The 72,089-nt window shown below is 36.0% G+C and overlaps 2 protein-coding genes, 1 non-coding gene and 1 pseudogene across 4 annotated transcripts; 3 read left to right on the top strand and 1 right to left on the bottom strand.

The window, feature by feature from the left end:
• Nucleotides 1-11,947: 11,947 nt before the first annotated feature.
• LOC136215885 (small nucleolar RNA R71) lies at nucleotides 11,948-12,054 on the bottom strand. Its single transcript, XR_010682888.1, has one exon. It is a non-coding gene; the product is annotated as a small nucleolar RNA R71 (small nucleolar RNA).
• A 24,710-nt stretch (nucleotides 12,055-36,764) lies between these two features.
• On the top strand, nucleotides 36,765-38,496 carry LOC136218349 (berberine bridge enzyme-like 21; annotated as a pseudogene).
• Nucleotides 38,497-45,739: 7,243 nt separating this feature from the next.
• Nucleotides 45,740-47,370, top strand: LOC136209467 (berberine bridge enzyme-like 21). Its single transcript, XM_066000967.1, has one exon. It carries the CDS (start codon nucleotides 45,740-45,742, stop codon nucleotides 47,363-47,365), a length of 1,626 nt encoding a protein of 541 aa, XP_065857039.1. The 3' UTR covers nucleotides 47,366-47,370.
• Nucleotides 47,371-62,727: 15,357 nt separating this feature from the next.
• Nucleotides 62,728-65,458, top strand: LOC136209336 (berberine bridge enzyme-like 21). 2 transcript variants are annotated; one of them, XM_066000868.1, is made up of 3 exons: nucleotides 62,728-63,455; nucleotides 63,744-64,364; nucleotides 64,507-65,458. In XM_066000868.1, the coding sequence occupies exons 1-3, from the start codon at nucleotides 62,813-62,815 to the stop codon at nucleotides 64,593-64,595; spliced, it is 1,353 nt and encodes a 450-aa protein (XP_065856940.1). In that variant the 5' UTR covers nucleotides 62,728-62,812; the 3' UTR covers nucleotides 64,596-65,458. The 2 variants fall into 2 exon arrangements, with proteins under 2 accessions (XP_065856940.1, XP_065856881.1); XM_066000809.1 differs by having other exon boundaries at nucleotides 62,728-64,364; nucleotides 64,507-65,457.
• Nucleotides 65,459-72,089: the final 6,631 nt, after the last annotated feature.

The following is a 72,089-nucleotide window of genomic DNA, read 5'->3' as shown; positions in this document are numbered from 1 at the left end:
TTAATGTGACGTCCTTTCTCAGTTTCTTAGAATCTGATTGGACCTCAGTGACAAACTTTTGCATAATTTCTACATTACTATGCAAAATTGAAGTGTCCTGGAGAATATATCGAAGGTCACTCAATTTCACCTCCTCAACCTCGTCACATCGCATGCTGAGTGCTCTAACCTTTTTATTACACTTTTTGACAAGTGTATAAAGGTCACTCAGGGCATTAACCATTTCATTTCTGAGCAAGGGTAGTGATATTACCTCAGTTGAGTGTTCCTCATCGTCAGATGCAATGGATGGGTCAGCATGCTCAGAAACACAAGGCTCAGCAAGCTCATCTGCCATGAAGCAGATCTTTGCTGACTCAGTGGCATCAGCTTCAGATGATGATGAATCATCACTATCACTCCAGGTTGCCACCATTGCCTTTTTGTCGTTCTTCCTTCCTTTTCTCAGCGTGGGACAGCTTGACTTGATATCGCCAGTTTGATGACATTCAAAGCATGTAATGGGCTTTGAGCTGTCCTTCTTGTACTTGCTGTCGCTGGAGTCAGCTTTGTACTTATCAAACTTCTTGTAAGGCTTTTTAGAATATTTGTCATTCTTTTTGAACAACCTTTTCATCTTTCTAATGAACATAGCCATTTCTTCATCGTCTGTTGAGCTCCCATCAGTGGAGTCAGCTTTCATGACAAGAGACTTTTGCTTCTTGTCTTCAGACTTTTCCTTCACCTCGAAATTCTTCATTGAGATCTCATGGGTCAGCAGTGAGCCAATGAGTTCATCATACTTGTAGGTGGTTAAGTCTTGAGCTTCCTCAACAGCAGTTTTCTTTGCTTGCCAGCTTTTAGGAAGACTCCTAAGAATCTTCTTGACTTGCTGAAGACTCTTAAGAATCTTCTTGACTTGCTCTTCCTCAGTGAAGATCTTTCCAAGTCTCTTGAGCTCGTTGATTATGTTTGTGAACCTTGCGTTCATGTCTGAGATTCCTTCATCATCGTTCATTTCAAACAGCTCGTACAACCTCATGTGCTGGTTGACTTTGGATTCCTTCCCCTTGTTGGTTCCTTCATAGGTAACCTCGAGCTTCTTCCAGATCTCCTGCGATGACTCACAACCTGAAATCTTGTTGTATTATGCAGCATCTAACGCACAGTGAAGCATGTTTATAGTCGAAGCATGATTTTGTAGCTTCTTGAGATCATCCTCTCTCCATCTAGTCTCAGCTTTGACAACCGTTTGGCCATCAATAGTTTCAACAGGAACAAATGGGCCTTGGACTATAGATAGCCATGCGCTCATGTTTGTTGGCTGAATGAAATTTTTCATTCTATTCTTCCAAAAGGTATAGTTAGAACCGAAGAATAGAGGAGGCCGAGTTATGGACATGCCCTCAGGTAAAATCTGAGTTGTCAGATTTCCTGGGAGAAACCAAGTGTTGTTCTCAGCCATAGTGTGGATCAGCTCAAGGTAGTTAAACCTTGCACAGTGAGCTTTGAGCTCTGATACCACTTGTTGGTCCCTTATAACGTGACAAGTTAGTTCCAAGGGGGGGGGATAGGAACTATTTAAAATTTTGTCCGTTAAGACTGACTTCTTTTTTTATGAAAAGGTTTACACAGCGTCACTAAGTAGATTCAAGAGACAAGCTTAGTCAACTTGTGACTAAGTCTGCTTCTTTACTTGAGTCAGGAAATAGCACTTAGAGTCTATTCCTGAACTCAGCTTCTTAGTAAACTTAACTCAGCGTGAGTTCTTTACTTAGTCAGTTTTCATAGCAAGCAATATATATTAAAGGAGTTTAAGAGTTAGAAAGATATTACTTAGCAGACTTATCCTGGTTCGGTCTCTCCGCCTACGTCCAGTCCCCGGAACTCGTTCCGAGCTTTTTGAATTCTCTACTGAGCTCTTTAAAGGTAGAGCACGAAACCTTTTACAAATAGAAGCTGAGTATAACAAGAGTACCTTCCTCTATACCTCTACTCACTCCTATATCTACGCTGAGTACTATAACCGAGTACTCAGCCTCTCCTTTCTATTCTTCTAGAAATGATAAAGTGTTTGTCCTAAACAACGATTGCTAAGACACTTTAGATGATTGGAAATCACTCTAGACTTTTACACAATAATATGGAAATTGGTGTAAGGTATTTGCTTTGCTTTTCTCACAGAATCTTCGAGTATGAATTTGGTCAGCGTTTCGACTACTTGAAGTTCTGCATCGATTGAAGCAAATGGATGGCCTTTATATAGTGACACTTGAGGCACCTGGTCATTTCGAATTTCGAAATAACCGTTGGAGGGAAACGGCTTCCTATCATTATCACTCTGGGCGTGCTCAGCGTCGTTGGCCAATAGGATTCACGCATCTGCTTCGTCAGTCTTCGGCAGAATGTTTCGACATTTAAGGAAAAGTCCACGAGACAGCTTTCTGCGCCTTCTGAATTTTTCCCAAAGTAGAAATACTTTGTCTAGAAGTTGAACATTGTCTACCGCTGTCCAGACTGCTTTGTCGTCCAACTCAGCAGCTTCTACTTGAAGCTTTTACCATGAAGGCTTCTCGATCCTTCTCTTGCTGAGTCGTCGTTTTAGTTGATACGGCCTCGTTTTGAACTCTTAGGCCGAATGGTCTTGATGTGTTGACTTGGGCTTGACTTCCACTTTGTGGGCCTTTGGGCTTTTTAATCTCAATGTCTTATACACAATTAAACTCAACATTGAACAAACACATTAGTGTAATAAATCAAAGTATTTAAATTTAATGTGTTAGAATATTTTTATCATTACTTAAATAATTTTGTCAAATCAAAATCATGTGGAAAGGTGTTTCAACAGTCTTTACCGCTTTAATATGAGAATTTTGTTCAATCATTTATTGTTGGTAAAGATTCTATGACTCTGGAAGAAGTTAGGTCATCTCTTCATAGCAGAGAGTTGTGCCATAAGGCGAGCAATACAGGTGCAGATAATCAGGCCTCTGGACTATTCACCAGCGGCAGTAAGGGAAAGGGAAACGGTGGAAAGAAGAAGTCTAAGAAGCCGTTCTCAAAGGGTCCCAAGCCACACGACACCTGTAATTACTGTAAGGAGAAAGGACATTGGAAAACTGATTGTCCAAAGAAGAAGAAGAAATCAGAAAATCAACCAGGTTCTGCTGCTGTAGCAGATGGCGGCAGCAGCTTTGAAAATGATATTGCTCTAGTTGCTGATGGACATACTCATCACTCTGATGTGTGGGTTCTTGATTCAGGAGCATCTGATCATATTTGTCCAAGGAGAGAGTGGTTTTCAACTTATAAGCAGGTAGATGGAGGTAGCATTTCAATGGCTAATAGTCATGTCTGCAAAGCAGTTAGAATAGGCTCGATCAAGTTGAGGACACATGATGGTAAGTTCTGCATGTTGAACGAAGTCAGGCATGTTCCGTTGATGACGAAGAATCTGATATCTCTGAGTCTGTTAGACAGCAGGGGTCTCAGCTGGTCAGGAAAAGATGGAGTTCTACATGTCTATAAAGGTTCTGATGTGATTCTGAAAGGTGTGAAGCATGGTACTTTGTATTTCCTGCAAGGTTCCACTGTTACAGGTTCAGCTAATTAATGCTACATCGTCAGAGATTGACCAGGAAGATATGAAAAAGATATGGCATATGAGACTTGGTCATATGGGAGAAAGAGGGATGCAGATTCTATCAAAGGATGATCTTCTTGATGGTCATAAGGTCAAAAGTTTGGAGCTTTGTGAACACTGTGTCTTTGGCAAACTACATCGCAGCAAGTTTCCCAAAGCTATTCACATAACAAAAGACACACTTGATTACATCCACTCTGATTGTTGGGGTCCATCTCGAGTTGAGTCTTTGGGAGGTCACAGATATTTTATGTCTCTGATTGATGATTATTCAAGGATGACTTGGGTCATCATGATGAAGCATAAAAGTGAAGCTTTCAAGAATTTCAAGCAATGGAAAGCATTGGTTGAAAACCAAACAGGAAAGAAGATAAAGAGGTTGTGAACTGATAATGGTCTGGAATTCTGTTCGTCTGAGTTTGACCAGTTCTGTAAGGATGAAGGGATTGCTCGGCATCACACAGTCAGGAATACGCCGCAACAGAATGGTGTAGCTGAACGAATGAACCAGACATTACTAGAGAGGGTGAGGTGCATTCTCTCTAACACTGGGTTAGAAAGAAGATTCTGGGCTGAAGCGGTGAACACATCATGTTATCTGATTAACCGCGGACCACACATCGGCATACAACTCAAGACGCCTATAGAAATGTGGTCAGGAAAGGTTGCTGATTACTCAAATTTGAAAGCTTTTGGGTCCACAGTTTACTATCATGTTAATGAGGGTAAGCTAGAGCCAAGAGCCAAGAAGGGAGTGTTCGTAGGCTATGGAGATGGAGTTAAAGGCTTTAGGATATGGTCTCCATCAGAGAAAAGGGTCATTTTGAGCAGAAATGTAGTCTTTGATGAAAAATCTGTGCTTAGACCCATTGTAAAGCCTACAACTGCAACATAAACTGAGAGCATTGATAAACAGGTGGAGTTTCAGGTCATACAGAGTGAGAGTGACTTAAAGGAACAAGAGTTAGAAGCAGAAATAGAGCTACCAGAGTCTACACCATCAGTTTCTCAACCATCTGAAGCTACACATCATAGCTTAGCTCAAGATCGACCAAGGAGGGTTGGAGTTAGGCCACCTAAGAGGTATGAGGACATGGTGGGCTATGCACTACAGGTTGCTGAAGAGGTGGACACCCGTGAACCATCAACTTACCAAGAAGATGTTTCAGGCACTGATTCTGATAAATGGCTTACTGCTATGGGAGATGAGATGGAATCCTTTCATAAGAATCAAACATGGGATTTAGTCATACCACCTCCAAGGAGAAAGATTATTACTTGCAAGTGGGTTCTCAAGATAAAAGAAGGGATATCACCTGCAGAGGGAGTCAAGTATAAGGCTAGAGTTGTTGCTAGAGGTTTCTATCAAAGAGAGGGAGTGGATTATAATGAGATATTCTCACCAGTAGTCAGACACACCTGTATTAGAGTGTTGTTAGCTATAGTTACACATCAGGATTTGGAGCTTGAGCAACTTGATGTAAAGACATCATTTCTTCATGGAGATTTGGAGGAAGAGATCTACATGACCCAACCAGATGGTTTCCAGATTCCTGGAAAGGAGAATTATGTTTGCAAATTGAAGAATTCCTTGTATGGACTTAAGCAGTCTCCCAGGCAGTGGTATAAGAGGTTTGACAGCTACATGATGCAGCTGGGCTACACCAGGAGCCCATATGATTGTTGTGTCTATTACAATAAACTAGAAGATGAGTCATTTATCTATTCGGTGTTATATGTAGATGACATGTTGATAACTGCGAGGAAGAAGCACGACATTCATAAGTTGAAGGGTCTTCTCAGCGTAGAGTTCGAGATGAGGGATTTGGGTGTAGCTCGAAAAATTCTGGGAATAGAGATTTACAGGGACAGAAGCAAAAGGAAACTTTTTCTGTCATAGAAGGGCTATATTCAGAAGATCTTGTCAAGATTTAGCATGTCTACCGTAAAGCCCATAGATACTCCTAGTGCTGCAAGTGCACATCTGTCTATTGCTTTTGCACCTAAGTCTGCTGAAGAGAAGGAGTACATGTCTCGAGTTCCATATGCTAGTGCAGTAGGAATCTTGATGTATGCAATGGTCTGCACTAGACCTGATCTTGCACAGTCTATTAGTGTTGTTAGCAGGTTTATGGGTGAACCTGGCAAGGAGCATTGGCAAGCTGTGAAGAGGATCTTTTGGTACCTAAAAGGTACATCTGACGTTGGTCTCATTTATGGAGGTGATACAGAGTGTTTGGTGACAGGTTTTTCAGGCTCTGATTATGCTGGAGATGTTGACAGTAGAAGATCTATGACTGGTTATGTTTTCACTCTTAGCGGTTCAGTTGTCAGTTGGAAAGCTACTTTGCAGCCTACAGTAACTCTGTCTACTACATAAGTAGAGTATATGGCACTGACTGAAGCTGCTAAGGAGGGGATTTGGCTTAAAGGACTGGTTAGTGATCTTGGTCTACATCATGATCAGGCTATAGTGTATTGTGACAGCTTGAGTGCAATCTGTTTAGCCAAGGATCAGGTTCATCATGAGAGGACCAAGCATATAGATGTGAGGTATCATTTTCTGAGAAGTGAGAAGAGGGTCAAGGTGAAGAAGGTAGGCACTGTTGACAATCCGGCTGACATGTTTACGAAGCCTGTTCCACAGAGCAAGTTTCAACACTGTTTGGACTTGCTAAACGTTAGAGATTATTAGTTGCCCTGTGGGGGCGACTCTGAGGCAGAGGGAGAAGTCTGTTCATTTGGAACTGCCATGGGTGCATCTGTTATGTTTTCAGGAGGATTCAAGTCAAGGTGGAGATTTATCGTAATGCCTTGAATCAGTGTCTCCTATTCGGAGTAGTATTGGGTTTCGGATTCCTAGTTGGATTAGGATCATGGGTTCCTAGTTGGATTGGGATCATGGGTTCCTAGTTGGATTGGGATTGGGATCATGGGTTCCTAGTGGGATTAGGATCACGGGTTCCTAGTGGGATTAGGTTAGATTGGGTATTATAAATGCCCCATTATGTAACCTAATCATTGTAATCTGATTTTTCGCCTCCTAATAATACTATTCTCCTTCTTCCCGTGGACTAGCCAACACAACGTTGGTGAACCACGTAAATCTGTGTTTTTCGATTGTTTATTATTTTATCTTTCATTAATTCCGCACAATAGTTAAGATTAATATATGATTTGTATTGTAGTTAATAATCTACTGATTTTACTATTGGTATTTATTATTTTTAAAATAAGATTAATTTTAGATGTTGAAAAAAGTACAAAAATTGCATAGGGTCTCCAAAATGCTCGAGAGCCCCTGGACACAAACACCATATTGTTGCTTGAATTGATTAAATCAATTAAATCAATTATTACTATGGATTCAGTCATAACCTTGGCGTTAGAAATGGTAAAAGGAGTTTGCACTTCAACTTCTCTATCTCATTACAATGGGATCGACTCTCATTCCATGAATAATGGTAAACATGTTAATTCCATTTTAAACATACTTGTGATTTAGGGTGATTTATTTGCAAAGAAAAGTTCTTCCGCTATTGTTTACCTTATTAAAATCCCTTCAGTTTGGACACATAGAAATGAACTCTAGCTTTATCTTTCCCATGATACAAAAAGAAGAACTATAATTCTACATTTCAAGATAGGACGGGGAGTTACAAAGAACTATTTTAAAGATTTTATTGATTGAATTTTGGTATCTAAATCCCTTCAACTTCATGAATTGCATATTATGAATAAGGTTGTAAGAAATGATAGGGGCTAGCCGGGCGGACATGGCCCTTGAGGATTAATCGTGAATTAAATGAATTTCTATTTTTCTATTTTTTATTTGTTTATCAACAAATTGTTATATAAATTCAATTAAAATGTATACTATACTATCTAAAAATAATAATATAAAATTATTTAATATAAAAAAATACGTATATTTCAACAATAATATAATTGAAACAACTCAAAAAACATATATATATATATAATGTTTACAAGTAATATAATTCACCAAAAGCTATGAGATAATATCATTAAAGTCTTAAATCATATTATGACCAAAATAACTTAAAATAATAAACACAACTCATGAATCATGCCACAATATTTAAAAGTTAATTATAATAAAGCGAAAAAATCAATAATTAAAAACGCTTTTTCCATTGTTGCTTAGGTGACGTCCAAACGATGCAGCTAAAAATCTCTTAGGGGAAAAACACTCGGATGGACTAATCGTAGAAAATCAGCGTGGATTCTCAATTTCGAGCGCTTCAATAATCCAAGCAGCCTTATTTTTGCCCAGTAAATATGAATTAGAGAAAAATGATTATGAAGAGAGAAAGTGTTAGAGTTCTTAGGTGCCAAAACCAGCCAACTTTGGCCATTGTAACAAACTTTTATTGTTAACAAAAGTAACTAATTAGAAAAAGGCAAAAGTAATGTGGTTTGAGAAATTTGCAAACAGAAGCATGCGCTTTAAAAATTTATAAATAGATGTATGTGGTATGTTTTCTTTACAAAATAAAGTATTTCAAAATACACTGTTAAGTCCTGATTAAAACCAATGATATTTATTTGTGTACATAAAAACGTGTTTGGTAAAACTTATTATGAACATGGAAGATGTTTGGTAAAAGGTGTTGTATTAAATTGAATTTGTAATTTGTGGTTTTAACTATTACATCATTGTGTTCAATTTTGTAAATCTATAAATACTCATTTTCATAGTTAATGGTATGGGTAACAAAAAAACAAGAAAGAGTAGTCTTATAATGTTGTATAGGACGAAGGGGAAAAGCGTCGCTTCTCTAAGGATGACCTAGCACCGCTTCTCTAAGGTTGACGCTCCAATCAGATTGGGTAAGGGCTCAAAATCCTACGAGAGTATCGTAGCACCGTAAATTGATCTTATCTCTCCACCGCCCGAGGTCAGTAAGGTCAGAGGTTTCAAAACCGTGACAATTTCATAGGATGTTTTTGAACAGCGATTGAATCTTTGTAGAAATTTCTTGATTGGAAGGCTGGTACTACAGAAAAGGGATAAGCCTTGGAAACTTGCGGATTTAAAAGCTGCTCTCACAAATACTTGGGGTCTTCATGAACAATGGCTTTTAATATCTATTGGTCGTGGCTATTATCACATTTTACTATCAGACCCTGCCATTAAAGCTGCTATTTGGAGTACATGAGCACTGAACATGAAGCCTGACATCTTCCGCCTTCAGGCATGAGAACCCGATTTTGACCCTTACGAACAGAAAACAACTTCAGCTCAGGTTTGGGTTCAGATACACAGGCTTCCATGGATTTATTGGGGCTCCCAGATTTTGAAACACATAGCTCATTATTTTGGTACTCTTATAAGAATTGACCGTGCTACTTTGGATAGTGATTATGGTTTCTCGCTAGAGTTTTGGTGGATATTGACCTACAAAACCCTCTTCCACATATTGTTTGCTACGCGAGGAATGGTAAATAGGGATGGGTCGATCTTATCTATGAAAATCTCCATGCCTTATGCAAGGTTTGCTCTTTAGTGGGAGATATGGCATATGATTGTAAGAGAAATAAAAAGCCTATGGGAAATGCGGATTCAACGAAGGAGCTCAATGGTCCGGGCAAAGCAAATAACCATCTCATAGGCGTTCACCATCTAAATAATGGCAAGCAAAAGAACGTGTGCCATCTCAAATTCCTATGGCATTCGTGATCAATAAGATTCGAGTGGCAATGCAACCCGTGAATAAGAATGACCTGGCAGCTAAGGTAGTAGCAACTGACTATATGGGTACAAAAGTGATGGATGCAACTGGAACTGTGATTGCAGATACTGTGGGCGCAATTGATCCTGTAGACATAGAAGAGGTGGGCCCGCTTACTGCTATAATAGAATACATCCCACAACAGGGAACTAAGGAAGATGACTAGCCGATATTGGATGACTGTCTGTCTTCAACAGATTCTGAGGATGATCTAGTGACATCGTCACCTCACTCTATAGACAGGGATACTATAAAACAATTAACCTATAGGAAGATCAAATGGAGGAAGAAGATCAATGGAAGACGGTGGGAAAGAAATATGCTTCTAAATTAAAGCAAACAGTCGACAAACATGATTTCGGATGCCCCAAGCGTCAGGTAAAGGTGTCTGTTAAGCCCAAAATATACCTAAAATATCATCAATAATTACATCAATATTGCTACGAATTTATGTTATTTATAACTGTTTAGGAAGCTTTTACTCTCAAATATGTTTCTTTCTTGTAAGGTACATAAATATTTGGTAAAATCCAAATAGAAACGAAAAGAGCTCAAAAACAGAAGAAAAACCCTACAAAAGGAGTCGAAGACGACAGAAATTAATAACGCCAAATCGAGGACGCGAACGAAAGCAGAAGAACCAAAAAAACGTTTTGTGCTGCGACCGCGGCCCCCAAATTCACGGTCGCGACACGCGTTCCCCAGCTTCTCCTTCCTTCATTTGAAGACCAATTGATGCTCCCCCATTCTCGGTAGAGAATTTAATATTCTCGGTACGAGCAGGAGTTTTTGGAGGCATAGTTACACACTTTCGTTTTCGACGAAACGCGATCGTTCGGGTGGATAAAGACGTCCTTTCGCAACAGACACGATCCTTCACAACGGACACGACACTTCAATGAAGACTCTTCAACATCTATAAATAAAGAGTTGATGGAGAGTTGAAGATATGTAGAAAAAAGAGATTAGTATAGAATTTATGCAGAAATTCCGAATCAAGTGATTCAGAAGTTAGATTGCGATTCTGTAAAAAGCAATATGTTGTACACACATTGTTTATTCAATAATAACAAGTTTAGTAGCGTTTAGTCATTGTTCCAGTTTAGTTTTCATTTTGGTAGTAGACCGACCCAGTCTCTATTACGAAGATTCAACGAGAAGATTGAGTAGATGATCCACCCCTGAGCCTGACAAACTCTAACGAAACCCAAGGAAAGGATTGATCAACCCGTTCACTTGTAAGCCGTCGAATGTTTCCATGCTCCATGTTCTCTGTAAACTTGTATCAATTTATATTTCATCTAATAAAGTCCGTTCTATTCGATAGATTTTTATGCAGCACTTATGGTAACCAATCCACTAAAGTGACTGCTGGTGTTTTCATTAAAACGTATTTAATCCAAAATCTTTACAAGGAAACTTTGTTGAACACTTAGACAAATTATTATCTCGAAAGAGTTTTAATTTGATTAAGGGCAACTATCCCGAAAGGGTTTTGTCATGTTCAAAGCCAATTAATTAGAGGTTCCGTCATTTATTTCATCTTTATAATTCGTACAAAGTTTAAAGTTGTTTTCTTTGCTTAATGCAAACAAATACATTCGTTTACTTTTCTAAAAAGTACTAAAAGTTCCTGTCTTGCAAATTCATTCTTAAATCAGAATATTTTCTAACGGTTTCATACTCTAATCTAATTCTCATTCTAGCAATTTCAAAACCAAAACCGATTAAACGATTTTTCCATATCATAAACCTAAAAGTAAATTTAACCGATTGTAAATAAGTTTTGTAAAAAAAACGTTCCCTGTGGGATCGATATCTTTTATTACTACAAGCGTATACCGTGCACTTGCGGAAATCGCTCAACAAGTTTTTGGCGCCGTTGCCGGGGAACGCCAAAATTTTTTGACAAAATTTTAAAATTTTTCGTGTTTTATTACGAATTTAGGTTTATTCATACTTATTCAAACTTTTATATTTTATTTATTTTGAATTACTAACATATTTATTTTTCAAATTCTGTTTTGTAGGTAGTTTCGGTTCGTGCGAAATTTCAAGTTCATGCGCAGTTCTCGAAGTTCAGGCACGTCACCAGATCCTATTGACCCAGAAATTGAAAGAACTCTTAAAAAGAACAAGAAAGAAAAGAAAAAGAAAACACAAAACCCCAATAAAAACTAAAATTACCGAGCCAGAAGTTATGGCCACACTTATGGATTACGCTAGGCCAGGAGTGGCCGGTGTAACAAACAGTATAGTTAGACCCCAAATTAATGCACATCATTTTGAAATTAAGCATGCGTTGCTTAATATGTTGCAAAATAATGTAACGTTTTACGGGTTACCTAACGAAAATCCTAATACCCATTTGACAAATTTCTTAGAAATTTGTGACACTTTTAAAATTACTGATGTAACTGCAGAAGCAATCAAACTTCGCCTTTTTCCTTTTACTTTGAAGGATCGAGCCAAATAATGGTTAACTTCTATGCCAGCCGCATCAATTGAGACTTGGGAGCAATTAGCCCAAGCATTTTTATCAAAATTTTTTCCTTTAGCAAAAACCGCAAGAGTCATTAAAGAGTTAACATCTTTTTCTCAAAATGATAATGAAACTCTTTATGAGGCTTGGGAACGTTTTAAAGAACTTCAACGTTTATGCCCACATCACCAATTGCCCGCTGAACTTTTAATGCAAACATTTTATAATGGACTAAATGCTACAACTAGAGGTTCATTGGACGCTATGTCTGGAGGGTTATTCATGAAGAAAACATCTGCCCAAGCAAGAGAACTTTTGGAGGAAATGGCAATCAACAGCAGTATGTGGCCCGCGGAACGTGGACACGTACCATTAGCGAAACCATCATCCTCAACAACATCATCAGTTAAAGGTATAGTGAATCTTGATCCAGTAGCGATGTTGCAAGCCCAATTTTCTGCCTTATCGCACAAAATTGATAGGTTTATGGCACCGTGTGATTCTAATGGTAAGCCAATCCAAACAGATGTGGATTACGAAGGTATGAGTGAAATTGAACAGGTAAATTTTGTCCAAGGGCAAAACCAAAATAATAACCCTTATTCCAATACATATAATCCTGGATGGAGAAATCATCCTAACTTTAACTGGAGAGATAATAATAATGCTAATGCTAATCAAAATCGTACTACTAATTATCAAAATCAATCCAGAGATACGATTAGCACTTTATCTTCTAAAATCGACAAAATTATTGATGCTATGAGCGGAAAAATAAGTAATCACGACGATGGTTTTAAACGGATCGAGAATAAATTCGATCAGCTTATTAAAAACCAATCATCTAGCATCCATAATTTGGAGATTCAAATTGGACAAATCGCTAAATCAATTCCATCCCGCAAAGAGGGAAGTCTTCCAAGCCATACGGAAGAAAATCCAAAAGAGCATGTTAAGGCTATCACTCTTCGTTTAGGGAAAAATTACTTAGGCCCGGAAATGCCCGGAAATTCAACTTTACCTAGAACTGATTTATCGAAGCCCAGAGAAGATACATTAAAACAAAAAGATGCACCAATTGACTCTAGTACAAAAACTTTTGTACCCAAACCACCTTTTCCACACAAAGTCCGCAATAAGGACTATGATAAACAACTTTTAACATTTTTAGACAAACTTAAGAATTTGCATATTAATTTAACATTCATGGATGCGATTACACAAATTCCCAATTATGGTAAATTCTTTAAAGATTTAATTTCAAAGAAAATCAGTTGGGAAGGAATTTCATCCATTTCGCTAACTGAAGATTGCAGTTCGATTGTGTCAAGTAATTTGCCCACAAAACTCAAGGATCCCGGATGTTTACCATTCCGTGTAAATTGGGAGATATTGAATTTCCCAGTTGTCTCTGTGATTTAGGAGCAAGCATTAACTTGATGCCATTATCTATTTTTAATAAGTTAGGCTTAGAAGAAGACATCAAACGTACCAATATGGTTTTGCAATTAGCGGATCAAACCACTAAAAGACCATACGGTATAATTGAGGATGTTTTAGTTAAAGTTGACAAATTTATTTTTCCTACCGATTTCGTTATTTTAGATTTTGCTTATGACGTAAATTGTCCGCTAATCTTTGGTAGACCGTTCATGAACACGGGACGTGCTCTAGTTGATGTGTCGGAAGGGAAAGTAGTTTTAAGAATAGGCGATGATAAGATTGAGTTTGATATGAATCAAGCGATGAAATATCCTATGGAGGATTTCGCTTGTATGAAACTTGATTTAATTGAGGAATGTGTAAATGACATTGTTCAAAAAGAAGAAATAATAGAACCTATAATGAGTGAGGAACTAGAAGATAAGGAACCAGAACCTTTGATTCGAGAAGATGGACCAGTTCCGCCTTCAACTATAGTTCCACCTAAATTAGAACTTAAAGAATTACCAAGTCATTTGAGGTACGCTTTCTTAGGCGAAGGCGATTCTCTACCTATTATTATCTCTAACAAATTAACACAAGTCCAAGAAGAGAAATTGAAAGAAGTTGTTAGAAATAGGATAGGAAGTATGGGTTGGCAAATTTCAGACTTAAAAGGTATTAATCCGAGCATCGTAATGCACAGAATTCACTTAGAAGAAGATAAGCCACCTAAAGCGGATAGGCAAAGACGCCTAAATCCGAATATGAAAGAAGTAGTAAAAAATGAGATTACTAAACTTCTGGACAATGGAATCATCTACCCTATCTCGGATAGTGAATGGGTTAGTCCAATCCATTGTGTACCTAAAAAGGGAGGCATAACTGTTGTAAGGAATGAAGAAGGTGAATTAATACCTACGCGAACCACCACTGGTTGAACAGGTAAATTTTGTCCAAGGGCAAAACCAAAATAATAACCCTTATTCCAATACATATAATCCTGGATGGAGAAATCATCCTAACTTTAACTGGAGAGATAATAATAATGCTAATGCTAATCAAAATCGTACTACTAATTAACACAAGTCCAAGAAGAGAAATTGAAAGAAGTTGTTAGAAATAGGATAGGAAGTATGGGTTGGCAAATTTCAGACTTAAAAGGTATTAATCCGAGCATCGTAATGCACAGAATTCACTTAGAAGAAGATAAGCCACCTAAAGCGGATAGGCAAAGACGCCTAAATCCGAATATGAAAGAAGTAGTAAAAAATGAGATTACTAAACTTCTGGACAATGGAATCATCTACCCTATCTCGGATAGTGAATGGGTTAGTCCAATCCATTGTGTACCTAAAAAGGGAGGCATAACTGTTGTAAGGAATGAAGAAGGTGAATTAATACCTACGCGAACCACCACTGGTTGGAGGGTTTGTATAGATTATAGAAATCTAAATAAAGCAACTAGGAAAGATCATTTTCCTCTTCCTTTCATTGATCAAATGATCAAAAGGATAGCTGGTCACGCTTTCTACTGTTTTCTAGATGGTTACTCCGGATTCTTTCAAATATACATTTAGCCGGATGACCAAGATAAAACAACCTTCACATGTCCTTACGGAACATTTGCATATAGGAGAATGCCCTTTGGTCTATGTAACGCACCTGCAACATTTCAACGTTGTATGACTGCAATTTTTAATGATTTCATTGAAGATATCATGGAAGTTTTTATGGACGATTTTTCAGTTTATGGAGATTCTTTTGATTCGTGCCTAGAAAACTTGGATAAAGTTTTGTCTAGGTGTGAAGAAACAAATTTGGTATTAAACTGGGAAAAATGTCATTTCATGGTTGACGAAGGAATTGTTTTAGGTCACAAAATATCTGAAAAAGGATTAGAAGTAGATAGAGCAAAAACCTCAGTAATAGAGAAACTACCCCCTCCAACTACTGTTAAGGGAGTAAGATCATTTTTAGGACATGCCGGTTTTTACAGAAGATTTATTAAGAATTTTTTTGTAATTTCCAAACCACTCACTAATCTACTCATGAAAGATTCTACCTTTGATTTTAATGAAGATTGCGTTAAAGCTTTCGAAACATTAAAAACAGCTTTAGTCAGTGCACCTGTTATTGCTAAACCCGATTGAGATTTACCATTTGAAATTATGTGTGATGCAAGTGATTTAGCTGTCGGATATGTTTTAGGACAAAGGAAGGATAAGAAACTTCATGTCATTTATTATGCAAGTCACACACTTTCCGGTGCACAATTAAACTACACCACCACTGAGAAAGAAATGTTAGCTGTAGTTTTTGGATGTGATAAGTTTAGGTCATACTTGTTAGGTTCGAAAGTTATTATTTACACTGATCATGCAGCATTAAGATATTTATTTGCTAAGAAGGATGCAAAACCACGTCTAATTAGATGGGTTTTATTGTTACAAGAATTTGATATAGAAATAAAAGACAAAAAGGGAGTAGAAAACCTTGTCGCCGATCATCTATCGAGACTTGAAGATGAAAACGATCCCATAGGTGAAACTAACGGTATACAAGATGATTTCCCTGATGAACATCTCTATCAAATGAAAAGTGTCATGTCACCCTGGTATGCAGATATTGCTAATTATCTTGCAGCCAATATTATTCCGGAAGGATTAAATTTCCAACAAAAGAAGAAATTTTTCTTCGACATTAAACAGTATTTTTGGGAAGATCATTTTCTGTTCAAAACTTGTGGTGACGGGATAATTAGGAGATGCGTCGGTGAAAATGAATATGAATCCATAATGTCGGAATGCCATTCTAGCTATTATGGAGGACATAATGGAGCTACCAAAACAGCAGCTAGAATATTTGAATGTGGTTTCTTTTGGCCTACGATGTTTAAAGACGTCCGTTCATTTATTACTCGTTGTGATAAGTGCCAAAGAACAGGAAATCTAGGAAGGAAATATGAGATGCCCCTCACAACCATATTAGAAGTTGAAGTCTTCGATATGTGGGGAATAGATTTCATGGGACCTTTTCCCCCTTCTAATGGTAAAACTTACATATTAGTCGCCGTTGATTATGTTTCAAAGTCGGTTGAAGCAATTGCAACCCCGACGAGCGATTCTAAAGTTGTTGTTAATTTTCTTGACGATATATTTTGTAGATTTGGTTGTCCAAGAGTCATCGTTAGTGATGGTGGTGCTCATTTTATAAACCGAAGTTTTGAAACGCTTATGAAAAAATATGGAGTACGCCACCGCGTATCAATGCCATACCATCCTCAGTCAAATGGTCAGGCGGAGATATCAAATAGAGAACTCAAATGGATTCTAGAGAAAACAGTTTCATCCTTAAGAAAAGATTGGTCTTGTAAACTAAATAATGCGTTATGGGCATACTGTACTGCATTTAAAACACCAATAGGAATGACTCCATACCGCTTAGTGTATGGAAATGCATGTCATTTGCCTGTCGAATTAGAACATAAAGCCTATTGGGCTATTAGGGAACTTAACTTTGATTTACGACAAGCAGGTAAGAAACGTTTGCTCGATTTAAATGAGTTAGATGAGTTACGCCATCTATCTTACGAAAATGCAAAAATTTATAAAGAAAAAGTGAAAAAATGGCACGATGCCAAAATTAAAGTCAAACACTTTAATGTTAGGGATAAAGTGTTGTTACTTAATTCACGACTTCGTTTATTTTCAGGAAAACTTAAGTCCAGATGGATAGGACCATATTTAGTCGTTAAAACATTCGATTATGGTTCTTTAGAACTGGAAGGTCCAAACGGAATTCGTTTTAAAGTTAATGGTAATCGATGTAAAATCTATTACGAAAATATTTCACAACTAGAGATTTCGTTCGTAACAAGATTTTCTGACGTATAAATCACTCAGTTTTTCGATCACAGTTTATTTTGTTTTCTTTTTATATTTTTGTTCATTTTATTTTATTTTATTTTTATTTTTAATTTAATTTTATTTTTTTTCAAATGCCAATTTTTGTGATTAGATAACTTTATGTTATGATTTATATGCATAAAATATGTTTATTTCATAATTTTAGAATTAATTTTAGGAAATTAGATTGAAATTGAAGTTTCAGGCAATTCTCTGCCGAGAATTTGGAATTCTCTGCCGAGAATTCTATTTTTCAGATTTGTCCAAATAGGTTAGATTTTCTCTGAACTTACCGAGAATTATAAATTCTCTACCGTGAATCAGGACATGGCTTACGACGCCTGATTTCTGCAAGGAAATCAGCGTGTCGCGACCGCGGCTTTGCTATTCTCGGTCGCGACACGCGAAATTCCTGCACACTCAGGCCTGAATCAACCTAAACCTTTCAACAAACCTCTTGACAATTGAAACCTTAAGTTTCTTCATTCCCGAAAGGTGTCATTTTATACATTTTCATGATTAAAACAACACCTCTTTTCATCTAAAACTCTTATAAATTAGTCCTAGAGGATTCATGTTCTGTTACAATTCTTTTCATCTTTATCAGAACTCTGATTTCTTCAAAACACTATTTTTATTTCGTAACAGAAACTTTGTTTCTTTCAAATCGACACCATGCCTACCAAATACAAACATTCAAGGCACAATGCTGCCTCAAGCAACAAACGCCCAGACTTATCCAAGCGATATGGGGCGCCTTTTCCTATCTTCAATCACGATGAAGGTAGGCGTTATTGGAATCACCGTTACAAATTTTTCACCGGAATGTTGTATATGGATGAATTTCTTAACAGCCAATTAGGCATTACTAATGACATGAGCCGCTATATGGAACGCCTAGGGTGGACAAAATTCACCCAAATGCGATTTCCAATAATAGGCGACTGGATACTCGAATTCTTCTGTACCGTGCGTTTCACTAATAAACGACGAGTACGTCTCAGTTTTCGTCGGGAAGGCGAAATCTTTACTTTCGGCTATCCTGAGTTGCATGCTTGGTTTGGTTTTCCCCCGAGTGATACAATCAAACGTCATCCTGGAAGAGACATGACATCCTCGGACATTTGGAGAATGCTCACTGGATTCTGGCGATTCAATTCAAAACTCGCCTATAATCACTCTTTTCGCTCCAACTCCATGCCGTATCTGCACAAATTCCTGTGTCACAGTTTATTCGGTCGCACATTCAGTAGTGTGGTCCGTGACACAGATCTTTATGTCCTTGGAGATATATTCCAGGGAAATGCAGTAGATTCTTCAAAGATCCTGATGGAGGGTCTTGTCGTCGCTTCTCGATCCAAGGATAAGAAGATTGGGTTCGGCAATATAATCTGTGGAATAATTCTTGGTACAAAGGGTACCATTGATGTTCCCTGGAGTGATGATGAATTCTTCCTGACAATTGACTATGAGTTTCTCGAGCACGAAGGACTTGTAAAACGTGTCTTTCGAGCAGGGCCTCACTTTCTGTCTGCACCGGAACGTGAAACTTTCGTGCAGTTTCAAATTGATCGTATTAAGGCCAGAAATATCCCACTTGATAGGGATGAGTATATAGAATAGTTTAGGTTTATAGGTTTTCTTTTTGTAAATATTTGTGTGTTTTTGTATTATTTCATTTCATTCTTTGTTTTTATAGTTTGTTTTATTCAATAAAGTTCTATTTCATTTTAGTTCATTTACTATTTTTACAAGGTTAGATATATGTTTGGTTACATTTCTTATATAATCATGGTTAAATCTATATAAAATCTATAATATTGAACAAATCATGGTTTTCTTAATTAACACATATATTCACACTTAATCCAATTTTCACAAACTTCATTCATTGAGTTTAAAACATTAATTCATTCAATTGACTACATTCCTATAATTAATATATATTTATATGCACTTATTATGCACTTAATATGATTCTTTTAACTTATATGAATAAATGAACATTTAAGTTTCATTAATTATTCATGAACCAATTTATTACACTTTAATTCAATTTATTAAGGTTAAACCTTTGATTTTCCTTGCAATTAATGTCATTTATTTTAGTTTTTAAGTGCAGGGACACTTTATATTAAGTTCAGGAACCAAATCATCAACAAAATTGCACAAGCCATGTCAATAGGCACCCAGATAGGCCATTTTGACCAATTCTCTACCGAGAATTAATAATTCTCGGTATGAGCAGCAAACATGGACGAATTTCAGGAGGAAAATTCCATGAAAATCGCGTGCCGCGACCGCGGCTTTGCTATTCGCGGTCGTGACACGCGTGATTTATGCCCTATTGATTCTGATTTTGCCAATATTTTTGCCTATTTCTATTCCTATTCTACCTATACATTCACCTAATCACCCTATATAACCCTACCTCTTACACAAACCTCACATCACCTCTATTTTTACCCAATCCCTTACTCCAAACTCTTCCCCAAAAATCTACTTTTACTCTTCCCAATTTATTTACTCCAATTTCTATCCTCTTTTCTATTTCAATCACTTCCAATTCAAACCCCCAAACTCATCTTCAAGCTTTACTCTTTCTCTCAATTCCTTTTTCTTCTTCTTCTTCTTCTCAAACCCTAAAAACACTAAACACCATCACCATGGTTAGGACTAAGCGTGTTGGTAACAAGCCCGCTGTTACGGAAGCTAATCGCCTTCGGGTTCAATGTGGAGCTTATTTTGACATCGCTTCGGAGGAAGAAGCCGCTCGTTTCAAACATTTTTCACAAGCCAACCGCCAATTTGTGGATATGCACTTCTTAGACTTCCATTCGGTAAGAACATTGAATTTCTCTACTCGAATTGATGCTTTTATTGAGGCGTTGGGTTGGCAAGAATTCGTTAATATGCGTTTTCCGCGTATTAATGAATATGTGGTGGAATTTTTGGTCACTTTGACCATGAATAAGAAGAAAACCTCAATCTCTTTTAGGAATAATGGTATCACATACACCATTGATTATGATGCAATGGGAAATATGTTTGGTTTCCCTACCTCTAATTTTTATGATAAGCCTAAAGATTTTGATAATGATGCGGTTTGGCAAACTCTTTCAGACCAAGACTATTTTAATTCCAAGAACACTTCAAGCAAGTTGATTAAGGACAATTGTGTGTTCTTCTTTCACAAATTTTTGAGTTTCTCCTTGTTTGGGCGTGTTGAGAGTTCAAAGGTTCAGGTTCGGGATTTATATGTTTTGGATAGCTTGTTTAAAGGTTTGAGGATTGATAGCATTGGTATGTTGTTCGATAATTTGTTCCGTGCTTCGAGGGCTACTACCATTCAGATCCCTCTTTGTAATTTTATCACCGCTATTGTGTTGGGAGCTCGGGGTGAATTGGCTGATTTTGACATGTCCACCTACCGTGGGTATGTTCCACTTTTGGACATCTCGGCTCTTGAGCGAACTCATTTATTGCTTCCACAAGGTCCCCCCGTCTTTATTTCGTATGCCTCCCGTATTGCCCACCTTCGTGGCACTATGGGTGGTGGCACTTCAAGTTCTCAATTTGCAGGTACCGAAGGCGGAGGAGAGGCGGTAGGAGAGGAAGATGAACCTCAAGCTCAACCACAACCCCAAGCACCTCAAGCGGATGATCCGGTGGATTTGCGGAGGATTTTGAACCAAATCAATTCCAACAATCGTCAAATGAATTTAAGAATTGATGATTTGGTAGAAAATAATATGGTGATGAATGACAACCTCAACCTTTTGAGGCGTGAGCATAGATCGACTCGGCATGGGATGCTTTCCTTTTTCCGACGCCGCAATGTGGAGACTTCACCTACACCTCTGGATTCCCCGCCTCAAGCATAGGTTGTTTTCATTTCATTTTATTTTTATCTTGTTATAATTTGGTACAATTTTATTTTTCATATGTTTGATACATTTTCTCTTTTTAATTTTATGTTCAATGTTTAATTTCCTACTATTTCCATCTTCGTTTCGTATGCCTTATTTCGTATTTATTTTTTATGTTTTCTCCATTATTTTTGCACCAATGAGGACATGGTCCAATTTAAGTGTGGGATGAGACATACATATATCAATTTCTATACGTATACGAATAAATGCAACGAAAATATTATTTTGCAAAACGAACAAAAAATGCAACGAATATTAATTTTTATGCAAATGCAACACTAATGTATTGCAACACATTTTCATATATTTATAAATTACCCATAAGTTAATATGATTATTTGTTTAGGTTATCATTATCGTTAGAAAAAATATTTCTATACGTATACGGGTAATATTTTTCAAATTTTTCACAAATCTCCGATACGATTTTAAGTAAAATTGTCTCGAGTAAATGTATTTTAGTTTCAAAAATTCTTTATTTTCAATCTCTATTTTATATCATGCAATTCATGATACAATAAATCTTATTTTAAGTTTTCAATTAGGTTTATAGGCATTAAATTGAACTAACAATTTTTTTAGCTCAGTTTGATTTCGTCTTACATTAACACCAATTGAAGTTTTTAAGGAAACTTTAGCCATAATACATGTTGAATTTTAAGTCAATATAGGATGAATGTGCTATCTTTCTTTTTCCCAAATTCAATTTTATATTTCATATTAATTTATCAATTAGATGAATTCTTAACTTTTGGCCACGATTGAGACCAACCTTATCACAATCGAGGTATGAAAGGGAAGAAAATTAAGTACCGTTTACTTTTGGCCACGGTTGCGACCACCCTTATCACAATCGAGGTATGGAAGGAACGTTTAAAAGCATAATTATAAGCGTGTATAAGTTTAAAGTAACGATTGCGTCCACCCATGGCATGGTCGATACCTCTTAAGCAAACACAAAGCAATAAAATACGTATAAGGTTACGATCAAGACCACCCTTATCTCGGACGTAACTAAGTAAATAATTAACCCAAGTACTTATTTAAATTTAATATATCTCATATATTAGTTTAGGTTTGGGAAAGGAAATTTTGTGCTTTGAAATGCCTTGAGACGAAAGACTCAAAAACATGCGTGCTTATATCGTCCCGAATGCTTCAATTCAAAATTGGAAATACAAGACGAATGATATATCGTATATTGTACTCAGTTAGTTTAGTGTTTTGCGTATAAATTTGCCATGCGAAGCTAGTCTTTTCGGCTTAACTAATTCAAAAGGTAATACAGAGATATATGTTTTATTAAAATAAATTCAGTGAAATTTTGCTCGGGCCTAGCAAAAGATTAAGTGTGGAGATTTGTTAAGCCCAAAATATACCTAAAATATCATCAATAATTACATCAATATTGCTACGAATTTATGTTATTTATAACTGTTTAGGAAGCTTTTACTCTCGAATATGTTTCTTTCTTGTAAGGTACATAAATATTTGGTAAAATCCAAATAGGAACGAAAAGAGCTCAAAAACAGAAGAAAAACCCTACAAAAGGAGTCGAAGACGACAGAAATTAATAACGCCAAATCGAGGACGCGAACGAAAGCAGAAGAACCAAAAAACGTTCCGTGCTGCGACCGCGGCCCCCAAATTCATGGTCGCGACACGCGTTCCCCAGCTTCTCCTTCCTTCATTTGAAGACCAATTGATGCTCCCCCATTCTCGGTAGAGAATTTAATATTCTCGGTACGAGCAGGAGTTTTTGGAGGCATAGTTACACACTTTCGTTTTCGACGAAACGCGATCGTTCGGGTGGATAAAGACGTCCTTTCGCAACAGACACGATCCTTCACAACGGACACGACACTTCAATCAAGACTCTTCAACATCTATAAATAAAGAGTTGAGGGAGAGTTGAAGATATGTAGAAAAAAGAGATTAGTATAGAATTTATGCAGAAATTCCGAATCAAGTGATTCAGAAGTTAGATTGTGATTCTGTAAAAAGCAATATGCTGTACACACATTGTTTATTCAATAATAACAAGTTTAGTAGCGTTTAGTCATTGTTCCAGTTTAGTTTTCATTTTGGTAGTAGACCGACCCAGTCTCTATTACGAAGATTCAACGAGAAGATTGAGTAGAGGATCCGCCCCTGAGCCTAACAAACTCTAATGAACCCTAAGGAAAGGATTGATCAACCCGTTCACTTGCAAGCCGTCGAATGTTTCCATCCTCCATGTTCTCTGTAAACTTGTATCAATTTATATTTCATCTAATAAAGTCCGTTCTATTCGATATATTTTTATGCAGCACTTATGGTAACCAATCCACTAAAGTGACTGCTGATGTTTTCATTAAAACGTATTTAATCCAAAATCTTTACAAGGAAACTTTGTTGAACACTTAGGCAAATTATTATCTCGAAAGAGTTTTAATTTGATTAAGGGCAACTATCCCGAAAGGGTTTTGTCATGTTCAAAGCCAATTAATTAGAGGTTTCGTCATTTATTTCATCTTTATAATTCGTACAAAGTTTAAAGTTGTTTTCTTTGCTTAATGCAAACAAATACATTCGTTTACTTTTCTAAAAAGTACTAAAAGTTCCTATCTTGCAAATTCATTCTTAAATCAGAATATTTTCTAACGTTTTCATACTCTAATCTAATTCTCATTCTAGCAATTTCAAAACCAAAACCGATTAAACGATTTTTCCATATCATAAACCTAAAAGTAAATTTAACCGATTGTAAATAAGTTTTGTAAAAAAAACGTTCCCTGTGGGATCGATATCTTTTATTACTACAAGCGTATACCGTGCACTTGTAGAAATCGCTCAACAGTGCCCTCTAAATTTAACCAATGATAGTTGTCTATTGGAATTGCAGGGGTCTTGGCAACAATAACACTCAATGCACTCTATTCACTTACTGTTCTACTTACAGACCTGATATTATACGTATTGCGGAACCTAAAATTCAGCTTCAGTCTATAAAACAACCATTTTGCCCTTCCATGGGTGTGCAGTTGATTGCAGCGACTCCAAGTTTGTAACGACCCGGTCTGGAGTGGGTGGTGCCATGGTAGAAGACCTGAGCAAGGAGCGGCCCTAATGGATGGCGATGGGGGCAGGAATGAACTGAATCCCACATCAGAAACATAGAGGGAGTGATTGTGGCTTATTAGTAAGATGTGAATCCAATATATGCAGACGCGTTTTAAAGCCGTGAGACCCAATATGTTGGATTTGGGCCAGAGCAGACAATATCTACATGGTATTGGAACATAGTGTTACAATTGGTATCAGAGCTGACTCTCCACATACGTTGTGTGGTTTGGGGACGAACCAGGCGGAAGCTGGTGGGCCTGTAACGACCCGGTCCGGAGTGGGTGGTGCCGGGGTAGAAGACCTGAGCAATGAGCGGACTTAAGGGATGGCGATGGGGACAGGAATGAACTGAATCCCACATCGAAAAAGGAGATAGAGTGATTGGGGCATATTCGTAAGATGTGAATCCAATGCATGCAGACGTGTTTTAAAGCCGTGAGGTGCAATGTGTTGGATTTGGGCCAAAACGTACAATATCTATATGGTATTGGAACTAGGTGTTACAAAGTTTATGGGTTTTCAGTAGATTGGGTTCCTCAGTAATTTCATAGACTCTCTCATCATCATAACATGTCTCCTTGGACCTTTGTATGGATGGAAGAACTCACAGTATATGTTGTGTTTATGCTAGCACAAATTATCTGCAAAGAAGAACATTATGGGCGGATATAATTCAAATGAGGAATGACATCAACACTCTGAAAAGCTTCATCGTTGTTGGTGACTTCAATTCTATTTTAGGAGCTCATAAGAAAATAGGGGCTCCTTCTGCACTTGCCTCGTATGCTAAATTCCAATCTTTCATTAACTCGGGTGAGCTTCATGATATTGGTTTGTTGAGTTCCCTATACACCTGGACTAATAAGCAGTTTGGGACGGCTCGGGTTAATTGTCGGTTGGATGAAACTCTCGCCTCTACTGATTTTCTTGAGCATTGCAACAACATCTCATGTACTGCTCTCGCTAGAAGCCACTCGGATCATCATCCTATTCTTCTTCGTGGCAACCTATTATCTCATGGTTCACCGAGATTTCTTTTCCAAAGCATGTGGCTAACCCATCCGGACCTCAAGAGTATTGTTTCAGATTTCTGGCAGTCATTCTCCGAGCATCTCCCGCCTATGCAGCTTCTCATTGCTAAACTTCGTTGTTTGTGCCCTATTCTCAGAAAATGGAACAAAGAGGTCTTTGGTCACTTAGATACAAACATCTCAAATGAGGAAGCCGCGCTCCTTGAGGTGCAACAATACATTGAAGTGGAGGGTATGACTGAGGAGCTTAGCCGATGAGAGGTCTCTACCCAATCGGAATTGGATCTACAACTCCTGAGAAAGGAGATTTACACTAAAGATCGCAGTCCTGTGCGGTGGCTAGAGAGGGGGATAGAAACACTGCTTTCTTTCATCAGTGTGCAATGATTAAATCGTGGACTGTTGGCATCTCTGCCCTTGAGATTGACGGGACCATCTCGATATCATAGCAGGACATTACTACCCATATTGTGAACTATTACGAAGACTTGTTCTCAGCCCCCTCTTCCTCTTCTCCGCCCTTCTCTGAAGTGGCGCAAGTTATACCTTGCCTTATTAGTGATGATGAAAATGCCTCACTTTTGACTTGCCCTACTAAGGAGGAAATCAAGGAAACGATTTTCGGGATGGATGGGCTCAGTGCCCTAGGACTAGATGGGTTCAATGGAGTTTTATAAGCTCGTTTATAACTAGTGACTTTAATAATTATTTATAAGTGAAGAAACAGAGCTGGCCAAAGATATGAGCCACACTAAACCGATTTCTCCAAACAATTATGTCCATGTAATTTTATCCATTCTTTTGGTCATGGATAGGGAAGATCATAACGTGGATGGTCCAACTACATGACCATGCAACCTCGAAGGCTTTGGACAACATTTTACAACTAATTTCAAATGTTCGACCATGTAAGTATCATTGGATATGAATTCAGTTATGTGTTACAATTGCAAAGGAAGGGGTCATTTTGCTAGAAATTGGGAAACCTAAGTGATAAGATAAAAACTTATAACCACTTAAGAGCAAGTGCACCCTATCGCATCAAGTAATAAAGTGTTTCGAAAAACAGTATCTATCCAACAGAGACTAGTACCTAAGGCCTTATCCATACTCGAATCCTATATTATCTAAGGTATCCGTTAAGTGAATTGAGTTTTTTTATACTAATAAAGCAATTAAACTAGCAAAGCATTTGAACAACTAATTTGTTAAACGTATTAATGAAAGACTAGGATTTAGGATCCTCATGCTAACTCATATGGATCAATAGGTTTATGTTGTGTGAATTTAAAGGTTAACTCGAGACAGTGATTTTCCATTAGAAAATAGTAACTCTGATCAAGAACTACTAAATCTACCTCAAACATTATTAGGTCTATGCTTGGTTAGGCAAAACCCCTAATTGTGTTTGAAGGCATTAGACGCTATGAAAATAAAGACTAAGTTGTAACCTAGACCATGAAGTCGCACTATTTGATTAAGGTATAAGATTAACTAATATGCTAAGTTGACTTATTTACTTGGTTAGGTTTCACAATTTAACTTCTCTGCCTGATTACTTGGTTAGCTTTTTTAGATAGAGGTAAGCAATACTTTAGTTAATTCTTTAGTTAAGTCCTACAACACGACATAAACTCCTATTAATGATCCATACTTTTTAAGCACAATTCATCGACATCCTAGCCTATAGTGTTTTACCTAATGTCTGAGCTAAGACACAAAAGCATGAGGGGACAAAGTGAAGATGAACTCATGCTTAACAAGTTTAGATTATCAATTCAAAGTTAGGATGGAAGAGACTGTACATGAAGAGAAACTTTGAATTAGATAAACTTAACGTGAAAACAAATAGGGAATTAAAAAACTAATGTCAAATCTTACTTAACTAAACTAATAATGGAACGAAAAATTAAAGTAAACTAAGGAAAAACAAAATATAAACTTAAAGTATGTGAAAAAGGAAAGTAAAACTAAGCTAATGTAAGAACTAATATCCAATTACAATGAAAAAGACTTTATTTATATGGATCAGTCAAGCCCTCTTAACCCTAGGATGTCCCCTTATCTTTATTAGGTCTTATAACCTTTATCTGATCGGATTAGAGTTGTAAAAGTCAGATAAAACCGAGCCCTTTCAAGTAGAGTTTCGATTGAAGTCAACTACTAAGTTCTGTCGTAGCTCGCCGAGTTGTTATGTCCAGCTCACTGAGCTACCATTTAAGTTCGAGTTCCGTGTCTTGACTTTCTATTTCCTCTACTGACTCGAAAATAGTAACTCATCAAGTAGCTCGACAAGCTATTATGCTGAAATTGCCAATTCTATTTGTTTAAGGCCTGAGACTACATTAAATAATTCAAAACTCTAATTAAGACCAGAATAAGATAAAATTCACTCATAACCAAGGGAAATTACGACTAAAAAATAAAGGCAAAACTATACTCTATAACCTTATCTAAAATGGTGATAACAACTTTCTTACACTTTGAACCTTGCTTGTCCTCAAGCAAGTCTGAGGATCAAGATAAAATCAAATATTAAACAACCAAGAAAGTGTAAGTCAATTATAGGGTTTATTTCACTTGACATTCCACCATTCCTAACTTATGCAAAACCAAACTAAAGATTAAAAACTTAGAACATGCATGAACTTGAATAAATCGCTAAGATTTTCTCAAAAGTATCACATAATATAATAATTCCCAATACGAAAAGCATGAATCGATGTAGAACATCACAAGGTGATCTCTCAAGGCTTTGTATTTTTCTGTTGTTGGACAACCTTTATCTCTTTTTCATTCAAAGTTGAAGTCTTTGCTGACGATTTTAATACAAGAATTGCAATAAGTGATGACGTCTTTTTAGTTCCTTAATCTCCATCCGTTGCTAATCTAATTTAAAAAATAATAAAAAAAGGTCTTTTACAAGGGTTGTAATGTGGTTTAGGTTAGGTATGGATGGGGAATAATGGGCTGAAATGGAATTTACTATAGTCTTGTGCACAATTTAGAACAAATTAGTCTGATTTGAGAATGGGTATGTGGAATGAATTTTATTTGGAATTTTCTATTTATATGCCTTCTTTTGAATTTTTGGCTTTTTTGAATCTTTTCAGCTCTTAGCTTGCCGAGGTTAAATGAATGACTCAACGAGCTATTTGATAGAGAAGATTGAATTTTGTGAATGATGTTTGATGCTCGGTGAGCTTGAGTGGTTTGCTTGTTGAGCTGCTGTTAAAACAACAAATTTGTTGTCCTTTGGCAGATTTGAAGCTTTTTATTTTGAGATTTAAATACACACTAAAGAAAATATATGCACACAATACACAAAAATTCCATGGGTATCAAAATGTATTTGTGAAGGTTTTAGGCTTGTAATGTGGTTTAAATGAAAAAAGTGATGAATGATTGGTTTCAAAGAGGCTTCACAAAACACAATGTAAAATGGTTTTGGGCCAACAAAGAAGAAGTTTATATGTCACAAGGGGCTGAACTTATATGTGTTTTCTCATTTTACCTCCTAATTAGACTCGTGTAGTTTTGATTTAAGTGTGGAACGAGACATGAATATCGCAATGCAAGTAGGACTCCTAACAATAATAGTTTGAGAAAAATTTTCTATTTTAAATGATCTTGTGAAAGGCTTAAAATCTCTCAGAATATGGCTTTATGTTCAAAGATCGGTTTTCAACAATCAATATGATCAATACTGATAATGCATATAATTATACTTCTCAAAGCCTATTAATCTTATTCACAGTTTCTAAGTTTTCAAACTTTTATTCGGAAAGCACTTGGATATAGTCGAGACTCGTCTGTCAAAACTTTATAGTTTTTGCAATAATGTCCCAAGTTTATTGGGATCTGACTAAACCATTTATTTGGATGGACCAATTTGTATAATTGGTCTTCGTAAGCTAAGAGAAGTGAAGTGAGATATTTGAATTGACAACCATTTTTTCTTTTGGTATGGTATCTGAAACACTAAATTCAAGAAAATAAGAAAATTTTCACAACCTAGATTTTGATTCCACTTTGTTGGGGGAGGAGGAAAATAACAATATAAAATGTACACACTAAAGTTTATTTCATATAGTAAGAGTATAAACATTATACAACATTCTTTTTAATGAAAGCTGGAATCCAGCATATCCATTGGGTCAAAGCATCCCAATTAGGTTGGCACCCTCCGAGCCCAAGGGAAAGCCGAACCCAAAAGAATATATAAAATAAAAAATAAATGAAATATCGTTACACAGTAGTATCAAAGAATATCAAACACAACCACATGAGGCAAAGCAAATTAAGAAAATCTAAATTGGCTGAAGCCAGCTAAATCCTGATATATAAAGGAGCCATAGAAAGTTGGAGCCGGGTCCCACCATGCGTAATCTTTTGTGACTAGACCTTCTCTAGCCAATTGATTTGCAGCCTCATTGCTCTTAAGAAAAATATGTGTGGCGGAATAGGTCATAAGCCGGAGATAGGATAAACATTTTTTCCAGCTTTGCAAGACAAACCAGGGAACCATGGTAAATCGTGATTTTAGTTTGTTAACCACGTATGTGGAATCCGCCCAATCCATAGCCGAGTCCATCCACGCATCCAAGCAATTTCGACTACATTGATAACTGCCTGCAGTTCTGCTAAAAAAGTGTATGTGGCCGAAATATGAAAGCAAAATGCGCCATGGGCGAATCCGCACGGAATATTTCACCCGCGCCAGCCGGTCTAGGAGCCCCCATTTCTGAACCATCGATGTTGCCTTCATCCATTCCTAGGGAGGGGGAAACCAATGCACCTCAGTGATACGGGGTGCCGTAGAGTGCCTGCCAATAAGAGAGAGCTTCTTGAGAATGTGGAAATCAGTCATAGTGTTGCGCATAGTCCCTCGACTATTATAATCCGCTTCACGGATGGAGGTTGAAATCGATCTCAATAAGCGGTGTATTTGATAGCTCCCTAATTTATAGAGTTTTTAGGAGTAATTTAGATTGTTTTACTTTAGTCTTTAGTTAATTTAGATGTTAATTTGATAGTTTTTAGTTAAATTTAGTATTTTCCACTTTTTATGGCATTATCAGTGTTTTCAGGGATATTCGGGGACTTTTCGAGCATTTCTGAATCAGACCAGGGACCATTGGAGCATTTATGGACTATCTAGGGACCATTAGAGTACTTATGGACTCATCAGGGACCTTTGGAGCAACTTTTGGACTCATGAGGGACTAAACGGGAGAAAAACCGGAGATTCTGCCCCTATGGAAGACCTGTCTCGGCGAGATAGAACCTGTCTCGCCGAGATAGGGCCTTGTCTTGGCGATACGAGGAGGGGAAGGCGATTCTAATGCCTTCCCCTTTGCTGGAATGTGCGAATCCTGCCCCATGACCCACCAAAATACACTAAAATTGCATATTTTACCCTTGTTGCATTAGGGTTTCTCCCTAACTCTATAAATAGGGAGCTAGTTCCATCTTTTTATTCATTCAGACTTAATCATCTCATTCACAATGTAGTTCATTACTATTTTCAACTTTTATTTATTTCAGTACTGTTCTTTTCCTTTCTAGATTAGATTTATTTCTGTTTTGTCTATTCTTTTGAAGAATAATTAATGGGAGAAGCACTTGATCTTCTATTTTATAAATCGGAATCGACAAAGCGGGTTTTAGATTTCTATCTCTCCCTCTTATCTTTTCTTTTATAATCTATTGAAGATGTTTTCCATTATTCTTTTACTCCCTATTTCTATGATTAGTTTGTATATGAACTAATCCCCACCCAATCTGAGATGGGGATGAGATTGATTATATGATTATGTATGATTAGGGACCTAGGGCTTATGTGTTTACCTTTAATTGATCAGATTATGCATGTTTAATGCCTTGAAGGTGTCAAGAATAGGATTATTGGTAGAATGAGACTCGATGACGATCAACTAGCCTGATATGTATATATGTTTGTGCCTAATGCCTATAACCTGATAAAGATAGGATTATAGATAGACATGAACCTGACCATGGGATTGTCTATACTGAACTTGTATAATCCCATCTCGCTAGAGACCACTAGGAGTGCCGTTTCGTGACTGGGATATGACTTTAGTCTTAATTGCCAAGGAACCTATTGCTTTGCATGCCCCAAGTTATATGCCTAATCAATCCGTTAGCTGAATGCATGTGAATAGGTTAGATAAATCTTGATCACATTTTTCTTTCTTATTAGGGTAATTATCGTCAATCAATGATAAAACATAAGTCTGAACTCCCTAAACCCATACATAGGATTTAAAGGATCACTCATCCTGGATTGTACCTTCCATTAATTCACCTTCTACCCTGTTAATTGTTCATTTTATTGCTTTCAATTTAATTAGTTAATTAAACAAACACCAATTCTTATTCAACCCTCTAAATAATTAGATCAGCTTAAGTAGATTTACTAATTATAACAAATAGTCTTTGTGGTTCGATCTCGTGCTTAGCACATTACTACTTATTGCGATATGATACACTTGTCCTATTAACTGCTATATACTTCGCGAGCATCAAGTTTTTGGCGCTGTTGCCGGGGACTATTTCGATTATAATTTATGTAAATTAAATAGGGTGAAATAATTGTTTAGATTTCTTAAAAAAAACAGATTTTTTTCGTCTCATCTCAGCGAGACACTATTCATCTCGCCGGGACACATTAAAAAAAATTTCGTTAAATTTTTTTTTATGTCATCTCATTGAGACACTGTTCATCTCGCCGAGACATATTAAAAAATTGGTTTATAAAAAAAATAATAATTAAATTAAAATTTTTTCTTTTCTTTTACTATGTCTATTCTTATGGTTGTTTCTTTTAATGGCAGGACCCTATCAGCGGAACACTCGTCGACGCCGGATTGATTTCCAGGATTTACGCTTGGATTTCAACAGCTTAGCATCGGATATTCGGGGTTGGATAAACCGCCACCCTGGAGGAGTTTTTCTATCCTATTTGTTTTTTGCACTTTACTTTACGTTTTACTTTTATGGATTTTTGGAAGTGAATGCATGTTGTAAGTGTGGGGATGAGGTAATATGATATGATGATTTTTTATTCTTGCCATTTGCATGTTTCCCTTCATACTTTATGTTTTTGTTTGCTTTTTATTTTGATTCTAGGAATAAAAAGAATCCTAGGCAGTTGAATTTGATACATTTAGCTAACCCGACAATATAGTTGACAATGCGCTTAAAAATTTTCACATTCTAAAAGAAATTGATGCATGCGAAAAAATTTGAACAACGTTTGAGTCTCCAAAGAGTATTTTTTGCCTAAGATTGACATGGAACGGAACGTTAGTTGAGGCTAGGATTGATACAAATAACCCTTGAATTGTGAGTTTAGAGCCATAAAGATCATATTATTAGACTCATAATTAGGAACAATTGATCTTTTAGGTGTGGGATTACATTTTATTGTCTTAGTGCTCATAGGAATTGCATCCAATACTGGTTGAATTTTTGTGTTTCTATTAACCTTAAAGTGATTAGGCAACCTAGGTATAGCCCTTTGTGAACATTAGCCTATTCTTTGATCAGCCAAAATCCCTAGTAAATCCACTAGATAAGCTCATTTGAGCCTACATTTACCCTTTTCTTTGATTAGCCTTGCTACAAGCCCTTAGCCTTCTTAAATACCCTTTCTCACCCAAGTTAATTGACTCGATTTAGTTTTGATGAATCCTTAGACACACTTAACCTTCAAATTTCAGCTACCAATCACTAAAAGGTTGTAATTTTAATAAAGAAAGCAACTTTACCCATCTAAATTTCATTCTTTTTCCCATCTATTAAAAAAAGGTTAAAAACCAAAAAACCAAAAAAAAAATCAATTATAGTGGAAAGGATAAAAGACATGCTTATATTTTAATTGTTTCTCGAATACTTGATTGAATAACAAAAACAACCTTGAGCCACCTTCTTATACATCGCGGAAAAACGTGTCCCTTTTGGATTCTGACTTGCTTGAGGACAAACAAGATTTAAGTGTGGGAAGGTGGTTGATAGCTCCCTAATTTATAGCGGAAAATGTGTCCTTTTTGCAAAAATCTTAACTAGTCGAGTCATTAACTTTTTACCTATAAATTCCTTTTTTCCTACCCCAACCTTTAGCCTATGTTACAACCTTTAAAGACCTATCATCTTGTTTAATTTTAATGCATTAATTTTGACCGGATGGATGATGCAATCCCAACGTGACCACTTTGTGCAATAAAATGTAGAGCATTTACAAATAAAGCATTTACACCCAAACACTTGAGCGTCAGAGTGACCACCTGTGAGCTATCAATTTTAGTTCTCTTCTTTCGTTTTCATGAAGTGTTGATTGATAAACCAATTAATTAGTTTTGGAGACTCATCTGAGGTTCATTATATTTTTAATTGCAAAATGAGTAGTCTGAACTGTTGTGGATTATAAAGTGCAGTAGATTCTTGCTTTTGTATGGGAGCTATTTGTTGATTTTTCTCTGTTTTGGATTCTATCTTGCTGGAGGACAAGCAGTATGTCAGGTGGTTTTTCCTCGAAAATGACCAAATTCCATGTTAGCCAAACAACCCATACCCCACACACAATTGCGGCATTCTAGAGGTTCTGTACCTGATTGCTGAAGGTGACTGTCAGTGCAAAGCCAATTAGCTCTCCAAAGTCCTGGAAAATCCGCCATCGTAGGCCAAATAAAGAGAAAACCGCCTTCCAAACCATCTCGGTGAAATGACATAAAATTAACAAGTGCGAATTAGTTTCTTCAGCCACATTACACAGGGCACAACAAGAGGCGAATTGGAATTCACGCTTCCGAAGCTCCTCATGTGCTGGTAAAAGATTTTGTATAGCCTTCCAACATATCAATGATCTCGTTAGGGGCAGGAAATGCTTCCAAATAAAAGTTGCCCAAGTCGTCTGCTTCCGTGATGGTTTGAGTAAGGCATAACCTTTTTTAACCATGTATTGACCAGTGATCGAGGATGTCCAAATACAGGCATCCGTCTCATCCTCCCCCACCTTAATTGATGTGATCGTAGCGATCAGCTCCGCTGGAAGCTCAGGTAAGCTATGCCACACACCATCTTCCCAATGATCCATTACCATGGAGCGATCCGTGAGATAAGCATCAGTTTGTAAATGCAAAATTGGTTGAATCCATTCATCAAACCAGAATAACAAAATTGAATGTTGCCCAATAAACTAAAGAACGTCAGACTTCATCTGTGAGTAGTTGGATCGAAGTGAGCTCCAAACAGTAGAATGAATCGGCGAGCGCTTTGGTAAGCCGTAGGCGTTCAGGAACCTTTTACGGGAGAATGCAATGAATGTGATGCTGCGTATTAGGTCCCAATTCAAATGACCAAGCATAGCTGAAATTTAAAATGGCGAAATCTTTAAGACCCAGACCCCCCTCTCTTATAGAGTTGCAGCAAACTTTCCATGGGGCCGTGACTAGCTTTCATTTTCTGACCTCTCCAGCCCAAAGAAAATTTTGAGTACATTGATTCAAGCGACCGAGTAAAGCTGAAGACCATTGATAAACCACAAACGAGTGAAGTAAAGAGCTTGTAATTACTGATTGAATGAGAGCCAGTCAGCCAGCCATAGACATGGACTTTCCCTTCCAACCGCTGAACCGAGCCAGGATGCGGTCCGCAATAGGCTGTAGATAGAGCTTTTTCGGAGCTCCCTTGAACAAAGGGACATACAAGTAAATTAGCGGCAAGGTGCCAAGGCGTAGACCCATAGCCCCAGTTAAGTGCGAAACACAGTGGGAAGGAACCCGAGTACCAATAATCAATTTAGACTTTGCCCAATTTACCTCCTGACCCTTAGGCGACCCATTCAACGTAATACTGATCCTGGTCGAATCGAAGATGCTCATGATCCAATCCCTGAAGACCGGAGAGAAACCAAAGGCCGCAAGTACCGCAATGATGAAATCCTAGTTCATGGTGTCAAAAGCTTTCCGGATGTCAATTTTTAAAGTCATGTTACCTCCGAGCCCGTGTTTATCTAAAATATTAATTCCTTCAGCACCCGTGGCAATGCAATGTGAGATGGTTTTTCCTTTTACGAAACCAAATTGGTTCGGAGAAATGATTCTTGCAGCAATTCCAGAGATCCGGTTAGCCATTATTTTTGTAATTATCTTAAAAACAAAATTTCCCATGACTACTGGACGGAATTGGTCGATCCGTATAACACCTTCAACTTTGGGAAGAAGCACCATTGTATTTGAATTGAGAATGAGGCCAGGTAGCATAAAACCAGAGGTAAAGAAGCTTCTAACCGTAGCGCACACATCAGAGCTAACAATCTCCCAAAATGCAGTGAAACTAGAAAAAATAATCTCTAATACATACATGCCATTCATTTATATATTACCAAATAGGATTAATAATTTTAGTAGAAATTAAAGCTTAAAATTTGACAAATTTAAAATAAAAATCTAATGTTAATATTTAAATTTTAATTAGTACAAATTTAATTTTAACAATTTAAAATGTAAAAAAAAAAAATTGAATGCCATTTTAATTAGATTTTTATTATTAAAAAGGATAGAATTTAGTGTTAAAATTAGATTTATATCATTAAAAATTGGGATAAGGTATAAAAATACCCCTAACATTTACAGCCAGAAACAATTTTACCCTTAACATCTAAAATGATACAATTTTACCTATAACATTGGTAGCCAATATCAATTTTACCCTTAACATTGACAAGTTGGATCAATTTAAGACATTATTATGAGATGCAGATATTTTATTCCTTATTTTGCATCAATTGCACGTCTGTTGATTGTAAAAAGATGATTTTTTTTTTGTAATTTAATAATAGAAATGAATATTAATATTTTTAAATTTGGCCAAATATTTGAATTTTTTTTGTCCAACTCGTACAAAATGCATTATATTTTGTTTCATCTGTTTTCGCGTTTAATCATATGTTCATGATTTGTTACTAATAAGTGATAAAATGGGGCAAATGTGAAGTGAAGATGACAAAGATTCATAATTGAGAACACGGTTTGTGAATTATTTCTCAAATTGACACAACTTGTCCATGTTAAGGTAAAATTGCTCTTGACTGCCAACATTAGAATGTAAAATTATATAATTTTAGACATTAGGGATGAAATTGCTCATGACTTTAAACAATAGGAGTATTTTTACAAATTATCCCTTAAAAATTTAATGTTAATTCCTCAAAAAAAGAAAAAGAAATTGTCTCCTTATAGATACGGTTACCAAACAAAAAGAAGCCATTAAAATCAATAATAGCTTGCTTTCCTTTCATGGAGTCATGGTTATACGTATACCAACCCATTTTTCTGGTGTAAAATTATATAATTGTGTAACGATTAAAATCCAAAAATAGATCGAAAATAAAGATGATGCTATGTATAGCAAAGTGATTGCATATAAAAGCAGAAAGTTTGTCTTGCTAGGGCCAGGAGGAGGAATATATACAAGTGCAACAATGGCGACACCAAAGCTTTTGGCTTCTATAATCGCGATTGTTGTTAACATTAATCTCTTCTCTTCCATCTTGATAGTTTCAGGTGGTGATAATGCAGCAGTATATACATCTTTAATTAAATGCCTAGAGAAAAACACAAACCCCCAACAAAAAATTTCAGATATTGTTTTTTCAAAGACCAATCCATCATATTCTTCGGTTCTCCGAGCTTACATTCGAAATTCCCGCATGAATACAACCGAAACCCCCAAACCATTAATCATTATAACCCCAAAGCAGATCAACCATGTCCAAGCTGCTGTTATCTGCACCAAACAAGCTGGTTATCAGCTCAAAATCCGTAGCGGTGGACATGATTATGAAGGTTTCTTATGTGTCTGCCGAACCATTTTTTATCCTTGACATGTTCAATCTTCGATCCGTTGAAGTAGATATTCGAAGCCAGTCTGCTTGGGTTCAAGCTGGGGCTACACTTGGGGAAGTTTACTATGGAATTTCACAAAAAAGTAAAGTTCATGGATTCCCTGCAGGGGTTTGCCCAACAGTTGGTGTTGGAGGGCATATTAGCGGAGGAGGATACGGTGCCATGATTAGAAAATATGGATTGGCTGTGGATAATTTGCTAGATGCTCAAATTGTGGGTGTTAATGGAAAACTTATGAATAGAAAGGAAATGGGTGAAGATCTATTTTGGGCCATTAGTGGAGGAGGAGGAGCAAGTTTTGGAGTTGTGATTGCATATAGGATAAAACTTGTTGGTGTTCCTCCAAGTGTTAGTTTCTTTAGAGTTGAAAAAACTCTTGAAGAAAATGCTACTGATTTGGTTTACAAATGGCAATCAGTTGCTCCGAAAATAGATGGAAATCTATTCATGAGGATGCTGGTACAGCCTATACAACCTGCTAAAAAAGAAAAGACAATCAGAATATCGATATTGAGTTTATACTTGGGCGGTGTTGATAGTCTTATGGGGTTAATGAGCAAAGAATTCCCGGAATTAGGATTGAAGAAGGAAGATTGTTTAACAGGAAGTTGGATTGAGTCAGTTCTGTGGTGGGCAAATTATGATAATTATACTACAACTTCACATGATGTTTTACTTGACAGAAATACAGACTCAGCCAGTTTCCTCAAGAGGAAATCAGATTATGTGCAGTCTCCTATAAATAAAAAAGGGTTGGAGATGATATGGAAAACAATGATGGATTTGGGGAAAATAGGATTGGTTTTCAATGCTTATGGTGGAAAAATGGATCAGATTCTTCCAACAGCTACACCCTTTCCCCATAGAAAAGGTAATTTGTTTAAGGTACAATATTCTGTGAATTGGAAGGAAGCAGAGACCAATTATTTGGGCCAGGCAAGGAAGTTGTACACTTTTATGACACCTTATGTCTCCAAGAACCCAAGAAGTGCTTTTTTGAACTACAGGGATCTTGACATTGGAGTTAATTCTTGGGGTACAAATAATATTAATACCTTTGAACAAGCCACTATTTATGGGGTTAAATACTTCGGAAACAATTTTCACAGATTGGTCCAAATTAAGACTGCAGTTGATCCTACTAATTTCTTCAGGAATGAGCAGAGCATTCCCCCTACTACTAAATAGTCTTTCACTTCTTATACATATATGTTTTCTTTCTCTTTCAAATATATAATAATAATAATGTCTTTTCTTTTCAATTGCTCTAGTATTCTCATTATTTTCATAGCATTACTATCATTTTAATTAATGAGAGATAAAAAGCAATTGTGATATAATAATACTATTTAACCATATCAATGCTTGTTTTGAAAGAATATATAACATAATCTTATCAAAATCAAATAAATAAATAAAAAAAAATCCTAAAAAACTATAAAAATGTATTTTCATGAAAAACTTTAAACACCCGTTGTTTTCATAAAAAAAAAAAAGTTAACACCTCCAGTTTTATAAAACCTAACCAAATGTTATGTTATCTTTTATTTCAAGTAAAAAGCTAAAAATAGTTTGGAAAAAGTTGAAACAAACATCAGCTTAATTAAACCAATAGATAATAAGGTTGTGGTATTTATTATTATCTTTGACAACCTATGGGTTATTGATATGCTTAATTTGATCTAATTAGCTTCCTAATTAATTGGCTTAATCTTGTGCTTAGTTGAGTTACTTTATCCAAATTTATCTCTTATTAGTGTCATTTATTTCAAATAATGCAAGAGATTGAAAAATGAAGATTAAAGCCTTTTAGGGGTATTTTTTTTAAAGAAATAAGACAACTATAGAGAACACACAGATAGACTTTTGGCAAATTTATAGTGTGACAGAAATGGAATGCCCTTATATATATATATATATATATAGAGGAGGGCTCTTGTGAGAACCCTTTCTTAGGTGAGGACATTTGCTTAGGTGAGAACCACCTAAAACTACGTAGTTTTGAGTCTAATTACTTTTCTTACCACTGAGCTAATTACTTTTCTTATGTGTTATGTCGCGCGCTGATTAATATACCACTGCACTTCTAGTTTCTATTGTTTAATATTTGACGCATGCACTTATTAATATCGATTAAATGTGCATTATAATGAATTATTAATAGAAAAAAAAGAAACGTGCATAATAATTAATTATTAATAGAAAAAAAATCCAAGAACATGCTCTAATTTCTTATTTATTTAATTTCTCCATATTTTTGTAATTTATGTTTTAAAATGTTAAGGACGATGTTCTAAATATTGTTTAATATTTGACGCATGCACTTATTAATATCGATTAAATATGCATAATAATGAATTATTAATAGAAAAAAAAGAAATATGCATAATAATGAATTATTAATAGAAAAAAAAGAAATATGCATAATAATGAATTATTAATAGAAAAAAATATAAGAACATGCTCTAATTTTTTATTTAATTCCTCTATATTTTTGTAATTTATGTTATATAAGAAAATATACGTTATGTTTTTTCGAACATGAGTTATAAATTATATTATAGAACAAACACGAACTATAAAGTTTAGAACGTACGATATATTTTTTAGAACATATGTCGTGTTTTTTTAGAACATGTGTTATGTTTTTTCGAACATGAGTTATAAATTATATTATAGAACAAATGAAAAAACGATCCAGATATTTACTGATTTTTTTAAAACATTATACTTAATTTTTGGAACATAAACTATAAACTTTAGAACATGTGTTATGTTTTTAGAACATGCGTTGCGTTTTTTCGAACATGAGTTATAAATTATATTATAGAACAAATGCAAAAATGATCGAGATATTTACTGATTTTTTTAAACATTATACTTAATTTGGAGAACATAAATTATAAAGTTTAGAATTATGTAACATTATTTAGAACATCGTCCTTAACATTTAAAAACATAAATTACAAAAAATATAGAGGAATTAAATAAATAAAAAATTGGAGCATGTTTTTGGATTTTTTTGTTCTATTAATAATTCGTTATTATGCACATTTCTTTTTTTTTCTATTAATAATTTATTATTATGCATATTTAATCGATATTCAATAAGTGCATATGTCTAATATTAAACAATAGAAGCTACATGGATAATGGTATATTAATCAGCGCGCTCCATAATGGATAAGGAAAACAATTGTTGTTTAAAAAAACAGTAAATATATGGACCATTTTTGCATTTGTTCTATAATATAATTTATAACTCATATTCTAAATAACATAACGTATGTTCTAAAGTTTATAGTTTGTGCTCCAAAAATTAAGTATAATGTTCTAAAAAAATCAGTAGATATCTGGATTGTTTTTTCATTTGTTCCAAAAATATAATTTATAACTCATGTTCGAAAAAACATAACACATGTTCTAAAAAACATAACGTATGTTCTAAAGTTTGTAATTTGTGTTCCAAAATTTAAGTATAATGTTCTAAAAAAATCAGTAGATATTTGGATCGTTTTTTCATTTTTTCCAAAAATATAATTTATAACTCATGTTCGAAAAAACATAACATATGTTCTAAAAAACATAACGTGTGTTCTAAAAAATATGTCGTACGTTCTAAACTTCATAGTTCGCGTTTTAAAAGTTAAAATATATGTTGTTTCAAAAAAAAAAGTTAAATTATATGTTATAACGTATGTTTAAAAAAATATGTTTTCTTATATAACATAAATTACAAAATATAAAGGAATTAAATAAATAAGAAATTGGAGCATGTTCTTGAATTTTTTCTACTAATAATTCATTATTATGCACATTTTTTTTCTATTAATAATTCATTATTATGCACATTTCTTTTTTTTCTATTAATAATTCATTATTATGCATATTTAATCAATATTAATAAGTGCATGCGTCAAATATTAAACAATGAAAGCTACAGTGCTATGTTATATTAATCATCGCGGCACATATTATATAAGGAAAGTAATTGGCTCAGTGGTAAGTAATTTGGAGTGTAAACAAATGGTCTAAGGTTCGAACCCCCATGCAGCAGCGTTTTTCGTTTAATTTTTAGACTCAAAACTACGTAGTTTTAGTGGTTCTCACCTAAGAAAGTGTCATCGCCTAAAAGGAGGTTCTCACTTGATCCCTCCCCCCTATATATATATTATTTCTTTTTTTGAAAAGGCCCTTCTATATTTTTTTCACCACATTTTTGTAATTGTTGGACAAATAAATGTTTTGTAGCTTCCAACACATAGTACTGGAATATAATATTTTATTTCATCAATCACCCGCATTATTTGTCGACAACTTCAAAAGTTATCAGAATAGCCTTCAAATCATTAATTTATATATAACTTATTTTAATTAAAAAATTTGTCATGAAAATGCACAAATAGTAATTAAGTAAATCACTTTATTTTTATATTAAAAAGAGTTTGACAACTTTGAGCAAGGTTGCTAAAAAATGGCAACATTACAGAAAATTTCAACCAACATTCATTAGTCCAATAGATAGTGTAACACCCGTTTCAAATTCCCTTTTAATTAATTAATATTAGACTATTATACACAACTAAAACCTTGCTAAAATAAACAGATGTCATAAACATACCAATAAATTAATTTTCCAAGCTTTACCTCTCAAAATCTAGTAATAAGTCTATATTTTAACTATAGACTGCAACGTACTTTTAACATAATGATCATCCTGATTGAACCGCTAATCAATTAACACCCTTAACCTGAAAATAAAACTGAGAGAGAGTGGGGTGAGCTTGGGGGCTCAGTAAGATAGCTAATTATATACATAGCACAATCACACGAGCATACAATTCAGTTTACAAGCATTTTATAATTAATAGGTGACCAAACATTAATCACGACTTTGAAAATATTTATTTATTTAAGGGTCTTGCTTGCTAAGGAGATATATACTCAATGGTTTGCCGGCCAATCCAAAACTATTATAATCTCAATCTCAATCCCATCACAATATATCACAGTAAACAGCACAAGGTACCTCCGTCAGGCATCCCCGCACTACTCCAGTGCGTAGCAAAACAGCACAGGATACCTCCGCCATGTATCCCTGCACTACTCCAGTGCGTAGCAAAACAGCACAAAGTACCCTTGCATTCCGAGGTACTCCGACACTAATCTCAAGGACAAGTGTCTAGCAATTAAACCTCAGTTCATTCATATACAGAAAACCACAACTCAACCATTGAGCATAACTCCACCTAAGCAAGCCATTGTTTTACATCTAATATTATTTCTGTACATCCTATATCACAGTTTTGTATTCTTCAAACATCTTATGTCTCGTCGAATTAAATATCACTATAAAATCATTCTTTAAACTCAAACGCAATATACACGTAATATTTTGATACTGATAATAACCACCGAATTTCATGTCGACAATTAATAGCAATAGATGATCAATTTCATCACTATTTCATATTCACAAGTCCATCGCATCAATCACAATGTTTCAATTTAAACACAATAACTACAATTACAACGGTCAATTACAGAGAGCATACAAATAAATATAAACTATGTGTTTAATTAACCACTTACCTGCATCTTGAACGATATATTAATGAATACACGATAGATCAATGGTATCCTGGAAAAAAATCGAATTGTTCTGATTCTTCTTCAAAAATAATTTTTGCGGGCTGCCATGAAAACTAGGTTTTTTTTTCCCTGTGTTCTCCCTCATTCTCTTTTTACCCCACCACCGAATACATATATCCCTATTTAGAATAATTATTATTATTTAATATTTTTTTTAAAAAAAAGGATTTAATACTCTCTTTAATTACTCACTAAATCTATTTCGGTTTTTCATCATTATCTTTAACTATAAAGTTAATTATTATTTTGCTATTTTAATATTTTACATAGCCTTAATTTATGTATCACTAATTAATTATATAACCTCAATTAATGATTTTAAGATTCTAATTTCAAATATTTTCGTCCAGAAATATAATAATGTAATTTTTTTTACGGTCGTTACAGATAGTACCCTTTGAAAGTTATCAAAACAATTGGAGGGCAGAATTGAATAAAAAGTATGTGAAGGTTTGTGAAAGTAAGGTGGAGGCTTTGAAAAATGTGGCTAAAGGCATGGATTCTAAAGATTGGGAATGGCTAGTAAATAACGTATTTTATACAGCAAAGCTTTTGGTATGATTTTGTGCATCTTGAATCTAATTTAGTGAACAAGATTTTCAATTTGATGTTGGTGGTGTAATTTCATAGGAGATAAGCGCAAGAAATTCTCAGAACAGGGATTGTCAACAAAGTATACATGTCCATAGTTGTGGAAGCAAGCCTCACTGGAAAGCAATATGAAATGGTATTTTCATCCTCTTTCAAAATTTTCATTAGTTTGATTATCAATATTTCCTTCCTATTAATTTGTAATCATTTTATAGGGAGGCAAAGAAGGCAACCCGCCAGATGTAAGAGAAGTCTTTGTTAAAACACGAAAGATTGATGAAAACATAGTTGAACCAGAAACAAGAAAAAAATATGTAAGTTCCAATTTGTCAAGTCATCCCATTGAATTATATTTACTGTATTTGACATAATTAAAATTTGTAGGATGAACTTAAGATGACAACGGAGTCAGAGCCATCTCTTACTAATTTACAAGTTGTGGAAAGGTGCTTCGGACGGCAACGCCATGGCAGTGTCTTTGGTTATGGAGGTGGCTTGAAGCGAAAACATTTGAAAGTACTTCTCAAATCGAAGAACTCAAGACCAAACTTCGTGATAAGAAAGAGGAAAACCGTAAGCTTATGGATCGTTTGGAGCAAATTGAAAATCGATTAGTCCAAGTGGAGAATGAACGTGTGGAACACTCAGATACAAATACTTCATCAAATACTAATGATGAGCATCAAAAGGTACTTTCATATCCTCTAATTTCATTATATTGTTACTTAAGATTGGTTGCATCATTACTCTAGATAAATTGTCATCATTACAAGGTCTCTAGTTAGTGATTTCAAGGATTGATATACAAGGGATATGAATGTGTTCTCTCAAAGTTAGTTGTCTGTTTTTGTCTAATTATTTGTAGGAAAATGTGCTTGAATACAGGGAAAAATTGTGTGCTAGTTCAATGATAAAAGAATCTAATTGGTGTTAGTTTGGATTGTTTTTTATTTACATTCTTTTCATTTTTGTGTGTTGTTTTAATGGATTTAGGGATGTATTATTATATTTGACATTAACACGGACTCGACTCTTAGGAATCTGGTTGATCATGCTGTTATTCAACGTTTCAGTACTCAAATCACTGATTTATGGGCGGCAGCAATTGTTAATACGATTTGGGCTCTATGGCTTGCTCATAATAGGTCCATTTTTTAGGATGAGAGGGTTGATACTTCCGCCACGCTGAGACGGATTTGGGGAGCTGTTCGTGAATCTGCTCACACTAGATGGGGCTCTGTTTGGAATTCGCTAGTTGAACTTCAAATCTTAGGTGAGCTCGAGGTTTCAAAGCGTGGAGGTGCCAACATAGCTGGGATGTTCACCGCTTACCCTTCCTCGCTAACCAATCTTTAATCAAAAAATTGTTTTATTAATTTAGCACTTTTTTAAATTTTTATATAGAGACTGAACTATGTTGAATGTAGCACTAGAATAAATATAAAGTCATGATTAATAAATTATTTTTACTGATCGTGATATAATAAAATACTATTTCTACTAGTTAGACATGCTCGATGGGCACGGATACCCACTTGATCTGCACAGGTCCGTGTTTTATAGGTCATGCTTGAACAACAAAAATTGACCTTATTTAGACTTGATAAAGTTCACATATTTTATGGATCCGTGCTATTTTTATAAATTTTAAGTTTGTCCAAAAATGACGGTCTTTAGCACCTTTTTGCCAGGCTGGATCTAAGATTATTTTTCTTGTTCAATTTCGGCCCAAGGAACACTGGTCTGGGGAGACCGAACAATTACCTGCTCGTGAATATGTCTAAACAGTAAAAAAAATTACTTGATTATATTACAATTGGTTTGGGACCTTCCTACACCACTCATTTGTTCGAGATTTAGAAGCTCTTTTTGAATCGTGGAGATAGTCTGGTAATTCTCATTGATGGTGGGCCCTTTTCTGTATCTTTGAGTGAAGGGTTTTTATTTTAATTCGGTGCAACTTGACAATTTGTTCACTCTCCGTTCAACTTGAGGGGAATGTAAACGAAGTAATAATAAATATAAATTATTATATTAATGCTAAATATGGTGGCTTATTAGTGTAATATTCTATTTATGCTTTTTAACATATATAGTTAAATTATTCACCAATTTATCCTGTCCATACAATCTAAGTCAATATCTGTTCATGTCTATGTTTTTTAAGCCATGATTATGCAATTCCTTTCCTGTGGTGTGAAATTAGACAATTATGTAAATTAAAAATCTAAAAATAGAAAAAAATGATCTATATTTTCCCAACCCAAAAAAAAACCATAAAGCAACAAGCATCTTGTTCTTGTTGGTAATGGCGAAACCAAAGCATTTGCCTTGTATATTTCTGATTCTCATCAACATTTACTTATCTTCTTCTTTCATTGCACGAGTTTCAGCTGCTGCTGCTGCTACTGATGATAATGCAGTGTATACATCCTTAATTCAATGCTTAGAAAAGAACACAACCCCCCAAGATAAAATTGCAGACATTGTGTTTTCAAAAACCAATTCAAACTACACAAGCGTTCTCCGAGCATACATTCGCAATGCCCGAATGAACACAACAGAAACCCCAAAACCAGTAGTGATTATAACCCCAAAGCAAATAAAGCATGTCCAAGCTGCTGTTATCTGCACCAAGCAAGTTGGTTTCCTGCTAAAAATACGTAGCGGGGGACATGATTATGAGGGGATATCTTACACCTCTGCCAAGCCATTTTTTGTCCTTGACATGAACAATCTTCGATCAGTTGAAGTAGATGTTCCAGCCCAGTCTGCTTGGGTTCAAGTTGGGGCTACACTTGGTGAAGTTTACCATGGAATTTGGGAGAAAAGTAAAGTTCATGGATACCCTGCAGGAGTTTGCCCAACAGTTGGTGTTGGTGGGCATATTAGCGGAGGCGGATATGGAGCCATGATTAGAAAATATGGTTTGGCTGTGGATAATTTGATTGATGCCCAGATTGTTGATGTCAATGGAAAACTTATGAATAGAAAAGAAATGGGTGAGGATCTATTTTGGGCTATTAGTGGAGGGGGAGGAGCAAGTTTTGGAGTTGTAATTGCTTACCAGATCAAACTTGTTCCTGTTCCTCCAACAGTTACTTTCTTTAGGGTTGAAAAAACTATTGAAGAAAATGCGACTGATCTGGTTGTTCAATGGCAAACAATCGCACCCAAAATGGATCCGAATCTTTTCATGAGAATGCTTGTACAACCTTCTAAGCCTAAAGATAAACTTACAATTAAAATAACGATTATGTCATTATACTTGGGGACTCCTGATACTCTTATGCCTTTAGTGGCCAAGGATTTCCCTGGATTGGGTTTGAAAAAGGAAGACTGTTTAACAGGAAGTTGGATTCAAGCTGCTCTATGGTGGGCAAATTATGATAATTATACTACAACCTCACCTGATGTTCTACTAGATAGAAAACCTGATAAAGCTCATTTCCAGAAGAGGAAATCAGATTATGTGCAGGTTCCTATAAATAAACAAGGGTTGGAAACAATATGGAAAACAATGTTGGAATTGGGGGAGGTAGGATTGGTTTTCAATGCTTATGGTGGAAAGATGGACGAAATAGACCCAACAGCTACTCCATATCCACATAGGAAAGGGAATTTGTACAAGATTCAATATTCAGTGAATTGGGATGAGCCTGGAAAAGAAGAAACAGAAAAGTGCTTGGAACAGGCAAGGAAGCTTCATAAAGTTATGACACCCTATGTATCTAAGAACCCAAGAGGTGCATTTTGGAACTACAGAGATCTAGACCTTGGAATCAATTCTTGGGGACCAAATAGCTTCCAAGAAGCTAGTGCTTATGGCCATATGTATTTCGGACAAAATTTTCAAAGGTTGGTCAAAATTAAGACAGCAGTTGATCCTGACAATTTCTTCAAGACTGAGCAGAGCATTCCACCTAGCAAGTAAATAACATCAACATCTACAATTTTGTTTCAAATATCTATATAATTTACATATAGGAAATTATATATAGGATTTGTAAGCGATGAAATATTATTCATAAATGAAACAGAGTTTTCTTTTCTTCTCTAATTACATATGACTATCTCCAAACTTTACAAACCACATTGAATCCTTCGACAAGCAAGAGAGCAATGAATCAACAAACAACTTCTAGATCTGATTTTTACGATGATCAACAACAACAATCGCGAGCGTGAATCTTCTAATTCTGACAATCTAGGCTTGCTACATGTCAGTTGTGTACTCACTGGCAAAAATTTAGTTTTCTAGAAGCGGTCGATGCTCTTCGTTAAGCGCAACAGGCAAGGAAAATTTCATTTCTCAAAGATGAGGCACCAGTTGTTGTTCATAGTACACAAGGGCCTGTTTGTTAAAGATTTTTTGTGCGTACAATTAGAGGTTTCAACTAGGGCTTGGCGCGATCCTGGACCGGACCGAATATCCGAGGGAAAAATTCCGGAATTGGATCGGATCATTGACTTTTTTTGGAGAACCGAACTCGATTGGACCGTTGACTTTCCGTCAAAAAACTGGACCAAACTGGACCGAAATTTATCCAGAACCGGACCGATAACCGGATTGGATTGGATTGGATTGGATTGGACCGAACTGAAATAACCGAAAGTTTACCAATAATAAATTTATATTTCATACATTAACTTTATATAAAGAGAAATTATATTTACAAAATTATATAAAATATGATTTACACACAATAAAAATGATAATTTAAATTTAGTTAAAATGGTAATGTTAGGCCCAAAACAATTAAATAAAAAGAGCAGTCCATCATCCATAAAATATTATTAAGAGGAGGGACTATGATTTAATTTTAGACATCAGCACATCACATAAGTTAACAGGTTTTACTTTTTGATCTTTCTCATCCTCACTGATATCATACGACCTAACCACGCCGCCTCCATCTCTTTCTCTTCTCTTCCTCTTATTTGATCACCGCCTCCCTCTCCACGCCGTCGCCGCCGTCGCCTCCGCCTCTCTCTTCTTTCATCATCTCCTCCACGCGGTCGTCATCGCCGTCGCCGCCTCCCTCTAATTTCATCATCTCCTCCGTCCTTCCTCCATTTTCGGTGAGTAATTTCTGGTAACTGGTTTGCTTTTGATTTCTGGTGAATAACTATTGTTTTATTGAGATGCTTTGCCTGTTAGTCATATAAATATAAATCATTGATTCTTTTTGCTGTGCTTTGCACATCTGCTGCCATTCAATGCATCTTATGGTCATGAGTCATTCAGTAGGGGTATATTGAGGGAAAGAATTAGTTATAAGCTAAGAGGGGTGAGCTGAAGTGTACAGACATCTGTTACGGATGAAGAGGCACGAGTTTGTCTTCCTGAGGAGATTGATTGAGATCATTTCAATCCAATTTTCTTATTTTATGAGTTTGAGTTGTGTTGTTCTTCATATTTTGCTATATCTAGCAGAGGCCTTTTTGCCTTTTGAAATGAGATTTATGTTCATTAATATTTTCTACTTAAACTCTTCATTACTAAATGAGATTTATGTTCATATTACTTCTCCATGGTTTTACATTCATTAATGTTTTCTACTTAAACTCTTCATTAGTAAATTTGCAAAGAAATAAATCTGAAATATGATCTTTTGAAGAGAATTTGATCAATTATGCAGCTTTGGTAGTTGTATCATAATATCATAAAACATAGTTTGCTAATTTAGTCACTTTTAAGTATTTATTTTCTATGAATTTGTACTGAATTTGATATTATTTTGTACTGAATTTTCTATTTATTGTACTGAATTTGATATTATTTTGTTCGTGAACACCAAGCTCGGCTCGTGAATCTTGTCGTCTTATGCTTCTATTTTATCATAGCTATTGAATAGTTCTATATTAACTATATATTTTTCTTGAAATGAAGGAAAAATGTCTTCTTCGGGTAGCAAGAGAAAATCAATCTGTGATAGTTCATTAACAGATGATATTACATACAGCTCTATGCGGCCTCCACGACCACAATCACGTATTGAAGGTGATAGCATGAGAAATGATCCAAATCTCCAAAATGACCTTGTTGGCTCTTCTACGCCTCCAAACTCAACAGGTGCTGATTCTACTTTGCATAATGATAAGAAGTATAGATCTTATGTTTGGGATCACTTTGAGAAAATTCTTGATTCAAAAGGGGTTGAGACGGGGAGAGTTACATGTATTTGGTGTCATAGGAATTATCAAGGAAAATCCGAGAAAGGCACTTCATTATTATGGAAACATTTGAGAGAATCTTGTCAAAAATTTCCACACAAAAAAGACTTGACTAAAGCACAAACCACAAAAGACAAAGCTCAGACAATTTTACTATTTAACAAGCCAGCTGATAAAGAACAAGGAAAATTAGCTTTTCATCATTTTGATCAGGAATCTTGTAGAAAAGATTTGGTTAGAATGATTGTGATAGATGAAATGCATTTTAGAACTGTTGAGAAACCTGGGTTTAAGACGTTTTGTGCTAATAATCTTCCAGAATTCAAAATCCCTTCAAGGAGAACTATTACTAGGGATTGTTTTGCTTTGTTCAACACAGAAAAATTGCAATTGAAAGCTTTAATCAATTCTCAATGTCAAAGAGTGTCATTCATTGCATATACTTGGACAAGTATTCAAAATTTGTCATATATGTGTTTAACTGCTCACTTTGTTGATGGTGATTGGTGCGTACAAAAGAAAATTCTGAATTTTTGTGTGGTAGAGAGTCATAAAGGGGTTCATCTTGCTAATTCTATTAGTTCTTGCATGGATGAGTGGGGGTTGACTAGGGTCATGTGCATTACTGTTGATAATGCTTCAGCAAATGATGTTGCTATTGGACAATTGAAGAAAAGATTAGTAAAAAAGAATGCACTTGTGTTGGATGGAGTGTCTTTTCATATGAGGTGTTGTTCTCACATTCTTAATCTGATTGTCAAAGATGGTCTTAAACTAGTGGATGATTCAATCAAAAGAATTAGAGCTGTGGTTAGATATATCCGAAACAGCCCACAAAGATTGGCTATGTTTAAACGTTGTTGTGTGGCGTCGGGTATTAAGTATACAAAAGCATTATGCTATGATTGCCCCACTAGGTGGAATAGCACCTATTTGATGTTAGATGTTGCATTAGGATATCAAAAGGCATTTGACAAGTTAGAAGATCTTGATAAGAAATATGCAGAGGATTTTGTGAATGATATTCTTGTTGAGAGTGATTGGCTGAGTATTAAGAATCTTTGTAGGTTTTTGAAAAGATTTTATGATATAACTTGTAAATTCTCAGGTTCATCATATCCTACCTCTAGCCTTTATTTTCCCGAGGTAATGAAAATTCTCTAGGATATTACATTATGTCAAAACAGTAAAAAATCCTTCCTTAAAATACATGGGAACTCAAATGAGGGAAAAATTTGATAAGTATTGGGGTTCTGTTGATACAATGAATGTGATGCTTTTTGTATAAGTGGTTTTTGACCCAGGGTATAAAATTAAGTACTTGATGGCTAAGTACACTGAATTTTAGGGTGAGAACGATGCTAATGAGTTGGTGGCACAAGTCACAAAGATTATTATTGCATTGTTAGATGAGTATATAGTGCAAAATGTGCAAGAAAATATGAATCTTGGAGCACATTCTTCTAGTTTGGATGAAGCGGATGATGACATTGATGATGAGATTGATGATTATTTTTTGAATATTGATAAAGATATGTCAATTGAGAGAGAATGTGAAAGATATATCAATGAGGCACCTGGAAAATATGTAATTGAGTTTGACCTTCTATTGTGGTGGAAGATTAATGCTGTGCGATATCCTGCTTTATCCAAAGTTGTAAAAGATGTTTTTGCAATTAAATGCTCAACTGTGGCTTCTGAATCTACGTTTAGCACAAGTGGTAGAACTTTGGATCAATTTATGAGTTCTTTAACTCCTGCTACAGCTGCGATTTTGATTTGTTGTCAAGATTGGTTGAAAACTTCAACTCAAGCTTTCAAGCATGAAGAAGAAGTTGAAGATCTTGAAGCTATTGAGGAAGGTAATATTTACTTAGCAATTATATTTCATAGTTTTATTTTAATTAAATGTTTATGAATACTAACTATATAAATATTATTTAATTTGTAGAAATTAGTTCTGATCCTGAAATTGCATCATCTCTTTTATCCATATTTCAATTGGATATTTAAGGTTTTTTTTAACCGAATCAAATGCACTTTGGTAAGCATAATTTTTTTCCTTTTACTTTTTGCTAGTGTGTTGATTAATTTTATTGAAGTGAAAGCTAATTAATTTAACATTTGTTAATTCACTAATATGGTATATTTTATATGTTTAGGTTGATGTTTGGCTTTTACTGCCTTTGCTTTGGAGAACAAGGAACTTGTCGTGTTAAGAAGATTCAATTACAAATTGGGATGATGATTAAAGAGATTTTGCTAATGAACTGTTGTCTTTTTTGAATTAAAGGTTTGTTTGTTTTTATAGATTTGTTATTTTGTAACTTTGATTTTGTGGGCTTTTTTAGCATTGTTGTCTACCGTAACTTTTAATACTTTGATTTGTGGGGTTTTTTTTATCCTTGTTGTCTACTGTAACTTTTAATGAATGTTGTTTACTTCCTAAAAAAATATCATTTATTTCAAGTTATGTAAGATAATAAAATTTTATATTTTATTATCTTGTAAATTAAATTTTTAATTTATTTTTTAGGACTTAAACTATTAGATATTTATCCGAATCACCGAAAAATTATATTGGATTGGACCGGAACTGAATCTCCGAATCCCCGAACTGGACCGGACTGAAAATTTGGGGCAATTCAATTCTGGAGATTTATTCTTTCAATCCAATCCTGGAGATTTCCTTTTATTAATCTCCGAATTTCAATCCAATACTGGAGATTCATGAATCCCCGACTTGGACCGAACTGTGTCCAGCCCTAGTTTCAACCACTTGCTTTGAAATATGTTATTGGGTCCAAAATGCTAATTTTATGAGTTTTTTCAATTAGTTTATTGGTTCATTTTTTTATGGACATTTTGACACCTAATTACTATCATTTAAATCCAAGTAAAGAGTTTACCATGTCCTTTAACATAAACCGTTATTAGCAATCAAATCAGCTAAGTTTAACCAAACAAGTTTACATAATTAGCTAGTCAAATCAGCTATTAAAAAATATAATTAGCTAACCGCTAATTTAATCAGCTATCAGTTAATCGCTATTTGCCAAACAAAGTCAATATCTACAATGGAAGAAGATGGATGATTTAACTTTGTCTCTAGATCATTAATTCCTTATCTTGTGATTTAGACCATGTTTTCTTGTTTGCTCTATCATTTAAAGTTATTTGGAAGGAAATTGAGCAACCTTGAGGTGAAAGCTGGATCATTGATTTTTCATCTAAGGAAGGAGATTTGTAGCACGAGTTAGGGTACTTTAACTATTGTGGAGTTTCAACAAAATCAAGCGGATCTACTAGAACAGCAAGTGAAATGAGTTCGTATCGAGCTGTCACCGCTCCACACATACACATATCAGAGGCGCATCTAAATTTCTGAACATGGTGGACGAGAGGTGAGACAACACAGTCCTGTGTACAATAGCCGTCAACTGTAAACATGACACATATATAATTATCTAATATTTTTGAACATATAATAAGTAAAATAATTATTGAGCAAATTATTCTAATCTGGAGTGTCGTACTCTCATACCATCGATGTAATGTGCCACAAGCTACTGATCTGTTGTAGCACGTAAGAAGATCTCGACGCTGCCCCCCCCCCCCCAACATCCGTAAGGCAAGGTGTCTGAAAAAAATAGGAATCACGGAACTATAACTAGGGCCACTGTCCACCATCCCTGAAACAATCCAACTACGATCCTTAGTAGGTTTGGACCATTTTCTAGTCCTTGAAATAATATTAAATTTATAAATAATACTAAATTATAAATAATAGCGCACATCATCATCATATCTCTGCCGTTTCTGGGGCTCGTCTAGCCCCTCAAAATAATCATCCACCACGACATAATCAGGATCTCGCTCTCCCACATCCTCCGCCTCCTCCCCCCCCCCCCCCCCAACATCCGTATGGCAAGGTGTCCGAAAAAATTAGGAGGCCTCGTCTAGCTCCTCAAAATAATCATCCACCACGGCATAATCAGGATCTCGCTCTCCCGCATCCTCCACCTCCCCCCCCCCCAACTCAGGTTGATCTATCTCAGTCGTGCGCAACTGCTGCATCTCAGCCGCTCTCTGGCTACGAGCTGATATATCAACACCACGCTCTCTCGTATGACATGGTGTGGAATCCTCACCCATACCTAGTTGCCTCGATCCTAGCCGGAGAGATTTCCCGACTACACTCCCCTTCTACGCGTATTAATCACATTGTTTTATAAAATTAGAAACCGGCTACAAATATTATTGGTCTAACTAAATATTATTTGTAACTAATATTTTTAACCCTAACCTTAATACTATTTCGAAATAATAACTCTAACATAAATTCGTAACTATTATTTCGAACTAATATTTCAAATCATATTATTTCTACAAAAAAAAAAATATTATTCGAACGAATATTTATAATTCTAATTTTATAATAAAAAATAAATAAATAGTGGGACATATGAACATCACGCAGGTAGAGGCGTATTGTTCACACGTCGTTCCTATGGTCGGGGCGTATGAGTATAGGCTTGTGCCTATGCTTTTGAATTTTTATATTGGCTTATAAGGATCGTAAAAAATGTTAACTTAATTGCAGGTTTTCTATTTTGACAAGACATGTAACTAATGAGATAGGCTTGAATTCTTAGTCTTTCCATTATGGGGGCTTAGTGGACAATGGTTTAGAATCAAAGCTCTTGCTAGCTTGAACTATTGCAGCCACATGTATTAGTTACTTGGAGAAACTTTACATGTTCATACTTACATGTATTCGGTACTTGGAAAAACTTTACATCCACATTGTTGTTGATTTGGTATTTAGAAGTAAAAAGTCTATAGATCTAGTAGCTCCCTTCAATCCAAATGTTGATATTTAACAAATAATATTTGTTTTTATATTTATGAATTGTAATTATAAAACAAATGCTAATATATTATTATTTATTTTAAAAATTGATTTTAAATTTACTGACGGAAACTTCTGTCAAACATTAATATCCTGACGAAAACATTACCGTTTAAAATATAACGGCAACAATTTTGACGGTTCAAACGTCAAAGAAAACGCCAGAATTTGTTGACGGAAAATTTCCGTCAATATGCTGTCAGCACATATTCCGTCAATATTCCGTCAAAATGCATTACCCACGCATGTATTGCTGACGGATTTCGTTCCGCCAACATTCCGTCAGGATATCACTTTACTGACGGAAATTAGACGTTTACTGACGAAAATTTCCGTCAGTAAACCATTATTTTCTTGTAGTGATTATTTATAGTTTATCATTATCTATAAATTAGATAAAAGTCAAAAAATTATAGTTTTTTTTTAGTAAAGATATGGTGATGGTTTAGGGAAATGCCGGACATCCCGACTAGGTCGACACCCCCAGCCAAACAACCCAAACCCGGACCCAAATATTATTAAAAAGCAAACGAAGAGTATAAAAAGGAATAAAGAAACAGAAAGAGAAGAACAGAGCAAAACTAAATTCTAAACTGCTCAACCGAACTATAATCCTCATAAATGAAAGAATTACAAAACGATGGAGAAGTATTCCACCAAACCAAATTAGGAATAGTCGCTCCGTGCTTCGCTAAGGCATCGGCAACTCGATTCTCTTCCCGATAAATGTGAGAGATGTCACGTCCGTGTCCAAAAGTTTCAATCTTTATACCCCGATATAGGTTGTAATATATATATATATATATATATATATATTTTCTGGAATCATAATTAATCGGGTATTATAACGATATTTTTTTTTTGATGAGAAAACATATATCTTCATTAAATACGAAAAGAACAAGTACAACAAGAAACGGGAAAGGTACAAAACCTTACAAAATCCACAATGGGACGAAAATGACTACAAAGAGCATAAAAAGCCATAAAAGGTACAAAATTCACAAAAAAACAAAAAAACATATACTTCATCAAAATCCAAATCTGCAGAAAAGCAACTGCAATCGAATCTTCATCATTTAGACCATTCCGAACATTCGGATCTGAGTCCTTTCGTTTGTTTCAACCACGTAGATATATTGATCCACGTATAAAATAAATCGTTTCTGTTCTTGCTAAATCCGAAAAAGGTATAAACAGTAGAATAATGGAGAACAGATACAATTCAAACGGATAATGAAATTCAATAAAATATATACACTTACCAAAAAGAAATACAATAAAAAAATTACAACAAACCTAACCCGTTGAGAGGAGGAAGAAGGAACTTCCTTCTTCCTCCTTAAAGTAGATCCACAAAAGAGAGAAAAACTTGAAGATCTTGGTAGAGAGAAGAAGACAAGAGGAATCAGCAGTTTTTTTTTGTTTCTGAGAGCAGTTCTTAGACTTGGTGAGACGGGTACTTTGGAAGAATTATTATAACGATATTATTCAAATTTAAATTAGAGTAATAGACACATTTTAAATATATTATTAAAAGAAAAAAAAAACAAAAAGACATACAATTTTGACCTTATTGCCAAATATAATAAAAATGCAATGTTGAAGCTAGTGTCAAATATAATAAAAGAAATATTTATAGAATACTATTCTTAGCAATTTTTATCGACACACTTTAAACTAACATATGGTATTTTGTGTATGACTTAAAACTAAATAATTATATACCATTTTAGAAAGAAGAAAGCACACGTGGCATGATTTGTCAAATTGAAAATCATTTGTTTTATATTAATGACACCTTTAATATGATGTGGCATGTTTTGGTGAATTAAGAATAACCAATGTTATCTGACTCAAATCGGACCGGCTGGTTCGACCGGTCTAACCGGGAACCGGCCAGACATCCAGTCCTCATCCTTCCGGTTTGTTGAACCTTCTACAAACCAGAAAGATCCGGATTTGAACCGAAACCCGGTGGTTCGGCCGGGAACCGGTATGACCCCGGGTCTGTAAAAATAAGTTTTATTTCAGCGCCCCTCCAAATTGCAATAGAGGTCATTGAACTAGATTATGGGCCTCAATGGATAACCCAGTCCAGTAAGAGTTGATCATGGTCTAGGCTTATTTATAACATGTTTCTTTGTTACTGATACTATATATAAACGATGTGGGATGTTATAACTTCAGTTTAATACCTTCTTCCGCTTTTTCTAACTTTCCAACATTCATTACTGCTTTCTTTTATTTTTTTAATATTATATTTTTTTTGTTTGGCTACTTAAATTTCTAGGTTATTTTATTATTATTAAACCTTAAATAATTTATGGATGTATACAATTTATAAAAGTAATTTTAAAATAATTATATATATTTAATATATATAAATATTATTTATTTATTTATTACGTCATCCGGTTCGACCAATCCGAACCATCCGATCCGACCAAATGACCCGTGACCCATTTATCAATCCGGTTTGATGTCCGGTCCGGTTCTGATAACATTGAGAATAACACTTGTTAGATTTATATCAAACTTAATGACACTTGAACATTGATGACATGTTTTGGTGATTTAAAATAATAATAATAATGATAATACAACACTTTGATATATATATATAAAGCCTATTTATTTGCTAATGACATGTGAGTGAGGAGGGATTTAACTTTGAATTTCAAAGTGATTATAAAGAGAGATAGAAAAAAAATGGGCGGATATTTAAACAAAAGAAAGAAGAAAAGGAAGAAAATTATACTCGGATATAGAAAGTAGCTGTCAACGGATCACAACGATGAATTTTTGGTGACCGGCGACGAAGAGTAGTTGTCAACGGATCACATTGATGAATTCTCGGTGACCGACGACGATATTTCGGTAACGATATTTAGACCAAAATTATTTTTAAAATGCCATACGTATGATTTTGAGTAAGTTTGATTCCGGTAATTTCGTCAAAATTTTAATAGACTTAGATTTACGATTAATAATTTATCCTCTATAGGTTACTAATATAAATATAAACAATTGTCCATTAGATTTATTCAAGTCGGTATTTAGCATCGGTCAGAGTTTAAAAGTATAATCGGTCCGAGTTTAAAAGTATAATCGGTCTGAATTAACTACGTCGGTCTAAAATTTCTATCTTAGAGACTAAAATAGACTAATAAGAATACTTTGATTATTTTAAATCTTATGAATAAAATAGCTTAAGCAAAAGTTAAAGTTATGAATTTGAAGGTCTAATATTGATATTTACCAATTAGAGTCGGTATAAGGTAAAATATACAATTGGTACAGGAATTTGAATATAAAATTGGTACAAATAGACTCCTAGCAGTATCGCGAGTCTAACTGAATCTTCGGTCGTAGTTAACGATATCAGTTTAGTTTGCACGTTTCAACTTCGGTGACAAACGAGAATAGTCCGATAAAAGTGTTGGGTTTAAAATTTAGTTGTAAGTTATTTGTATAATATTTAAGTGACTTAAATTTATCGAATTAAAATAAATTATCAAATTAGAAGGATTAATACTGATATTTGTCAAATTAGAAGGACTAATGCCGATAATTGCCAATTAAAGTCGGTGTAAAGTTGAATAATAAAAATTAGTAGAATAATTTGAATATAAAATTAGTACGAATAAGACATCTAGTAATTTAACGAGTCTAAGAGTATTCATAGTTTAAATTAATTATTCCGTTTAGAAATTTGTTTCGGTGATCGGAACTAGTCCGATAACAATATTTATTTTTAAGCGATATTTAATTTTTATCGATATAATATTTTGAGTTATTTAATTTTTGAAGTTTGATTAAATTATGAATCGATGATTTTATACGAAATTTTAACTATTTTAATTATATTAAAAGATTATTTGATTTTAATGAGTGTGATTATTTTTGCGAAAATAGTTATTTTATGTCAAATGATTTTACGGTTATGGAATAAACCAGAAGTTTGACTGTGAAAGGAGATTTGAGTATATTGTGATTTATGATTTTATATATATCCATCTAGAGTGATCCGGATTGGTGGTTTTATATTTGAAGACCATGTTCAGTGAGGGACATGGCCTGTGTACACAGTGTAAAGACCTAGTCGGGTATTGGCAGCGAAGTGTGGGGTAAGACCAATACGGGATTAGGCAAGGTTAAAGAGACGTCTCGACTATGTGATTCTTGATATGTGGTTATGGATTGATATAAGGGGAGAAACTCTAGAATGGATATAAAGTTTTATGTTATCGGTTATTAGTTGATTTTGATATAAGGTTTTACAAGTTTGATTGATTACGAATTTGGTTTGATAAAGCGTTTATTTGATTACGAATTTGGTTTGATAATGCGTCGGTTTGATGAAACGTTGTTTGATTTGATTGTGTTTGATGGAACATTGTTCGATTTGATTCGTTTTAATAAAACGTTGTTCGATTTGATTCATTTTGATAAAACGTTGCTCGTTTTTATTCGTTGATTTATATATAGAGAAATTATAACAAAGTGAAATGTACAATTAAAGTATTAGCGTGTCATTCAACGTGTCAATAAGTTAAAACGAGTTAATAAGTTAATAAAACTACCAATTAAGAGAACTACCTAAAATAGGTAGAACTACGTGGCTTTGATTCCCGATTTAAAGATTAAAAGACGTTCGGGATACGTAGGAAGCTCGATAGAATTATCGAGTACAAGCCAAATAAATAAATAAAACTTTAGGTAGTCCAAATAAATTTTTATATATTAGAAAATATGCTGGGCTTTTAGACTGTTAAAAGATCGTTACCTTGTTTTCTATTCATACCTGATGCCGTTTTGGGTCCGGTGTGACAAGAGATGACCACACACATATGTTGAAGATGGAACAAGCAATCAAACCACGCAGCACGTACTTCCCAAGGCACCTTGTGATATTTAGATTTTAAAATATGAACCACAAAGCTCGAATCACATTCAATCCACAGTGAGTGCCAACCTTTATCCCAAGCAATTTTGATTGCAAAAATGGCAGCCCGAAGCTCGGCAATGTAAGCGAGCGAAGTCTAAACAGGAAACGAAAACGAACCTCGCGGGAAACCACGAGTAGTACAAAAAACACCACCAGCCCCAGCAATCACTGGATTGCCAAAAACAGATCCATCCAAATTAACCTTGATCCAACAAGGGGGAGGAGCTCGCCAAATGACGGAAATGATCTTAGGAATGCCCGGACGTCTAGCGTCAAGGGAGAGATGCTTCAGAACCGCATAGTCCTTTAAACAATTAGAAACCGTTCCGTGGGAAAAGACATTTGCTTCCCGAATGAGAGCCCAAAGTCGGTGAAGACAGAGAAAAATGCTAGTAGTCTCGCCTTTAAAAAAAGACAAATTTCTCGTGCGCAAGATTAGCCAAACATTGTTTACAATTGCCGAATTCCATAAAGCTCGAATCTGCATACTGAACTTAGCCTCAATAGCATCCATAATTAACTCTTTGAGAGTGCCATCCAATTTTATCTGAGTCTGAAAAATGGAGGCAATCGAGGTCCACAACGCTTTAGAAAAATGGCAATGAACAAATAGGTGATCCAAATCCTCGTAGGCTAATAAACACAATGAGCAACGAGAAATAATATTCAACCCTTTACGCCTTAAAATGTCATGAGACCCGTATAGGCACGCCAAAAAAGCATAGAATGCGAAAGAGGAATAAAAGGCTGCCAAATAAAGCTGCAGCAGCGAATTGGCTGGTATGAGGAAAGAGATTTAACATATTTCTTGACCAAAAATTCCCCATCAACCGCAACCGTCCAAATGCAAGAATCAACCGAGACGCAACAAGGATATTATCCCGAACAACTGAAGGAAGAGGTGGAAGATCATGCCAGCGGTCTTCGTGAAGAAAATATGCAACCCTATCAGTGAGCGAATGAACCAAACTAGAAGAGAGATTCAGCTGAGCAGCCACCGTCGGTACCAACCAGCGACCAGTCCAAAAACTCAACATCTCCCCATCACCAATGCTCCAAAAGCTGTCATTCAAGAGGGTTATATAAACCTCTTTAATCGAACTCCAAATAGAGGAGAAAATAGGATAGCTTCTCACGGAACCTAAAGCATTCAAAAAACGTTTTTTAAGAAGAGCAATTAAAAAATCATTGGAGGAAACAAAATCCCAAGCCAATTTTCCTAACATCACCATATTCATAACATGGAGATCACGTATACCAAGCCCCCCATATTTTAAAGGACGACAACAAAGATCCTATGGAGTAGTAATTAATTTTCTCTTAGAGATACAACCGGTCCAAATGAAATTACGAATGGCTCTTGTCATGAATTTAAGAAGACTTGATGGCCACTTATAAACGATAAAGGAGTGAATGAAGGAACTATTGATCACCGAATTAACCAGAGTCACTCGAGCTGCCATAAAGAGACTACGACCCTTCCATTTCGAAAAGGTAGCCAGAACTTTATCAGCAATTGGTTGAAGCATTTGTTTACGCGGAGCGCCAAAGAAAAGAAGAACACCCAAGTACATAAACGGGAGATTGCCAGGTCGGATATGAACAATATCAGAAAGACTCGTAATTCTAGCAGTATTAATAGAAGGACTAAAGTAGGCTTCAGATTTATCCCAGCTGATGATTTGCCCAGAGATTTTCCCATAGAGTGTGAAAAAATCCCTGAGAGATTTCATGTTTTGAACCGTAGCTTTACAAAATAACAAAGTGTCATCAGCATATAGAAAATGAGTAGGAAACAAGACACCAGAAATGTATTCCGCAGGTTTTAATTTGCCCGTTTCAACCAACCGATTTAAATAACGAATCATATAATCCTCAGCAATGGCGAAAATAATGGGTGATAACGGATCCCCTTGCCTTACACCCCTCGAACAAGCAAAATAACCGTGCGCAGCACCTCTTGTCAAGATAGATATTCTAGAAGAGGCAAATATATTAAGAATCCAGTCACGAAATTTTAAATCAAAACCAAAAGCTTCCAGTACATATAAAATAAAATTCCAATTCATGGTATCGAAAGCTTTTCTGATATCCACTTTAAGCGCCATATTTCCGCCAAAACAACGTTTCTTAAGTAGATTAACTCCTTCCGACGCAGCAGCAATACAGCAATACAGTGATGTCAAGAAATGATAGTTTATTAAAGTATATATATCGTTTAATAAAAAAAAAATTAAAACTAAAGTATGCATCCATATTTAAAATTTAGAAATTGCATCCATATTATGAATTATTTCTCAAATTTACCGAATTTATCAATGTTAGGGATGAAATTGCACCATTTTAGACGTTAGAGGTAAAATTACTCCTGACCCAAAACGTTATTTTTGCACTTTAACCCTTAATTAAAATAAAAAGTTAAGAGTTTGTATTCATATGAAGATTTGTATTTAATTCCATAGGCTTTAAATTATATGTAAATTTGTGTTTATATGTAATTTGTATTTTTAATTTAAATTAGACTCATTTTTATTTATTTCATAGGTTTTTATCGAGCCAAGATTTTATCAACCCGGGCTTTTATTTGATATTCAATTTAGTTTTATCTTTAATAATATATTTATTTATTATTGATATTATTAAAATTATTAGAACCATTATTATTATTATTATAAGTTCATTAATGCCCAATATTATCATGAAAATTATTTTAAAATGTAATATCATCATTATTGTTAAGTTCGGTAGCATTTAGTTAAGTTCAGTAGCATTCAGTTAAATTCAATTCAGTTCAGTTCAGTATTCAGTAGCATTCAGTTCAGTTCAGTTTTTTTCAGCGATAAAGAACAGATTCTAAGTATAGTAATTCAGTTGATAATCGGTAAATAAGTGAGATACGATGGACAAATTATTAGAAGCATCCGGTTCTCAATGTCAAATGAAGGACCTTCCATATATATTTTGACACATCTAACATGGATCCACACATATTATAAGATGTCATATTATTTTAATTATTACGTGGAGGTATAATACGCATGTTAAAATGTGAATGAGAGATCTTGCGAGTGATATAAAAGACCCCATACTTAATATAAGGATCGAGGCGCTGGTATAAAATCCCTGTAATCTGACATGATATTGTCAGGCGTGGACGCTCGAGTAAAGACAATTTTGAAACGATTAATTTAAAGTCCTCGGACAAAACGGTGCGGTGAACCCAAAATTAAATATTTAAATAAAAATTATTGTCCAGACCGGATTGTTCAAGAAACTCCATTGCGTTGCCTTTGATTAAATCACTCCATCATTAACATAACTATCATCTTAGAAAGTTAGTAATGGCAAATTTAATATTTTGGGTTTTTATACTACTCTTCAACTTTCCTTCTTTCACAAAGGTCGCTGCAATCGCAATTGATGATTCTTTCCTGTATTGCCTTGAAAATAACACAAACCCACAAGATCATATCTCAAATCTTGTATATTATCAAACCAATGCGTCTTATACTCCAATTCTTCGAGATTACATGCGAAATGCACGCTTCAATACATCAACCACTCCTAAACCACATATCATAATCACCCCAAAACAGATAACCCATGTCCAAGCCACTGTTTTATGCACCAAAAAACTTGGTTACCAGCTCAAAATCCGTAGCGGTGGCCATGATTTTGAAGGCATTTCTTACATCTCAGATATTCCCTTTTTCCTTCTTGATATGTTTAATCTTCGTTCAATTCAAGTTGAAATCAATAACGAATCTCAATCTGCTTGGGTTCAGGCTGGTGCTACACTTGGTGAACTTTATTATGCAATTTCGCTCAAGAGTAAACTTCATGGATTCCCTGCCGGCGTTGGCGGCCATATCAGCGGCGGAGGGTACGGCAACATGTTGAGGAAGTATGGCTTGTCTGTGGATAATGTTGTTGATGCCCAAATAGTTGATGTTAATGGAAAGCTTATGAATAGAGAACAAATGGGTGAGGATTTATTTTGGGCTATTAGAGGAGGTGGAGGAGCAAGTTTCGGTGTTGTGATTTCATATAAGATTAAACTTGTTCCTGTTCCTGAAATTGTTACTGTTTTTAGAGTGGAAAAAACTCTTGAACAAAATGCTACTGATATGGTTTATGAATGGCAATTAGTTGCTCCGAAAACCGATCCTGAAGTCTTCATGAGGATGGTTTTGCAGCCTGTGATGTCAAATGTAAGAGCATCTATAATGGGTTTATACTTGGGAAATGCTGATAGTGTTGTGTCTTTGTTAGGCAATGAATTTCCACAACTGGGATTGAAGATGGAGAATTGCATACAACTAAGTTGGATTCAGTCTGGTCTATGGTGGGCAAGTCTTGATACTAACGACATATCGGCCATGCTTGATAGGAAGCTCGACACTAGTGCTAAAATGGGGAAAAGAAAATCAGATTACGTGCAGACTCCTATACCTAAAAAAGGATTAAAATTGATATGGAAAAAGATGATTGAATTGGGGAAAACTGAACTAGTTTTCAATCCATATGGTGGAAGAATGAGTGAAATTGGTGAAACAGATGCACCATTCCCACACAGAGCAGGAAACTTGTTCAAGATACAATATTCAGTTAATTGGAAAGAAGAAGGAAAAGAGGCAGAGAACAATTACTTATCTCAAATAAGGAAACTGCATAGTTTTATGAGCCCATATGTATCAAACAACCCAAGAAGTGCATATTTGAGCTACAGGGATCTTGATATTGGTGTAATGAGTATGAGTGGTGGAAAACATAGCTATGAAGAGGCTACTGTTTATGGAATTAAATACTTTAAAGCTAATTTTGATAGATTGGTCAAAGTGAAGACTCAAGTTGATCCTAACAATTTCTTCAAAAATGAGCAGAGCATTCCAAGTAAGGAATAAATCTTTTATTAGCTTGTTACTGCAATTTCAGCACTTGTTTTGAACAATTAAGAATAAATATTTTATATTACAATACATAGTAAAGGATAAAGTGAACATGTCGAATGATTTGTTTGTCTAATCCAATGCAGCTTATACTTCTGCTGATGCTGCTGCTTATCCTCGCTGCTTTTCATTGCTGCTGCAATTAGTTGCTGCTGTTGGTGCTCTAGCTGCCTAGCTTACTGCTAATTAAGTTGACCTGTATGTAGAAAATGAGCTAAATTACAAAAGCAAGTTAGTTGAATTATCATTTAGTTGGTTGGACTCCACATATTAGTGGCAGTTTTTCGCAATTCACGATAGTTTTGCCAAACATTCAATCAAAATCACACATCTGCCTGACCCACCGTTCTGAAGCGCCAATCAATCCTGAATAGGAGCTAAATTACAAAAGCAAGTTAGTTGGGAGGACTCCACATATTACTATTCAAATCAATCAATCAACTCATGAGGGCATCCTCATTAGCAATCCCAAGCTTACACGCAGTGTGGAAACGCCAACCATCCTGTGATCAATTGAAGAAAGGAGGAACTGATAGAAAAGGGGACCATACGGAATGTCATACAGACCACACATCGCTTGTGAACTATCCACATTTGCCAAATTTACACCGCTTATGAACTATCCAACACGTCGTGTGAGTTCAATAGGATCCTCATGGAATCACCCATTTTCTGGATACATAGCGTGTCAGTCTTGCTACACGGCATGTGACATAACTTCAGGGCCAAGTTGTACGATCTGCCACTATTCCTACCACCACCTATTTTTCCATCCTTTAATTATTGGCTTCCTATTTATAACTGTTTAGTACATTGTCACTATAATTGTAAACACTGTTTTATCCATATTGTTAGAAGAGGTAGTTAGTACTAAAGGAGGGATATAGGTCTTTTGCTACCCAGGTATTTAAGCTCAACATTTTGTAAGGATGAGAGTCCAAATATGCGAGAAACCTCATCTACCAGTATTTGCTATTGGGGCTCCAGCTGAGGTTGGTGTCCAAACTCCTGAGTGGATTCTTCTACGTTGTCTTTGTGGATTTCTAACTGGATTTGAGTTGCTTCTGCCATTCCTGAGTTTTATGAATTTTACGTTTTGTTAGAAGTCCATGCTCACCGCACCAATGATTATTATATGTTTGAACTTGTGATTGGGAGTGCGAATATGTTGCTGGGTCTTCAATAGTCAACCTGTAACACAGAACCAATGATTAGAGAGGGATCAGAGTTTGGCGAACCCCCTCCAATACCTAAGTCAGTAGGTGCTTTAGAAGGGCTGAAAAGTAAAGACTAGTTGTGAGATTCTAGTATTAACGTACCATATGATGTGGCCATACCTATCTATTTATAAGGTGATACAGATCGGGTAACGGGCGATAGTTTTCAATCGTAAACTACCAAAGATATTCTCAAGCTAAACTTGAAGAAGCCGTGAAACCCCTAGATTTACAAGCTAAACTTGAAGGAATTAGAAATCCCCATTGTTAAGAGGGATGAACCCTAAAACACTCTCAAAGAGAAGATATAATTTGATTGATAAAAAGTTGTATATCCTTACAAAGATGGGGTTTAAATACCTCCCCTAAAGAAAACTAAAGACATAATTACCCCTACTAGGGTTACAACTAAAGAATGAAAATAAAGGGTAAAATAGGTAAGTGTATATTCTGACTTGTGAAGGAAAGAAAACTTAAATAGGCAGAATGTATATCCTTCCTTGTTTAAGGAAGGAAAGCTTGCAACTATCCTTCCTTAAACAAGGAAGGAAAGTTCACTCCTTGTAAAGGAAGTAATCTCTAGGACCCGCCTCAGTTATTCATCCGGTATACGCCATTAGGTGCACATGTTGTTCGTATTGCCCATATCTGAATATGATCTGCCAGGATTCAATGTAGAGTGAGATCCGCCAATCTGGGTCGAAGTAGATACAATAGGTAGATCCGTCGAAGTAGATATACATCGACAGAAATACAATGAATAGATATGCCAAGGTAGATCCACTCAGGTAGATAATGGAAGTAGATACGTCGATGAGTAGATACGCCAATGTAGATATGTCGAAGTAGGTCCGCCCAACTAGATACCTGAAGGAGATACATCAACGTAGACACATCGAAGTAGATCCGCCCAAGCAGACACCGGGAGGAGATACATCAACGTAGACACATCGAAGTAGATCCGTCTAAGTAGATACCTGAAGGAGATACATCAACGTAGACACATCGAAGTAGATCCATCCAGGTAGATACCTGAAGGAGATAGGTTGAAGTAGATCTGCCTAAGAAGAGACTTGAGGAGGATACGTCGAAGTAGATCAGCCCAGGTAGATGCTTAAAGGAGATACGTCGAAGTAGATACACTGAAGTAGATATGTTGAGTAGATCCATCGAAGAGATCCGTAGAGTAGATCCGTCGAAGAGATCCGTTGATGAGATCCGTCGAGGGGGATCCGTCAAAGGAGATCCATCAAAGGAGATCCATCAGAGAGATCCATCAAAGGAGATCCGTCGAAGAGATCCATCGGAGAGATCCATCAAAGGAGATCCGTTGAAAAGATCCATCGAAGATATCCTTCAAAGGGGATCCGCCGAAGAGATCCATCAAAGGAGATCCGTCGAAGGAGATCCATCAGAGAGATCTGTCAACGTAGATCCATCGGAGAGATCCATCGAGGAGATCCTTCAAAGGAGATCCGCCGAAGAGATCCATCAAAGGAGATCCGTCTAAGAGATCCGCCCAGGTAGATACACTTAAAAGAAAAAAGATATACTAGAACTTTAAGTGTGTCTTCCTCCTCTTCAGAATCACTTTCCCCACATACCTGACGAAATTTGTTACCTTGCTACTTCCCTAACCTGGACTTGGAATTTCTTGAAAAGATGTCCGCATCATACTCTCTTTCTTAAAAAAAAAAGAAATAGGATCACACTTGCCTTTGAACACCAGCTGACCATGTGCTCTTTATCAGTCGAACTGCCCTTCCCATTCGTCAAGTGTTCCATGAAGCTCTCGGTCGTCGTTGATGCGCCTCCCGTAAAGGAGACTCACTAAGGGATAAGTGTACCCCGTCGTTATCAAGTAATAAAATTCTAGAAAGTCCAGGTATCGCCCATAGGATTTATTTCTGCAAGTATCGAATTACTTGGTTTCAGGTGTTATCTAGGCTTTGGGGGTTTTGAGTTGGTTTTTCTTAAGTTAATCTACTCCTAGGTTGAATTATACTACTCCTAGCTAAGTTATCTGATTCTAACTAAGTTATTCTACGCCTAATTAAGTTACTCTACCCCTAATTGAGTTAAACTACTCCTAGGTGATCTTTTACCAATGTAATTACCCGAAGGAACATGAAGAGATACGATGATAATGAAAATAGATTGTTCAGACAACGGAATTAAAATCTAAGTCACTTGTGTTCGAGGCGATTAACCCTACCTATCCTCCTGAGGTCCCTAGTTCGTGATTCCCTTGTAAGGCCGAAACTAGCTCTAAGGCTCAGCAATTTGGGCTTAATCTTCTATAGGGTCGTCAATCCTATAGGCACTAACTAGGTCAGATTCAGCTCGCAATATGTGCCAACTTAATTTTGGGATTATCGAATGAGTTAAACCAATCAGACAAAGCATAAGACAAAGATTAAAGCATTAAAACAATTGAATAAACAAAACTATAATATATATCAAAGATGAAAGTATTGTCACGAAGATACAATGAGCCTAGGATTCATAACATGGATCAGAGGCTAGACAGAATATAAAAGAAGAAAAATCCCTTTCAGGGAACCTGTCTACCAATGCAGGCGTCCTAGGACTTAAGGATGGAGCTTGAGCAATCCTCGGTGAACGGAGCTTCGGAGGTGTCTTGAATGGAGGTTTGAAGGATATGGAGGAGGTGGAGAGGATTTCTCAAGGTGAAAGCTAAGAAAATTACAAAGATAAAAGATGCCTAATTTACATTGGAAAAATCGTATTTATAGACGCGGCTCGGGCCCTTTTCTTGACCTATTTCGTGTCCTTATGCAAGTAGAAAGTCGTGGGGCCGGTCGTGGAGTCGTGGGGGCGGAATTGGTCTTTTTGACCAATTCCCGCAGGTCTGCTCACCGAGCAGGGAGAGCTGCTCGGCGAGCAGGCACTGCTCGTCGCGAGCAGGCTCCCTGCTCGCCCGAGCAGGCCTCTGAGGGCCTACTCGGCGAGCAGGCACAGCCTGCTCGGCGAGCTGGCCTATGACGCGGCCCCGCGCGGTTGTGGAGCGAGGCCGATCTTAGGGATAAGTGTACCCCGTCGTTATCAAGTAATAAATTTCTGGTTAAGTCCAGGTTATCGTCCACAGGATTTATTTCTGCAAGTATCGAGCTACTTGGTTTCAGGTGTTATCTAGGCTTAGGGGGGTTTGAGTTTGTTTTGATTAAGTTAATCTACTCCTAGGTTGAATTATACTACTCCTAGCTAAATTATCTAATTCTAACTAAGTTATTCTATGCCTAATTAAGTTACTCTACCCCTAATTAAGTTAAACTACTCCTAATTGATCTTTCACTAATGCAATTATCCGAAGGAACATGGTATGAACGATAATAATGAAGATAGATTGTTAGGTCTATCGAATAAAAACCTAATCTGAGTCACTTGTATTCAAGGCGATTAACCCTACTTACCCTCCTGAAGTTCCTAGCGCGTGATTCCCTAAGGCCGAAACTAGGTCTAAGGCTCAGTAAATTGGCGCTTAATCAACCAAGAGGTCATCAATCTCCTAGGCTCTGACTAGGTCAGATTCAGCTCGCAATATGTGCCTACTAGATTTTGGGGCTTTTGAATGAGTTAAACCAATTGAATAAAGCGTAAGACAGAGATTAGACAAATAATCATAGAACAAAACAAGAGCTAAATTATTATTAAAGGCGAAGATAAATGTCACAAGATACAATAAGCTAAGTCCGGCAACTGTATTAAAGAGTAAAAACAAGGAAAGATAAAAGGAGATACAAAAATCCCTTTCAGGGAACCTGTTTACTCTGCAGCCGGCGACCTAATCTTAAGGACGAACCTTGATAATTCCTCGAGAACAGCTTTGAAGGAGCTTCAATGGAGGTCGAAGAAGATGGAGGAGATGGAGAGGAATTACAAGGGGAAAGCTAAGATAATTTATAAAAATGAAAGATACTAATTTACATTGGAAAAACTCTATTTATAGGCGTGGCTCTGCCCTCTTTTTGACCTATTTTCGTGTCCTTATTGATGTAGGAAGTCGTGGGGTCCGTCGTGGCATCGTGGGGGCGAAATTGGTCTTTTTGACCAATTCCCGCAGGTCTGCTCGCCGAGCAGGGCGAGCTGCTCGGCAAGCAGGCGCTACTCGCGGCGAGCAGCACCCTGCTCGGTGAGCAGGCATCCTGCTCGCCCGAGCAGGCCTCTGGTGGCCTGCTCGGCAAGCAGGCATCCTGCTCGCCCGAGCAGGCCTCTGATGGCCTGCTCGGTGAGCAGGCATGGCCTGCTCGGCGAGTAGGCCTCCAAGGGCCTGCTCGGCGAGCAGGCATGGCCTACGGAGGCCCGCTCGTCGAGCATTCTTGCCTGGTATGCCCCCGCGTGCTTGCCGACTGCCGAGTATGCCTTTTTCGTCCGAACTTATACCTGCGCATGTACAGAAACTCCAAATAACATTAGTCCAAAGGCTAAATTGACCCGCCAATCGCTTATTTTGAGCAAACGCTTCGTTTGGTACGACTTTTGGCGGACCAATTAGCTTCAAAAGATAACGGAATTATACTATGCATGCTATTTTGGCCGTAATTGCCTAAATTGGTCATAAAACGAGCCTAAACAGCGAAAAATAAATAAAACGTTTCCAATTCCTAACTAACTCACACAAAAGCATTTAAATGCGAGAAATGCTCGCTTATTAACTAAATAATGCTAAAACCCGTCCTAAAATCGTACCCAAAGATAGGGGTTTTTGACCCCTATCAAACCTCCTCGCACTTAAAACTTTACTTGTCCCCAAGTAAACTAAAAAACTAAACCCGCAATCACAAACAAGCTAGAAAACCTCCCGGTTTGACTAGGTGTTTGACACAATTTCGAGCATCTGTAATTACATGCATTAGGAAATACAAAGTAGAGACACGATATCCAAAAGCCGCATTTCAATTATCATAGGTCATATGTTTTAAGGAAAAGGACACATGTTCAATTAAAGGAAAACAAAGGCTCGATGTGAGCTTTCCAAAAAATTTGGGTTAAGCAGCAAACCAAGTTGTGGTTTGCAAAAATGGGTTAAAACGAAAGAAAAATCTATAAACTACAAAAATATATGCTCAAAGGGGCTTCCTAGAGTGGATGAAAAAGAGAAAACAAGGTAAAAAAGGGTTAATTCTAATGAGGCTGATTTCATCGTTTAGCATCTCAAATCATTGCATGTAGGTTCAACAGAGTATTAGGTGCAAAATCTGTAATCTTCCACAAGTCAAAGCATTCGCACAAAAATGTCAAGAAAAAGAGTTTTTTGATGTTCGCTCTTAGGCTCAAATTCAACTCACAATTCTTTGGGTTTCAATTTTGTGTTTACTAGTTTTCCCCAAACTCAAGTTCAACATCACATGCCTTCAATTCTTAAGTTATCTACCTAAAGTAATGATTTTAGCATTTCTTCAAAAGTAGGGTCTAAATGCAAACTTTAGCTCATGCTCTTACAGATACAAAGATTGTGTCCTATACCTAAACTAGTTGTCATGCAATATTAGATTCGGTTCTCAGTCCTCAAGGACAAATAACGAAGTTTAGATTCGAAGGAGGTTCACGGTTTTAGGTCCTAAACATGCAAAAACATAAACAAAACCCAAAAACGCTAAATTAAACTAGACAAGACGCAACAAAAATTAAAAAATTATACAATTTTTGTAAGTTTGTCTACCCCTCCTCCTCACACTAAGAATATGCAATAAGTTCCAACATTGCATCACAGATCATGAAGTATAAGTGTAAAAAGTTAGGGTGGAGAAGACAACTTACTGATCGGCCGGGGGAGGTGGCCATGGCATGTTATAGCGCTCGCAGTAGTCTGACGCTACATATTCAAGGCCCGTGAGCCTCCGGTCCATGTTCTGTTCGAAGGTTGTGAACCGATGGTCCATTTGTTGAACAGTGTTGAATGTCCAAAGGTTCAGGTCTCGCATTTCTGCCATCATGGTGTTGATGGCTTGGAATTGGGCCTCCGTCCCCGGTGCTTGGTCTTCCATTTGGTCTCCTGCTGTCGCAGGTTCTTCTTCCTCAGGTTCCTCGTCCCTATGCTGTGGTGGAATTCATGCTCTTTTCCGTCCCCCTCTGCTAGAGCTTGCTCCTTCGGTTGGGTTCCTGTTTAAGACTTCCCAAAAAGTAGATCTCCCCAAAAACTTAGAGTTAAGCAAAGTAGGGTAAAAAGCAACTTCTTGAATGTCCAAATTTTTGAATTGGCTATCAAGTAAGTTGGTAACTAAGTGTCCAAGGCCAAGGGAACCGCGCTTTCTACTCGTTTGGGTTGAGAAGCCCTCAAAGATGGTCTTGACATTATCCACGTGTTTGTGGTTGGCCACACACCACAGTATGAGCAATTCTGTCTTTGAGACTTTATTGCTCTCGTTTTTGCCCAACAAGTTGTGAGCCACAAACTTGTGAACAAGGTTGAGGAGTGGGTCCAAGAGAGC

Source organism: Euphorbia lathyris, chromosome 1 (genome assembly GCF_963576675.1).
Source record: "Euphorbia lathyris chromosome 1, ddEupLath1.1, whole genome shotgun sequence".
NCBI classification, from domain to species: domain Eukaryota; kingdom Viridiplantae; phylum Streptophyta; class Magnoliopsida; order Malpighiales; family Euphorbiaceae; genus Euphorbia; species Euphorbia lathyris.
Note: the sequence above shows the minus strand (reverse complement) of the source record. Positions and strands in the feature narration are given on the sequence as shown.

Bases quoted from the DNA above. Each gene is read 5' to 3' on its own strand.
- LOC136209467 (XM_066000967.1), top strand. From the start codon at position 45,740: ATGGCGAAACCAAAGCATTTGCCTTGTATATTTCTGATTCTCATCAAC.
- LOC136209336 (XM_066000809.1), top strand. From the start codon at position 62,813: ATGGCAAATTTAATATTTTGGGTTTTTATACTACTCTTCAACTTTCCT. The intron at 64,365-64,506 runs GTAAGGAATAAA...AATCCAATGCAG, and splicing joins AAATGAGCAGAGCATTCCAA to CTTATACTTCTGCTGATGCT.